At 42.0% G+C, this 57,412-nt stretch overlaps 1 protein-coding gene across 1 annotated transcript; it reads right to left on the bottom strand.

Moving 5' to 3' along the window:
• Positions 1–14,058: 14,058 nt before the first annotated feature.
• On the bottom strand, positions 14,059–51,072 carry SPAG6 (sperm associated antigen 6). Its single transcript, XM_066552297.1, has 11 exons — positions 51,015–51,072; positions 50,814–50,909; positions 40,028–40,194; positions 36,382–36,565; positions 29,510–29,715; positions 28,480–28,653; positions 25,969–26,121; positions 23,437–23,628; positions 22,162–22,278; positions 19,274–19,419; positions 14,059–17,072 (listed from the first exon to the last, which is right to left on the bottom strand). The coding sequence occupies exons 1-11, from the start codon at positions 51,037–51,039 to the stop codon at positions 17,006–17,008; spliced, it is 1,527 nt and encodes a 508-aa protein (XP_066408394.1). The 5' UTR covers positions 51,040–51,072; the 3' UTR covers positions 14,059–17,005.
• Positions 51,073–57,412: the final 6,340 nt, after the last annotated feature.

The raw sequence follows: 57,412 nt of genomic DNA on the forward strand, positions 1-57,412 counted from the left end.
ATTCAAATCACCCACAAGAGAAAATATGGTATTTAAATTCTGTTGCAGCTGGAAACGTACTGTAATAAAGAATTAACAGGTGAGTCTTGGTCAACACCTGGGTATTTTCATTATAATTAGACTGGGTATGATTTTATTTTATTATACTGGTAAAATATTTACTGTACATGTGATTTTACTCATATAAAGGTATGATGCATCACCATTTCAGAAAAGAGATACAGCAATGTAAGAATAACACCTGAGGAGACCTGTGCACCTCCAAGTAATTGTGCTGGTTTAAATGGAGGCATGCATTCAAGGGAACATGCTGTGTACATTCAAATAGGTTCTTGGAAAGTTAGAGTTTGCAATTACTTTTAGACATTAATAAAAAAGCAGTCTCCAAGTCAGAATTAGCAGAATGAAAAATGGAGAATCGATACTTGCACAAACAAAAAAGTCAGGGATTTCTTCTGAATAATTTCAAATTACACTGGTAAAACAGGCCCTGAAATGTATAGCAAAAAGGGGCTATATAACAGAGGAATTATTTTCCCAGGAAAATTACATTTGGATTAATTTATAGCCATTTTGGTACTCCAAGTGATAAGATGTAAATCACATCTCTAGGTTCTTTACTCCATGTAGAACCTGCTTTGAAGGAATGAACAATGACAGCTTCCTAATTACTATTTTGAAAGCAATTTTTAAAATAAGAAAAAGAGTCTCCCATGTAATTATCAAAAAGAATTCATATAGTTTCAGGAACAACAGCAAGAAAATTTGACTGTAGCCTCCTACCGGGTACAGGGCCAGGGAGCTGTTTTTGGTAAGACTGTGGCAGCCAGAAGAGGCATAAAAGCCATTGCAGCAGTAGATGTTAAAAACCCTTGCATGAGGGACAATAATTTAGTTCCTTTTGCCAGTGAGCACATGCCAGGCTATCTTACTTGGTTTGGTAAAGACCAGTGCAGCTCTGTGAGAGTGGCAGAAGAACGTTCATTTTTCCACTGAGAACACCCAGAGTTACCACTGCATGGAAAGGCACCTGCAGTTCCTGCAATAACAGAACTCTTCCTGGGGGCACTGAAATAATATCAACTAGTGCCTAAGCAGTGCTTTCTTTGTCCTCAGTATGTTTTACAAACACGAATTTGACTCAGCACTGGCTGATGGCAGCTTGCAGCAGCAGCCAGATGGGGCTCACTGCCCCACCAGCACCTCCAGGGCTTTGCAGGGACGTTTGTCCCATGGGAGGTGCTGCCTGGGAGAGGATGGGGCTCACTGCCCCACCAGGCACCTCCAGGGCTTTGCAGGGACGTTTGTCCCATGGGAGGTGCTGCCTGGGAGAGGACCTTGCTCAGGCATGTGCTGAGTCAATGTGTTTCTCTGGCAGCCTGTGAGGGCAGAACAATTCTAGTGGCCAAAGAGTTATTTATAACAGTCCTCCTGCAGCAGGATTCTTGAGGGAGGATGTTGGTATGGGCACTGCAATTCCATGTACACACACAGCTACACACACCACAGCCATGTGTAGAACCACTCCATGCATGCAGAGCACTCCTCTGACAGAAGTGCTGGGGTTTACTTTCCAAGGAGGTCACTCATACAGGGGGAAGAAAGAATGCAGCTCCAACCACAGTCAGTCCACACCTCGTGCAAAACCCTGGAGGCCTCCCCACAAATTGCCACAACTTCTCCATGAACTCATCAGGACTGACAGCATGGTTAAGCCTCTGACCATACAAACAAACCCTAATGCTAATGTGGCTTCACTCACTTTGGCTTGCTTTAGACTCACCTCCTCTCAGAAAACAGCCACCATGCAGCTTCTGAAGCCCATATAGGAATGGGGAGAAGGAAACTTATTTTGAAAAACTCTGGGCTCAAATTGTCACCCTGCAGGAAAGCCACCCCCACCGGATGCAGTCAAGCCTCGCTCCCTGCTGGCTGCAGCCCCTCTGTTTGCTCATGTGGAACAACTTACAAAATCAGACCAGTGCTTAACCAGTTTAACTAGTAATCTACCACTGGTGAAGATTTACTTCCACAGTATTCTTACTTTTTTGTACTCTAGAATATGGATGAACCACGCAGAAAAATTAAAGGATCTAAAACTGCAATGGCAAATGCTCAATCTGCAAAACGTGGTGGCATGTATGGGGCCTCCCACAGCAGCATGCCTTCGTTATTGTCCAGGCTGGGAGCAGGTTGGCAAGAACAGAAATAGTCCTTAGGCACTCCAGAATGTGTGCTGTGAGTTTCTCTTCTTTGTTTTTTTCCAATGTGAGCGTGCAGCCTGCCTGTCTGCTGTGAGGAGGCTCTGCAGCAGAGGAGACACTGCTTCTTGCACTGAGGTTTTGCACATTTTCTTTTCCTAGCATTTCCCTGTGCAGGGGAAAAAAAGGTGCATTTTGCTCTTTGTGCACAGAAAACATAAAGAAAATAGGAAAACATGATAGGGTTTTTTACTAACTCTCTCAACAAGCCAACATAATGGTAAAGAAAGACCAAAAGCAAAATCTCTGTGAGAGAGAAAACAAAGCCTGTCTCTCTTCTATTTGAATCTCAGGGTCCTGCCAGGCAGGCATGATGCTTCACACATTTAAAGATGCAAAGCACATAATAGGAGCTATATCATAGGGGAAATAAATATGTCTGCATGCATTTCAAAGAAGCTAGGCCAAGCACAAGCCTTTCTCCACTGTTTTCCTTCAATACACAGATGTGGTTTTTTGTGAACTACCACAGTGGTAGAAGGAGGAGCTGCAAAAGAGAGAGAGGTGACTGATTCAAAAATTGGGATTCAAAACCTCTTGCACACAGGCTAGAGATGTAATCTTCTATATTGATGGCACTGAATTAAGAAGGTTTCATTCATGGTGATTCTCTATTTATTTCAGCAACACAAACACTGGTTTGCTTTGGGGGGCTCAGAGAAGCAAGCAAGACTTCATAACTCCTCTCTGTCAGTTTGATGGCTGGTTTTCATTCCAGACAACATAAGGGATCTACTGCAGCTACCAAGGTGCCAGTGTCAAAGAACAAGCAGAGATGTTGCCCTTCAAAATGATTTTTATTCTGAGATTCATGTGCTTTATATGTATTCATGTTATAGTTTCTTTAAAAAAAAAAGGAAAAAAGAGGGGGGAAAAATCCCTATCCTTAGTGGCACTAAAATTAGCAATGCCTAGAATAGATACCAAAATTGTCTTCTTCCCCACTTATTTTGCTCAGATGTGAATGATGCTGCATCAAGCACAGAAAAGGAGCATATTAGTCTCATTCTACTGGAAAAACAAGCACATTACATTGCTGAAATGTCAAGTTTCCACCATGCACTTGATAATAGATTGTGTGCTCAGTTTCTTGCATCCATTGCAGCAGCTCACTGAAGATATGCTCTGCCCCTGCCAGCAGTAGCTGCCCTTTGGACTGAACCACTTCAGCCAACTGGGGCTTTACCAGTCACCCTTTCAGGTGTGGCCTGGCCTGAAATGGTTGGGTATTTCAAAAATAGTTAATGCTTCTTTTTTTAACAACATAATTCTACACCTGACTGACCTTTATTTATTTTATTATCCTGAAATTTTCCATCATGCACTCTTCCCACAAAGATTTTTGGCTACCGTAACAGGTGAAAGGTCACACCTGGACATCATCCATCACCGTGGCCTTTTCTCTGCCCTGCCCTGCCATGGCTGGCTGTTTGTTTTGCAGGCTGTGGTAAGCAGGTAGGAACAACTCCAGTGAGAAGGGCTGCACACTGCCAGTGCAGGTCCCCAGATGACTTCCATCATAATTTTAAGACTCTGCATGTAACGAAATGCCCTGACATTAAGTTTCATTCTGTTTCAAATTATACCAAATGCACATAAATCTCATTCAAAGTGGTCCTCCTCAGACACAGGCTGTGACAAGCTCAGAGTGAGAAGAGCTACATAACTAGGAAGGATTGTTATATCCTAGTTATCATTTGGGGAAAAAAAAAGAAGAAACATACCTAGAGTACCTTTTTTCACCTCACTTACCAAAAACCAAGACTGGAAAGTATCAGTGATCATAAATATCTTCTCTGAAAACTCTGCAGAGGAACTGGCTTCTAGAAATACCTTCCTTTAAGCTGCAGCCTTGTGAAAGCTGCTTGTCTTCAAAATATACAGCAGTAGTTGAGCTCTAAAGCTGTGCTGTTGGCTGCCTGGGTTTAGACACACTGCTGCTGCAGGCTAGAAAATAAACCTGGGGTCAGTACCCGAGGGATGTGTGTGTAAGAGGAGAGGAAGGAACCTGTACCTATGAGAAGTGACCTTCCTAAAGAGCCCCAGTCACTCCTGCTTCTCTTCTCCCACCTTGCCCCCTCCTCAAGCAGCGTGGGATGCCACATTGTGCAGAAAAATCAGTGAAGGAGGAAGACTAACACACCTCCAGGCACTGGAAAGTAGTCAGCGTTTCCAGGAACAAGAAGGGCTTAAAGCAGCAGAAAGCACAGAGAGGATGTTACCAGAGAAAAGAAGCAGTATTAGAAAGGAAGAAAAGAAAGTGGACAAATTAGCTGAATAAATTTTCTGATGAAAACAGCTGGATGAGCATCTCTGGAGACTAAAAACCAGAAACAGAATGGAGAGATCATCATCATCTGTCCATGTTTATAATGATGACAGATATGACAACCCATCCAATGCAAGCATTCCCATCCTGCTGTGGCACTTTCTCTTCCCAGAACAAAACTCCTTGGCAGTTGCATCAAGGACAACAAAAAATTGACATTTTACTTCCACCTCTTGTGGTTTCATTTACTGTTTGCTATTTCTTTTTTGCTTTTGTATTTTTATCCCTTCCTGTTTTGGTGATGATCAGGAAAGAGCATTACCTGCAAAAGTGCATTGCTACCTTACAGTCTCTTTTACAAGCTGGATCCTCTCAGAGGCTCCATAGCAGCATTTGTCCCTTATTAGGTGTCATATAAGACACCTGCTTTAATACTCAAGTATTAAAACCTTTTCATTGTGGTGTTTCTGTAGCCCAAAGGGTTTGTATTTAGCTATGTTATTCAGTTTTGTGTTCATGCCTTTTGTTAAATCCTGATCTAGATGATTTGGGAGTATAGTCCCTCCCTTCCCCCTTCCCTCCAATACAGATATTTCTATCACACTGTAGGGAATATCCCACCAAGTACCAATTATATATCAATAGCAGGTATGAGACCCACGACAGAAGTTGTGTTCCACCTAATCTCTACACACCTCTGTATTTCATTGACCTTTGTATGAGGAGTTATGTAAAATGCCTTGTCCCTTTGGAGGGAAGAGGGAGAGAAATCAGTGGCACCTGAGTACTCCCTTCAGAAGTTCAGCAAATGTGTTTTGAAGTTAAAATAAATTAGTTACTGACACTCCTCTGGGTGGTGGTTTCCACTCCTGAGTAGAGCTCCACTTTGCCCCTGAGTACCACCCATCCACACCCCTCAGGCTGCAGGAGATGGGGAGGGCAGCCCAGGCTGTCAGCGGGCTGGCAACCTGCCATTGCAACTCACAGCCAATAAAAGGACTTCAGAAGGGGCCCTGGGAACTGCAGACCAGGAAGTTTGCCATCCATCCTTACTAATGGCAGCAGAGTCTGAAAAAATGAAGTCACTGTAGACAAGGATAAACACGGTCTCTTGGGAACAAGGCAGCGTGGCTTCTGCAGAGAGAAACCCTGACTCACCAACCCACCATAGCCCTCAGAGTGCACCAGAAAAGAGAGGGAGTGGGTGCAGCAGACACAGAACTGTCCAATTCTGAAAAAAACTTTTGATGATGTTCTATAACAAAGTAATCGCAACAGAGAAACTAACCACATGATGAGAAGACTCTTTACAGATAGAAAATTGGAGGCGGGACATGAAGCAAATATGAGGCTCAAAAGCCACTTTTCAGGGTAGAAAACAGGCACCAACAAGACCTCCACACTGTGGGACAGATGGTGAGACTGGCTTTACTCAACATTTTCAGTGAGTACCTGAACAGGGAGCGTACAAGTCCTTAAATTTGTATGGCACACAGTCTTTCAGGCAAGTAACTCTGGAAGGACTTCACAAAATTGGGTGAGTTGGCAATGGCTCGATCAGCAGACACTAGCAGGCTCACACCAGGCAGTGATGAGCCTCTAACACCCAAACCCAGCCCCTGGGGTGCTGGGGGCGTGCAGAGAGGCTGGGCTCACCCGCTCTCTGTAGGCAGCACTGTCAGACTCAGGGCTGGATGGACCACTGACCTGATGCAGCAGTTGATGTCTTACATTCTTAAATGTGCTTCTGCACACCATTCCTAGACATGTCCCAGTTTCAGCGCACACTGTGACGGAGCAAATTCCCAGCCTGGCACTAAGGCTGAGATGTAAAACCCATGCAGTCCAATTGCTGCGGTCCCCAAAGCCAGTACTGCCTATTCCGTCCATGTTTTCCTGTACCTGCCCAGCTGGAAGGCTGACCTGCCAGGCACACTAAATATAAACCCTCCAAGGACCACAGAGCAGTTAGAGAAGGAAACAGATCTTGCAGCTGTGCCTTGCACACGTGCATTCTCTCACTTCCTCCTTCCCCACTATCAGACCTTGCAGAGTAAAGCTCTGCTCAAAACCGACAAGCACTTGACTGGAGATCCCAGCTTTCACCTCCTCACCGTTCCCTGGATTTCTCGGGGGTTTGGTGAGCACAGTTTTACTGTCCAGGATGACTCACGCCCCATTTTCCCGCTCAGCCTGCCGGAGCAGGAATGCCGGTCCCGGGGCCGGGGCGGGCGCTGCTGTCCGCGGGCAGCGGCTGCCGGGGCTGAGACTGCGGAGCTGCTGGAGCCCCCCGCCCGACCAGAGCCACACTCTTGGCAGCCGAGCTCGGCCTGAGCCAGTGCCAAAGCCCAGCCTGCCTCCTGCCACGCCAGTGGTCTGTGAGTCCCGCAGCCGGTGCCGGTGTCCGGAGCACCTCCCGAAAGGAGCCGAGCCGCGCTCCGCCTGCGCGCTGAGCTCCGCGCCCGCCGCGGGACTCGGGGCTGTGAAAATCGCATCAGGGAAGGGAGATGTGGCAGTTTGTGTACCCTGCCAGCCCTCCGTGCTGTGTGCCTCCTGCACGGATAGGTAAAGGGTGAATTCTCTGTCTCTCTCCGTTCCTTCCTCTTCCCCGGTTGTTTGGGCTGTACTCTGAAGCCTTCCCTGCATTGCGTCCCCTTTTCCAATGCCCAGTTCCATGATCTCGGGCATTCTTGAGCTGACTTTACCGAGGGAGGACTGACGAGCCCAGCCCGAAGAGAGATTTCTGCTACCACTTAGAGGAGCTGCATCCCAGCTCCCCTCCCCCAGCCCCTTCAACACCACCCACACAGCAATCCATCAGCATCACCCTCGGAGCATCTGGGGGCAACATGTAATTAGGAATGATGCTGTCTGCCATTTATAGACATACTACTGCAAGGAAAGGCTGGTGAAAGTAATACCCAGCGACAGACATACCTTAAGAGCGTGCATCGAACATTAATGGGGAAAAGTAATGGAAAGGTGGAGGAAAGAGGAGAGAGAAGGATGAAAGCAGCAGTGTCCTCCCCACAGCTTTAAACCAAAGCAGTCATTAAAATATCTTCTCAGTGTGACTGTGATGTAGTTGATAAAAGTTTATTTGAAGAAATAAATCAATTCTGTAAAATAGGAACATCCTCTCTTGCTGGGGAAGTAGAGCTGCATTTGCTCTGTGATCCCTTTACTCAGATACAATCCAGCAGAAGCTGTGCAGGCATCCACACACTGCATTGCCTATGCACAGGACATCATGGGGCCCATGGTGTTTTTCTCTCAAAGTCTTTTACTGCAAGAGATCTTATTTGATATTTACCTGACAGCTGATACTGAGTGTCTCATCTCAGGCATGCTTGCCCTTCAGTGTGGTATTGTTTCTTTTCAATTATTTCCTATTTTGAATCTCCATCTTAATTTTTTTTTAAAGTATTTGAAAACTTGTTTGTGCTTGTCACGACACTGTAAGTATTTAATATGCAGGCTGTGTGTTCACTCTGGAGCATACATCAGCCTATTGTCACAGCAAAAAACAGCTGTTTGTGAGATGCTGTAACAATTCTGCCAGCACTCAATAGCTAGCTTTGGATAAAGCAAAGTCAAACAAAAGGAGTGTGAACTATGACAAGCAATGTGTGGTGTGGTAATTCAGAAGGGCTGAAGGAGATGTAAAAAGCAATTAGCCAAATAAACAAAAACAGGGGACAAATTATTTAAGTGCATCATGACTTGGAATCGAGGAACAGAAGGAATACATGAGGACTGGGAAAACATTGGAGTGAGCTGAAGTTGAGATTCCTGCATTTGTCCCACAGAAAAAAAATCATGTAGGAGATATGTGCATCACCGAATTTCAGTTAAAGAAATGAAAGGGAAAAAAAAAATAGAGACAGAGAAGAGGTGAAGGAAATCCAGAAGGCAGTGGATGAAACACTATTTCTCTCAGTAGGAGAAAGGAAAGGAAGAAAAGGGACCAGCTGCCCACTTAGGGCACAGCAGCATGGCAACAGACCACAGCAAAAACCTGAGTTCTGTGCTTTTGTGGCAAATGCTCTTCTAATTGAGAGTTTTTCAATTGCAGTATGAAGCCAGACCAATTCCCTCCATTACTCTGTTTTATACTTGGTTTGCTCTTCTGCAGCAGGAGAACTGGTGGCAGTTAAACAGGATGGAATTTATATCAAGCTTAGAAATTGTACTTGCTGCCTATAGTTTCCCTGCAGAACAGCTTCAGATTACACCACACTTGTGTGAAGTTGCAGAGTTTTGACATCCAACCATCCCACCAGTCCAGAGCACATGATGGGAGCTGCTCCACTGTCATCTGACTGCCATATGCCCCAGCCCAGAACCTTCTCTCAGTGCACAGTCACCCTCAGATCAACAAAAGCTTTTGCCTGGCTAAGGGTTTTCAGGACCAGCTGCCCAGACAAGTAGGATGGCCTGTCTGCACCATTAGCTAACAACCATCTTTTATCTATTCTTCATGTGTTTATCACCACAGGATTCCAACACCACTAGCACCACATTTCATTAATCTGCTACAGATTGGAATGAACATTCAGCTGAAGTTTTATTAACTTACTTGTGGATTTTCACGACTTACCTTTTAGTTTTGGGAATTTTTGCAGTTCCTTCAATAGCTATTGATAAGGGCTTTCACACTATGATCCTGATAGGTGACTTAACTCTGTATAAAATACGTCTTGCTCTGTTCATTTGGACTGCTCACATAGAGGGGAAGGAAGAGGTATATCCTTCTTTCAAGATTCAAATAATATTCATTGAGATTACAGAAAATTACTTGTGGCCTCAGAGAAGAAGAAAAAAAATCCAGATTTTAGATTGCTTTTATAGTTCTGTGTGCTTCCCTTAGGTGTGCAATGATGTAGCTCTGTCTATTTTCACACAGAAGGAATCCAGCTGAGAGCATGTTTTATTATAGCTCCAGATGATGTTCAAGGGGATGAAAAACTCATTTTTCTCAGGTGGTCAGAGAACAATTCCCAGTAAACTGACATTCTTTCCTCTCTAATCTGAATTCTGCAGAGGAATCCAAGTTGTTTGTAAGCCATTTGAAAGATGTTTCAGAAAAAAAAGGGATGGTCCTGGACTTTTTTACATTTTCAATTACTTTTCAATCTCTTAAGAACAGTCATTTAGGTCAGAGTGGTTAAACTGCTATAAAACAGCTGCTAAAGCAGTCTTCTATTGTAAATTAAATGGCAATTTTACCAAACATTCGCATTGCACGACTACATTAGAATAAACACAAATCTGGATTTTAAAAATCACTTAGGAGGGGGAGGGGTAGGCCTAAAGTAGTCATTCATGACCTTTTAGAGATAATTCCAGTCCATGGCAAAAAATTTAACAGATTTTATTACTAGGTCATGTCTGATATTAAAAAAATATGAAAATAAGTGGAGGTGGTCCAAGCTGCAGCTCCACACTTCAGAGGGAAAGCCAAGTTTCTGCTCTTGCTGTTGGTCAGGGTGATACATTACAGGCATAGCTATAGCTTCTGAAATGGCAGCTTCTTAAAACATTGTCATCAAAACAGTTCATTTGCTTCAGTTTAACCAAGGGAATTATCCCAGGAAAATGAGTTATGGTCAGCTACACATTGATGGCACTGATGAACGCTACCAGCATGTGGCACTCATAGCAGTTTTCAGCTTCAAAGCATTATGAACATCACCCCTGGGACATCCTGAGGAGCTGGAAGTCCTCACTGTGCCAGAGCCAGCAAGGTCAGGTGGGTGCACTGATGCCAAGTGGACATGGGATGGAGGCAGGGAGAGGAGTCTGTAATCTCTCAACCCTGTAGGCACATGCTCTGGGTGTGGTACCTCTGTCCAAGGCTGGGTGGGGTCTTGACCCATGCAATTAAGGACAGAGCAATTTCAGTTCCACCCACTAGCTGTGACAGCATACAAGCAGCACTAGCATAAGGCCCACTCTCCTTGAACCCTCTTCAGCCTCCCCCTGCCAAATTTCCCTGTCTCTTGTGCTACAGGACCTTGTAGCCTTCATAGATAAGTTGGTGCAGGATTTGCTCTGGAGTGACTGAAAGCAAGAAAGTTTCATATTGTTAAACTGCTTATAAATTGCTTAAATTATCCTCCTTTCCATTTCCATGAAATAAAAGTGTCTGTATGAATCATGATCCAGTGCTTGGCTGGCATGAGCAGCACTGTCACGGTGTCACTGAAGCAATCACCTGTCCCCAGAGCAGGAGGCAGAGCCCTGTGACCCAACTCAGGGACAGCTACAGCAAGGAGGTGTTACCCATGAAAGGACATGGGGAACTTGAAGCCTCCTTGACATCCATTTCCCAAAGCAGGTAAGAGCTGAGACCCCTGCATGTTACTGATTACTCCAACCTCCCCTTCCATCTCATGCTCTGCATGGCTGCAGGTTATGTTTCCAACACAGAGCATGAGCCATTCCCCAGTTCTAGAAAGACTTTCCTACCATTCCCTCATTTGAAGCACTGTTGGAGAAGAAAGCAGGGAAGTAATTTTCTTGCTTCTGCTTTGCTTCCAGTAAAAAGCAGAGCTGTTCAGAGCACAGGTGATGAAGATCCAGTGCCTGATTCTCACTGCAATGGAAATCAGATGTGTGCTGCTGTTCTGGATGGAAATTAGTACCATAAAGCTGGCATTAGTGAGCAGAGGAGCTGCCCAGCAGCCCCTAAAGATGCTTTACAGAGGCAAGTCTTGTGAAAGCAGATGTAATTTTGATTACATTTTGGCTGACTATGCTTGCAAGTGTGTACATATGTCTATACAGAGAGGAGTTACATAAAGACCAGGGCACACTACAAATGGGAGCTGTTATTTTCAAATTTTACAGATTACTTGAGTCACAAAATATTAACTGCACCCAACCCAGTGAACTCCCTTCCCTCTTTGTTCATATTCACTCTAGTATATCCATCATTTTTGATTCTCTGCCGATTTCCATTGTTGGGGCTTATTTTCTGTGACTTGAGAACCTGAAATTACACTATATATCTTTGTAGTTCATTGAACTAACCAGCATTTATTTTAATTTAGTAAGGAAACATTTGGCTGGGTGTGACCAAATAAATACTTTGTCTAAACCAGCACAAATATAGTTTGCACAAGGCTATAAACCTGTCTCAGAGCTCTAATGATATTGCAAGTCAATGAAGCTTCGGTGTTCTCATTAACATGATTCCATCAGACCTCTATGTTGCATATTATTAATTTTTAACAATAGATTGTAATATAATTTATAGCACTGTGGGGCAACAAAGGCTGGATCCTGATAGCAATCCAACCTTTTAGGTTGATAAGGGCTTTAACACTGACCTAATATTGAAAGGTGAATGTGTTCAGAGGGCATCAGACCAAATTATAAATAGGACAACAGGGATAAAACACATCACTAGTCTGCATCAGTGACGACAAAACTTTCCTTGAGAGCAAAGCGCACAGACCTCATCATGAGATTATGCAGCAGAAGAGTTCTGCTGCTAAATTTGACACAAACAAGTAATCAAAAGCTTTGTTTTAAAGAAATACATTAAAACACTTTTCTCACCTCTGGAAGTTTAACTTTTGTAACAAAAGGAATAAAATACAGAACAGCTAATGTTAATCTTGGTACCTATAATTTAACTCAATTTGGAGTCGGAACAAGCATATATTTGTGAAGAAAAAGCAAGCCTTCAAAATGTCTGTGGAAATATGCTAAATGGGTGACATTAGCAGCCTTGCATTGTTCTTCTCCATGGCTTGCTGATGCATGAGAGTGAACACAACCAGTTTCTGCTACGGACAGCAGCTCCACTCCCTCAGCACTCGGAACTCGTGATGCGACCTCCGGGCAGGGGTGACACAGCCATGAATGAGGAGGAACCTCTTGTGAAAGGCAGCACAAACCATTTCCTGGTTTAAAAGGCATTCTCATCATCAAAATATGTGTTCGTGTTGCTTATACATATTTCCTAACTCAGTCTTTTGTGCTGTATCTAGAAATACAGTACAGCGGTAATAAGGTAATTAGTATTTTCACTAGCTAAATTACAGAGCTGGCTGCAGAATAAAGCACAGTAGCATCAATATTATCAGTGAAGTATTATACAAAAATAACATCACTAGTTTTAGTATAGTCACAAGATCTAATAATTTCCTCTTTCTCTGTGATGCCTTTAAATTTTATCAGATGAGGAAACTCACAAGATCCATTGACTCCTAGGTCAACTCCAGTTCTAAAAATCTAGGTAAATTTTTGTAGGTTCTTGAACAATATTTCTTTCTGAATATGGTATTCGTTATAAAGAACTTAAATTCTGCTGCATCAATCTCTCATATGAATTTAATTTTCCCAGCACTTCTGTAAGTTAACAAAGGAGTAGAACAGATACTTCACAGATGAAGATGATGAATCATAGGGATTTGTAATAATTATCCAAGACCATAAAAGCAATCCTATGTCAGTGTGAGAAGTGGAACCACTGGCTTTGCAATCCAGTCCTACTCCATATTTCCTTCCCCCTCACAAAAGGAGATCTAAAATTCCAACAACCAAGATACTGGAAACCAAGCAGCCATTAGGGAAGAAATTGAAGGAAGCATGCTTTCACAGATTCTTCACATGGTGAGACAATTGTCTGCCACCCCTTCATATCCAGAACTCAGAGGACTCCAATTTATAACAAAGTTGAAAGCATCCCCTGGTATTTTCCATGTTTAAAACTCCCCTTGAGCCAGCCTAATTCACAACCCCCTCGACCAAATCAAGAACACTTGAAGATCTACTCACACTCCATCCACTTCCTAATTACAGTAACTTTATGCTCTACATCACAATACGAGGTTCATTTCCTCCACCAGTTCCATTCAATTCCTTCAACATTTTGTTCATTTGTTTGTTAAGATGCAGATCTCCAGCAGCTTGATCACTTCAGATGAGACAAAGCAATCCCTTGGTAAATCCCTCTGGACACGCAGAACATATTATATGCACAAGAGTTGAACTCCTTGAATTTCCCCTTTTCAGATCCTCTAGGTTTCCAGTCATTCAGATAAAGAAAGGAGCTTTTGTAGACCAGTTAATCCATCTGCTGAATGAAATATGGTACAAGTTCTACACATCCACAAGTTCTGTCAAGGCCCTGGTTTACATCTGTAGATGTAATAATAACTGCAGTAATGCAGACAGAAATCACGGCTCAGGCCCCCAGAGAAGATCTTTAGAGACTTGAGTTGAAAAGTCCCAATGCCACAGTCAAAGGAGCAGGCAAAATGATTTAAAGGCTTACATTTATTTCTGCCAAAGCACTGGCTTAATTATCTTTGTGTGTCTTAATAAGCCACCTCTGTGAGAGGTACTCTTACTTGAAATGCCTGCATGTCCTAAGCTCCAAAGCAGGCACTGTTGAGTGGTAAGCTGAGACAAACATCCAAAGGCAGTGTAGGGGCCAAGCTGCAAAATGAGCCTGTTGTTCATCTCCTCTAGCACCACAGTCACACACTCGCATGAAAACAGCATTTGAACGAATTAAAATGCAAATCTACATTTTATTATATGAAATTGAGACAAATGATACACACTTGAAGCCTGCCAGAGCAGCTATTACAAACATTAATATAGTTTTAGATGATGACTTAAACCAAATGAGAGGATGGAACAGAAACACTGAAGAAACGCCTTTTGAAACACTACAGGAAAAAAAGCAATTCTTGCCATAGTTCCATTAGTAAAATACAAATTAGCAATAATTCTGCTGTAAAGGGCTAGATCTGTGTTGTGCAGACCTGTGTTCCTCCAGGGAAGCCTCCAGCCACAAGGTGGTTGTGCAGGCAGAGAAGCAGCCTGCCAGCAAAGAACAACTGCTGGGGTCTCAAACTGTGGGAGAGGACTTTGCACTGCCACAGCCTAATGGGATGTGGCATCGTCCAGGAATCCTGCAACAAGGGGCCAAACAGCCACTGGCCTAGGCCAGAGCTGCCCAGGGATGTAAAGATGTATTTATGCTAGGTCTGATTTAGATTGTGCTCTACACAATCAGATCGCTTTGAAGGTTTGCCTTGTGCAATCATTTCCTTTGTCAGGAATCAGAAAAAGACTGTGAAAAGACTGTGAACAAATTGTTTAGGCATTGAAATTTAACCCTGTGGAATCCTTACAGTGTAGCACAGTGTGACACAGCAGGAGCACATTTGTCAGGGGACTGAAGCCTCTTTGCTCTCTCTGCACAAAACATATACATTAGCATTGTGTGGGGTGGGGGTGCTCCCGAGCACAGGAGGGAGGAAGCCGTGGGGACACAGCTCCATCCATGCCTCTGCTGCCTCCCATCTGCACACAGCCCTCTGTGCCACTTCTGCTCTGCCAGGGAAAACAGAGGCTTCAAATCCTTCAAGACTCTCTTGAATCCCTTCCATTGCATTTTGTTTCAGAGGTTGTACGAGATTTGATTTTTAAATATCCATAATGCTCGTGAGAAAATTATTGAGTATTGACTTAAAATTATTGACTCTTAACAACAATCTTGCTAAGAGTCTCAAAGTTTTTCCACTAGCATTAATAGTGCCAGAATATCCTAGCATTAATGTCAGAATATAAACACTAAAATCAAAAAGGCATTTGGTAGAAGCTAGTCAGTTCCAAGGCTTTTCACTTAGCTGCGGGCTAAGGAAAGAACCCATCTGCTGTGGATTCTATACCAACATTCATGACACCAACAGCTTCTGTCTCAGTCTCCATACAGTAAGGTACTGTGCATCCCCTGCAGAGTCTGAGAGCACCAAGTACCTCAAAGCAGGAGCACAGCCCTCTGTAGAAATAAATTTTAACACAGGATAGCCCACCCATGTTTTTGTGAACTGTTGAAAAATATGCTGGCAAGAATAAAAAAAAAATAGTAATTTGGAATTTGGCAAAGAAAAGCCACCCTAAATAATTTCCAACTGCAATCAGTCTTTGCTCCTGCTTTACAAGTAATAGATAAGACTATCCTTTTATAAACCCATTCAGTTATATGTTTAAGAAAATAGGTAAGTTTCTCTCCAGTGGAGGTTTTCAAATATTGTCTTTCCTTGTGGCTGCCAGTATTTCCATATCCCATTCCAGAAACACCGTTTAATAGTCTTCAGGAAAAATTTTTAAAAAACCAAAGCAAAAAAAGAAAACCCAAAAAACCCCCACAAAACCAAAACAAAATAAAACAAAGACACAAACAAACAAACAAACAACAAAAACAACCAAAAACCCCAACAAAACAAAACAACAAACACTCTCCCAAACTTCTGCAAATGAGAAAAAGAAAAATGGTTAGAACAAAAAATGGTAAATGACAGTTACATATTAGGGAAGATTAGAGGGTTGTTGCTGTGTGATACACCAGAGGAGTAAGCAGAATGTAAAAGTCTTTTCACTCTCCAAAAGAAGGTAAAAATAGTTTCAGGATGTTCTTCAGATGGGATAGAGCTCATACCTCTACATTGATGTGATCTTGCAGCTTCAAGACTTAAGTTCCAAATGTGTTGTAACTCAACTCTTCAGCTATTTCAGCTCTTGAAGGATAAATCCTAAGCCATCTTAGTCCCATCAGTCCGATCAGTGCGACCCAAGTATCCTCAGAACTTTGCTATCAGTGTTCCTGCAGCCAAGCAAAGCCCCTCTCTTCTGAGCCACACCAATGTGCTGCTGACCCCTGCAAACCAAACCTCCCAGGGTCCTTCCCCTTGTGTCCATGGAAGTTCTGAGTTCACTCTGTCCTTCCCAAGAGGAACAACCATGCACAGACCAAATAGTGTATTGCTCCTTTCCTCCACAGCAAATCCTGCCTTAATTAGGAGGACTTTTGCAGAAGATGTATTATCTCCCAGGCCAGGATCACCACACTACCATATCATGAAGAATTCAGCCCTTGTATCATCTTCATCTCTGATTATTTCTTTGTTTAGCTGCTGCTAACATGTTTGGAGATTTAAAATCACAACACTTTACTTCCTCAAAGGTAGCAGTAGGAGATATCTCAGTGCAGAAAGAATTCCATAATTAGAAAAAGCACAGGGGCCAGCTTTTTTCCCCTCATCAAGCCTGGGAAGCTTTAAACAATATACAAAGACAAAAGGAGAAAATGGTAATAGTACTGAGAGGGCTAAAATTTGAATGAGATAACAAACTTCTCTTGTGGAAGGAAAAGGAAATGACTGATTCTAAAAAAGCTTCTGTGATAAATCATCACCCCTGCATGAAATTCATTCATGTATGTGGCAATATCTGGTAGTAATGTTAAAGTAAAACAAAAAGGAACAAAAACTTAGCTTATAACAAGTTTATAAAGAACAAAATACGGCTTGCTAAAATTGTTGAGCTTTTTCAGTAGTTCAAAAAGTAGAAAGAGATTTGAGAATCAAGCAAGGTTTTCAACAGCTGTATTTGTATTACAGTCATAAAGGCATAAATGTGAAATGTAGCTCTAATAAAACACTGAAGTTTATAAAACTGGTTGGTAATTTTCCACCCTTTCCAGGAGTATCTCAGAATATCCAGGGGAATAATACCTGAAAGAGAAGCATTTTGTTTGTGTGTTAGACTACAAGGCATGTTCTGTACAAAGTAATGAAATACTATGCATATTTCTACTGATCAGGAAAAAATCCTAGCATTAAACACTGGTCAAGGCATTCTACAGCTACTCCCCTACAATGTTTTAACAACCTTCTTTTCAACTTACATAATCATTTATACTTGGAAGTCAGTTTTTTAAAAATATATTTAGCTTCTTTTAGGGCATGTAGGTAAGCAGCTACATTTTAGATTGATTCAGCTGCCACAAGCATTGTCTTTACTAAGAAATGTACGTGCTGGCTTCTTTGGAAATGATGGCCTTCAACAAAAAAGCATGAGTTTACACAGAACTGTTGGCTGCAAATGACAATAGTCTGCTGCTGCTTGTCAGACATAAGCACACACCCCAAAACTCACATGAAGTCTACATCCATGAGAGGGACACTGGTTCTGGAACAAAAAAAATTGTCACAGTGACCTTCTCTCTCTCTAATGCCGCTCAAGGATGGACACTGCCCAGGAGGTTTTCATTAGAGTAGGACTCTATAGTCCCATTGCTGTCCTGCTGTCATTCAACTGGTTTTCCACAATGTTCCAACTACATGCATCCAATATGCAAGCATCAAAGCTGCATTTAGTTCTTGTTTTCCAGGTTAAGAGAATCTGAAATTTAATACTGTATTATCCTAAAAACATACATCTCAGTATATTTCTAGTTTTGCAGGCATGTGAACTGCCACCTCTGAGCCCTGAAAGCTTCAACTATAAAGAGAGAGGAACACACTTCCATGTAATGTAGGCCTAAAATATACTCAAAAAATCCCCAATGCTTTCCCTTGAAGGAAAATCTATTTACTTTGTTAATTTTCATTTTTCTGGACAATTTCTGCATAATTAAACTCTTTTTAAACCTCTTATTAGTTCTGTGATTTGTAAAGCTAACTTTCCAATGCATTACTGTATTTAGTCTGCAAACAGCCTAAAATAACAGGTCTCCAGGACAAACCCAGAGCTGGATTCTATCACAGCTGCTGTGCCTCAGGCAGCACAACCAACATCAGGCAGAAGCACAGACAGTCAAGCAAGAGATGCTCAGAGGGGCCTTTTTATTTATTACATCCCAGGCTAGATGAGTAACCTTTTTTCATTTACAGGGGGGAAAAATAGCTATAACAAAGAAACATTATTAATACCCAGAAAAGAATAAACAAATTCCTCTTTCCCTCTGAAGTACAAGCTGCAGAATAAAATTTCTTTATGAATTTGCTTTTACCCATTTGACAGCTACTGGCTTTTCTTTGTAGAGACAAACAGGCCTTCATTTTGTGAGACTTAGTTTCTAGCTACTATTAGCTGAAGAACTCTGCTGCTATAATTAAAATTGATGATGCAGATTTTCAGAGCCTGTAGAGGGAGTACATGAGTACAACATCCTTCTGATGTGTTGATGTAGTGAAGGACTGGTAAATGGGTATCTAGAATCTAGGAGGGCATTTCTCTCATTATTACAATTTAGGATGGTGACATTTTGACTGTAAGCTATTTAATAGTGTTTCTGTATTCATTAAGGGCAAAGTTCAACTTGGTGCAGACAGCTGGTGTATGGTCCTTTTATATAACACTTAAGCCTTGTGATGAGGCTCAGGGAGGAAAGGCAGCTGTGGGCAGACCAACTGTGCAGGAGAGCCTCTGGACCCTCTGTACATCAGAGGAAGTTTCAAAGGAGCCTCTGAACACTCTAGCTCAGACACACTATTATGAAAGTCAAGGATGCAACCAAAGATTCACCAATACCTCTATTTTTGGAGCCTAAGTAATCCACAAGTAAGTTACCAAAATAAATTTCCCACAGACATTCATTAATATGAGTGGCTGTACTGAAGACTCAGAGTCCATCTGGGCAGTGCAGGACTGACTTTATGTCACACTTTCCTGCAAGAGCCTGATTATTTGGGCTTTGTTGACAGACAAAGAAATTTGATTCCAAATACAAAAAGAGAAAGCATTCTAATGTACGTGTCCAGAGGTTGTGTTACTGCTGGGGCAATTAATCAAATGTTACGCTTTGGTTTTATTAAAACCAAATTTCACATAGGAGTTAAATTACTATTTTAAATCCTTCCTTTGTGTTGTTCCTGTGAAAAACATCTAACAATGTTACAAGTATGAGTTCTTTAAATTTCATTTTCCCTACCTTACTATTTCCTCTGGGTAGCAATTGTTAATAGTGTTGATATATTCCTGAAGAAGTGACCCAGGTTCTGCTTTTATTTCTTGAACCTTTTTAAGTCCACCAGTTGTTACAAAGAGACGACGTGCTTTATTGTCATGTGGTAACACCTACACACAGAATAGTACATTTTAAAAAATTCTTTTGAATTAATCTGTATGCCACTAGGCTCAAATATTGCTTATTTGTTTTTAATTCAGAGGACAGATAAAAAGGAAAATTAGAGAAACAACATCTGTAATGACTACTGTATTATAACACCCAGCTGTATAGGGAAAAAAACCCCAGAAACCAGCCCTTTATGATTACAACATAATTTATAATGTACTTTAATACATAACATATATAAAATAATGAATTTAATATTTATCCTTACATAAATAATATTTCTTGAATTATTCCTACAGAGACAACAAGATTGTGGAGAATAAATAGATAATCAAAACAAAACACTAACATGGAATAACAACAGCATCTGTTCCACTTAAACCAAGTTATTCAGGTCTTTTATGTCAATTCCCACAGTTTAATTGTAGAGCTGAATTTTATATCATTATAATGATCTAGTATAGATTAGTGCATGAAAACAATACTGAGAATTGTTGCAAGTGAACAATACAGCCTTGAAGCATTACATGCTACTATTAAATTCCTAGATATTAAAATCCTTTAACACACTGTGTAGCCATGGAAGCCTTTTACAAACACACACACAAAGCAAAAACGTGAAGTTTCTGCAGCCAAAGGGGATGAGAAGCAGGAATGATCAGACAATAACATTCTGTGCTCCCTGAGTGATGCCAGTACGCAGCTCTGTCCAGAGGACGGCAGCGAGGGAGGAGGGAGGGAGGAATGAAGGGAGGGAGGGAGGTGGGGGCTGGGCCAGGCGAGGGAGAATGACTGCATGTAGTCCATAGGCCCATAGGGCTGCAATATTATTAAAAAAAAAAAAGAGAGAGAGAAAAAGACAGAAAAATAATGCAAGATGTCAGCTGCATCTACAGCAAAACCAGATGCGTTTAAAAACAACTCTGAGAGTTACAGATTATGAGGGCAAAAACATTTTGTAAGCTTCCACACTGGTCAGACATGAAGCCATAAATTTGACTGTATTTCAGTGTAAAACAAGAGCCTCAAATGAGGAAGGAAGTGCCTAAAAGGATGAAGAAAAAGAACAAAATTTCTTCCATGCATTCAGGCAAATGACCTTCATTTCTGTGGTTCCTCTAGTCTGTACAAAATCAACAGACAGGTAAAGAAAAAGCAGGAGAGCACAAAGACTTCTCTCTATTCTATGCTCCACAGAAGTGTCAGGAACAACTGTGATTTTTTCGTTGTGGGAACTGAGCAGACGTCTGTTTTCACATCTCTCCCACAACAAGAACTGCCAAGGAGGAACTAGCAAGGAGACAGGATATGGCCCTTTCCCTGCCTTCCTCCTCCACACTGTGACTTCCAGCCTGGATAAGACAGCAAAAAATTCTCTGAGAAGGGGCCCTAAAGAGAGAGCACCTCTGAGACAGTCTCTTCCCCCAGTCCAACCTGAGACAGCAGAGAACTGCACAAACTCCGAAAATGCTAATGCTAAAATACACAGTCCAGCATGAAAAACAAACAGCACCCCATTTTGAAGCACAGCTTGGAAATAAGGCTTTTACTGTGCCATAAATAAGCCCACAGAAGTAACAGACCACAGCTCTAAGAATAGGAAATTCCTAAGCTATGGTACAGGAGAGACAAATGCTTTTACTACAGAGAACTTAATTTTAAGAGAACTTAAAATTAACACTTCAGAAGAGCAAATGCCAGACAAGTATAGTTTAATAACATATAGGCAAAGGAGAAAATTGAAACAAAACAAAATATCAGCTGATATGAAGGGCACAAAACCATTTCAATAGCAAGCAATGTTCAAATATACACTGGATAACCAATTGCTACACACTTGGCTCATTAATAGCTCCAGTCAGAACGAGAAGCAAAAGAGACTGGATTCTGTGCAAATCTCCAGTCTTTGAACAGCCTTAGCAAGAAGACAGGAGAAATGAAACTCTGGCAATGTAATCAGGAATCTGCACTACCAACAGCAGTGCTTCCAGATCTGTCATAATCAGAACTGAGTATCAAGAGTGTTTTACTTGGCCATTTCCAGAAAGAGCATCTTACCCACAGAGCTTGGTATACCCTGCTAACAGGTTACACTGCAGAGTATCGCACAAAACATAGTTTGCAGTTGAACAGGATTCCCACCATGTGCTGAACATTAAAGACACTGCAAGTCTCCCAGTTAGTTAGCAATTACTTACAAATTTTAAATATTTTCAATAAATCGTATCACTTTTACATGCTGCATTCAAATCAACAATGTATTTAACAACTAAGTTTCAAAATATTGAGAGGGATGAGAAAAGATTTGGAATTTTTACACTTATTTGAGCCTGAAAATTAATCAGGATAAAAGGAGTGAAGCCTTTATATTATTGTAAAATATCTGACTTAAGTCACTGCTGTACAGACAGCTTGTAGTTTATCTAAAACAGATGTGACTGGGATTTATGTGATACATTGGCTCAGCGAAAATATTTGCAGTGAGTTAATATTCCACTTAATCTCAAGAGGCAAGGAAGAAAAAAACACCTTGCTTATAGGAAACTGTTTTCCCAGTCTTAGGATGAATTATGGCAGATTCCAAATGAAACAGTATCCAGCTGTATTAGACAAAAGAACAGGATCCAAACTGCTTTGGAAGGGGATGCTTGAGGATCCTGAGAAAACAATGACACCTTTAGAGTAGCTAAATGGGAAAAAATTAGTAATTAAGATATTACTCAGCAAGAAGAGCCTTTTCTTACCTTACTAAACTGCCCAATAATATGCTTCATAATACTGGGAGGGGCCTCATGAAGCAGTGGTTCAAGTGCTGGAAGATATGTGCATTTCTGAAGAATGTTCTTTAAGGCTTTCTTAGTCTATTGAAATGCAAAATAAACTTTCTGTAGTAAAATATCAACGAAAACAAGAATTCATATATATCACTGAAGTCTGATCAAAAAAGCAAATTGATCAGAATTTTCAATGGGCAATTTCTGAATAGAAACTATGATATCTATCAGGTCACTTAATGAAGAATCAATTCTCTACTTAGATTTATGAAACCTCAAAACCTACAGTGCATCATATTATTATTATGTTATCTACAGTCAAAGTAATGGCAATTTTCCTTTGACTATAATGAAAGCTGGAGTAGACCCTTTAAGGTAAATTGAAGTACTCTAATGTAATAAGAAAGTTAAATCAAAACATATTTTAAAAGATTGTATTTTAGAAGTGGCTTACTGGGAGAGGCTGCTGGTCTGGGGTAGCAAAGTGCAGTATGGTCCAGGCAGGGGGGAAAAGAGAGAGTGAAACAATTGTGCATTGGTGCATATTTCTGAAAACAAACTCAGTGGTGACTGATACAAGCAGAAGTAACCTTCTTGGGCAGGATCACAGGTACAGCTAATTTGGCTTCAATATTTTTGGACTACTGGAAATTACTATATGAAAGGTACTTTACATGGAATGTGGTATTTCAGTGGAACATAGAGAATCATAGTGCAACATAGGAGATCATACCCTGTCCTATTGCATTCTTACTGTTGCTCAGAAATACACTTTACTAAACTGCAACTCTACTGGCTCCCACTCAAAGGCCCTAAATATGGGCAGTTGCATGTTTTAAAGAGCAGAGCCTTGATTAGCTGTTACAATTTTATTATAATAATAAAAATGTAGGCAAAATTATTACAAGGACTGTAATATTTTCTACAAGAGCTTATACTTGCAAAAAAAGAAGTGGATAATTAGAAATGAGTCACAAGAAATTACAGCAATATGGGTCTGCACAACTCTGATCTAAACTGGGGAAAAAAAAAGGGATTAGACTGTGGTGGCTGTAGCATATGATTTGGTATACACCGCATGCACATGCATTAGGACCAGCCAGTCCCCTAATAAGTGACACAGCACCCAGGAAAGCTGTGACTCAGTGAGCATCAATAAAAACACATAATTTAGTAGTTTTTAAGCACTTAAACCTCTTGATTACAATTAAAATGCCATACTGCAAATACTACAAATCTACTTACTTTTGTTTTTAGATCTTCTGAGCTACGTGGGTCCACAAAGATATCGAGCAGCGTGGGCAGCACGTTTGCTACTGCCACATGACGTGCATGCTCAGTAGTGTGCCTTCCAATCTGTCCCAAGGCCCAGGCAGCTGCTGCCTTAATATGATCTTCATGTTCTTCTACCAAGCAAAGACACAGTGGTGGTATTCCCTGTAGCATTAATCAAAAGCACAACCTTTACAAATGTAGACCAGGGAATGGCAATGTGAAACAGATACTTAGAAAATGATTCTCTATTTACACTCTTCTAAAAAAGGCTGTAAGAGAATGCATGCTAGTGTCATATTTTTACAGCATTAGTGTCATATTTTTACAGCATTATGATTAGCGAGAATTTTTAATAAATATTAATAAATATGGTTATAAAGAAACTGATTCAACGTTCTAAGTCAGAGAGCGGTTTGAACAAACATGCAAATTTAAGGTACAAAAAGAATACGCAACATAATTCAGGCTGTACTGAGTAAAGATGGCAGTTTTTCTCCGACTGAAAATAAAAGAATTTGAGTGCTTATGATTCTACAAAATCAGTTTAAGACCAGAAGGGCTCAATCACTGAGTCTTTCTTTTTTTACTTTCCACACTAAATTTCAATGTATCAACCTCTTCTTGAGTCCAGTAGTTCATGTTTGACTCACCCAATCACTTCAAGAAGGGCTTCAATTTTTGATTTGCAGACATCAAGAGGTGGAGATCTCACATCCAGCTAAAGTTGTTCTGGTTCAGGGTCTTTATACTTTCTCCACAACTACTTAGTAGCTGATATTTTATACCAAAACACTCCAACAGGAAACATTTCATGCTACTTCAGGTAAGGCAAGGCTACTAAACTTCTACCCAGAAAAACCTTTTTCTCCATCCCATGAATCCTTCTTTACTCTTTTCTGCACAGTTTTCTGCTTTGTTGTTTTGGGTTTTTTCCCCAAGATACTTTTCAAATACAGACAGTAGAACTATATATATTACTAAAACAAATAGATTAACTTCTCTTTTCCAATAATGCTTCATCTTCTACTCTTTCATACCACAAAGGACTAAATTGTGGGGGGTTTTGCCACTGCCTTATAGCAGAAGACCACAATGAAGTGTTTGTCCAGTATGATCCCAAAAATCATTGTTCAAAATTCATCCTTTCAGGTTAGAGTACCATGGAATGGAACTATCATTTTACATCATAACATCATCAGTGTCTAACTGCATATGGTTATGCCACAGTGCATTTCTTTCAAATGGTTCCAGTTTATCAAGCCCCATCCTCAGCTCTATGTACCACTCCACAATTTAATTTCCCCTGAAGCAGTTTTTGGTTTTTTAATGAGTTTCAGGTTTATTGAAGTTTATTATTATTTCTTTTGTAGATCATTCATTAACACATTTAAGTTCATCAAAGTTTGCCCAGATCCCTACAACAGCTCTCACAGCAGTTCCATTCAGTTATGATAGGGATCATTATTATTCTTCAAAAATCTAACTTAGGGGCTTCCTCCAGAATCTAATCCTGGTTTCATCCCACTTGATTTCAAGTACTCAAAAGCAGGAGCATATTTGCTCTAGGCATCACTGAAAGTGGAAAGAGAGACACATCCAGAGAAGAAGGGCCTCAAGAGATGACAAGAAAAAAGCATCTATTTCTTTAATTTTAAAATACAGAAGAGCATTTTTTTGATCACTCCTACTTTCCCTGCATACTATGTTATGCTGTAGCAACTTCCATTTTTCAACTTGTATTTCTACTAGAAGACATTTCAGTTCCTTTATTTATATTGTTTTGTTGCTCCACTCACACATACACTTTGAATGACTGACAGTGTGAAAATGGGTCAAAAATGTTCATGAAATTGTTTCATTCCTTCTGTCATTAGTTAGCATTATTCACAGACTACTAGGCCAGGCACTAATTTCACCTATTACAAACATTGCAAATTCTCCCTCTTCTATATCATTGTCCAGTAGAACTTATTTAAACCTGAAAACATATTACTTTACTCATTTGAAATGTCACTTGCAGAACTGAATCAAACCACATTACATAAGAAACTGAGGTCTTTTCAAGTCTGAAGATGGCTGCTGCAAGATACTCCAGCAGCACTAGCAGAGCCTTGCTTGTACCATGAAGAACACACCTTTAAACACAGGTGTTCTAAAGGAGCTTTCAATGTAGCCACAAATACACATTTTAAGAGGAAGCAGACTCGAGAAATTCAGTCACTTATTTTCTGCACCCATGCAATTGCAACACAGAAAAATCACACACTGTAATACCAACTAATCCACAATGTTCTGTAAAAGGTTCAACACCATAAAGACACCCTTTTATCAGGTTGACACAGAATTTCAGTCATAGAAAGCAGCAATAGTAGGAGAAAATGCATTCATGGAGAGCAAGTATATAATCCTGTCACAAAATACATTCTCTGCCTATGTTAATTTGTACCTGTACCAAAGAATACTGCTGAAGAACTACAGGAAGACAACAAAGTGATAGCTAACCTTGGAGACAATCACTGCCATTGACAGGTTCTCCGAGTGAGCCGCCACATAGCCAAGTGTCATGATGCCAGGCAGTCTGACAGTCCCTCTGCAGCTGCCAATACAATCAATCACAGCAGCAACTCCACCTGAATTTACTATAACCTGGGAAAGCTGAAAAGATAAACAGAAGAGATTAAATACTCTGGAGTATCAACAGGCATAAAGAAGCACATCAGAGAAGCCTTTTAATGTATTGCTCTTGTTTTATGAAATAAAAGTGATGTATCACACAGACTGTTGGGAACTAAGTGCAGCATCAAGTTTTCAGGAATGAGGCTGATTTGCTGCTGTGTTTTTGATTGACTTTACTGCAAGGAAATCAGGGTTCTGACTCCTTGATGCTGTATAGCATGGAATGACATATTCTCAACTCCATCATCACACACCAGAGAAATGTGCAGATGACAACCTATCACAGGACTGATCTTGAAGATGCACCTAATGAGCCAGATACTGTTTCATCCTAGTGGCCCCTCATTCCCAAACTAACATCCTCTGTTCTGTGCAGGGACAGAGGCAAAGGCCCATTCCTCCTCTTAGCTGCATTCTAAATTACCTCTGTGGCATAAAATCCTTTGTGGATCCTCATGCCGAGGATTGAAGGCAAGGACAACTGTCTGGATGTGCAAAACTGACTTGGGCTGCACCATTCTGCCATGTTAGCATGCTCTGAGGGAAGTGTCCAGGGAGCACACTTGATGGGTAATGGAGTCTGCCCCAGAATGCCAAATGACATAGCCCTGCTTATAAATAATAATCAAGCAATGCAACATGGGTTTCTACCAAAAGCAAACTTGTCACACCACTTAAGGGACAGCAGTAGAATATGTATGATATCAATAATGCATACAAATCAAAATTATTTCTTATTCTTATTAGTATTATTTTCTTCCATGTTTTTAGGTATATCCCATTTTAGCATAATCCTTACAGATTCCAGAGCAAAAGGAATGTGTTCTTAAAAGTCAAAATTAAATGAACAAAACTGAGGCACATGAATTCCCAATCCAGTTGATTTCTATAAATACGAAATCTACCTTTATCTTAGAGCCTTTAAAAGGGGATTGTTTTGTTCATTAAACAGCCAGATTAAACTTTCAGTTAGTACTTAGGAAAATCTGTTCTCATGATTGTGAATTACAGCCAGTAGCAACCAAGTCCCACATCTGGACACAGCCATGTGCACCTGGATGTGCAGAGCTCCTGCCATGTTCCTCAGTCCTCACTCCAAGTCCCTCTGCTGCTGACCTTCACATGAATTTTACTGCATCTGCAGCTAGAGAGTCGAGATCTAAAAGCCATGAGTCTGAAATGACACAGCCAAGTCCTCTAGAAACACCATCTATCAGCCTGTCTCCATTGCCACATGCATTGCTTGAATAGAGTTCCCAGAGCTGGACAGTCATCTCTGTCACTCTAAGTCAGACAGAGATTGTGACTTCCCACTGGGAGTCACCAAGATGCCTCCCAGTGCTCCTTTGGAGAGCTGCTAGCATGGCCAGGTCCTCTTGTGTGGAGGATCTGGTGCCAGAAGCTCTTCTGGCTTCACCTGCAATCCTGAGTTTGGTCTCTGCCTTCTGACTCTAGAGCCCCCTTTTAATAATTTCTTTACTTTTTTGAGGAAGTGAGTTGCATTGCCCATGAGGTACAGAGAGAAAGCAGGAAATGTGCCAAGACTGTAAACTTTTATCACCAGCTTAAAGACTGGCAGGCTGAAGAAACTGCACAACATTCATGTTTAAACACTTCTCAGTTGTTGAGTTAGCATCATGATTTTGAAATTACTATGCTCAGCATTAGTGTGTTCCACAAGTACATGGCTTATATTTCATTCCAAAGTCATATTTAGTGCCTTTTAATTATCTCTGTGGTCTGGCAGATTACCATAGTTATAATTATATGGTTTTCCTATTTATTTTGTATTGACTTTGCCAAACATCCCCACCTTCCTATGGGTAAAAACACTGTAAATGCTCAAACTCAAATTACAAACTCAAGTTACCATCAGGTTAATAATAAATAAGAGAATTTTTGACCTTTACTGTCATTGGAAAGATAATTAAAATGTGATCCCAGCACCCCTGAAGATTTTTAAAAAGACACACACCATCTATTATTGTTAAAGGATGATCTTGCAATTTATTAGCTGGTATCATGACTTCTGTGAGGCTTTTCTCATAATATTTTTAATATCTAGGACTGACAGTACTGTCAGCCAAGAACTCCCTCTCTGTGCTGATATCTCATAGAATGAAGTAGCTAGGTATACATTTTATGATTCCCAGTTTCCTAACCCAATTCATATTCAATACACATCTCATAATATCAGCATTTCCATATTTTCCAATGAACATGCCAAACAGCCATTTGCCCTCCCTTTCGAAAAGCAAATGACAGAATAATCCTGTATTTTATTTAAAGTGTAAAATCTAATGATATGACCTTGTATTTGCATTTTCAAGGTTTTACCTCAGGCGTATGCTTTGCTATCTCTCTAATTAAAGTTGCACCATTTTTCTTGACATATTCATCTGAGTCCTTCAGGCATGTGAGCACAACTGGGAAAATTTCTGCTTCAACCACCAACTCTGCAAGATCCACTGAATGCTTTGCTATTTGGCTTAGAGCTGACAGCACCTGACGCTAGTAAATAAAAATTGTTATAAAATCAATAGTATACAAACATCCCACAACACACACTCCTCCTGCACACAAAAATCTATTGCATCAAGGAAAACAAAGCAGGATAGGGAAAACAATTACAGCTATTTTACAATTCACTGAGTCAATTCATGCACAAATATAATGGCACAGAACATTCGCTGGTTCCTGAATAAAAGTTTCTCTTTTGTTTTATCCCATTCAAACTTGTATGTATTAAAAAAAAATTATATATACACACCATTTAAAACTGTAATTTAAAATTTACTAAAATCTATAGAAAGTATTTCTATTTACATAAATTGGATCTGTCAGATCTTATATTAAGAAATCTTTGTGGCATTTTTATGTTGTCTTCTGTTTGGTAGAGTAAAACAGAAAATTTATAATAAGAAACAATTTTTTTTTGTCAATTAAACACTAGAAATTAAACCTTTGACAACAGCTATTCACATCAGATACCACATTCTAAAATACAATAAGTTCACTATTAACTGGCTTATCATATAATCTTTCGTATGCAAAACCTTTTTTGTAACTGAAATGTGCAAATCTTACCTATTAAAAGTATCTGTTGCATTCTTCATAAACTGTATATTTCTAAAAAAACCCCATACTTCTCACTTTAAAGATTAGTTTAGCTGTTCCTTACAGAGCTGCAGTTTATATCCAGTAGCTAAATTTGTAAATATGTGCAGAACTCTTTATCACTAACTACATAGTTACATTTTGTTAACACCCAAACCAAGAGCTTCTAAATAAATATGCACATCCATGTCTTTGATTCAATCTCAAGTAATGACTGGTATAACGGAGATTTTAAAAAAATTAAATGTACCTTCAGTTTAGCATCAGGGTTCGGGATCATCTGAGCTAAGTGAGCGATAGCTCCTGCATCCACTACTGTCTGTGCTAACTCTGGAGAATGCTTTGAAATATCACTGAGAGTTGAAGCAGCAATCCTTTTCAAAGCAATTTCTGGCTCCTGGATACAGAGCACTAAAAGAGGAACAGCGCCTGCATCCACCACAGCTTGTGACAGTTCTGTAGGTCCAAGGAAAGTAATTAAGTGAGTATGGGTGACTGACCCTTGTGCAAGCCATTTTTCACCCTGACAGATACAGCAAAGGAAAAAGGGGAGGGTGTAGTTCACTGTCTCGACATCTGCATTTCAAATCAGCCCTCCTGGTTTCATAAACCGTGTGGACCAATCCACAACTGAAAAGAATGCAGGTCAATAGATGGACCCCCATTTACATGCACACATTTGAGGTAGATTAGGCTGAAATGGTTTGTTATTCTGTTTTCTTTTTCTTTTTTTAAAGTAAGCAGATGTCAGCTGTTTAAACCCTGGCTATTCTGCACTGATCAATAGGAAAGCATTTTATGCATGGCTAACAACAACACAGAAAGCCAAAGTACCAAAATTTTATCAACCGGCTAATTAGAGAGCATTTTACCCTCTTTAAATGATAAGCAGATATTAGCATAGATCAAATGCCAAAAACAAAAATACAAAAAAAATACATAAAAGATTTATCTTACATAAAAGATTGCAAAAATGGAACTTGGTGATCAAAACTAGTCTTTGCTACCATACGTGGGATGAGACAGAATTTATACTTTAATGACAAGAAAAATGTTATCATACACAATTAGACAAATGAGAAATATCATCAGTGATATTGTGTGTCTGAGATTAGCACAATATCCTTAACTAACTGCACCTTAAACAAAAAAAAAAAAATCCGAGCATGTGATTAGCTGACATGGACAAAAATTACACTATTAGAAATTCATTAGCTCTCTCTGTGTATGCAGCATTAATCATAGTCCTAAAATGAGAATTACTGGGTATCAGAAGCAAAATTTATATTATAACCAAGCTGTGCTATTTTAAAATAGTGTTGAAAAAGTGGTAAAAACCATAGGGGATTCAATAATCTATTAGATTCTTCGTTCAGTTTTGCTACACCTTATTATGCATATCCATTATTATCTTTAACATTTATCTTGACTTACAGTACCATGGCAACATATGGCTGTTGTATTTCAAGACTCTAACTTAGCTTTTGATTTATAGTCCATCCATAAAGAGATTTTCATACTAAGAAAAATACAGCATACTTCATTAAATATACATAGACTAATATAGTTTTTCATGAAATCTGTACGTCATGTCATCATTACGTTGTTAATATCCAAATAATGTTCCAGACCAGATTTGTTTTCAATTAGTGAGTTATAGCCACACACTGTAATACATGTGATAAGTCAAATATTTACACTGTATGTTATTTTATGATACAATATTTTAAAGAAAATATAAATATTACATCAAAAAAAATAAATAATGCAATATTTTTTAAACTAATACAATACCCTGAAATTAGCTCAGTTGGCTAGAGCATAGTGCTAATAATGGCAAAGTAGTGGGTTCAGCCCCTGTACAGGCCATTTACTTAAGGCTTGATGATCCTTGTGGGTCCCTTCCAATTCAGAACATTCTGTAAATCTGTAAAATTAACTTTACAAAGTTCATTTTTCAAATAAATATTTGACTGAAAATGTAGTGCATGCATCCTCAAAATACACAAATCATAAGATTTCAACAAACTCAGATGCTGTATTTTAAAAATCTGAAGTGAAGTACACCTGAAATGTATGTCAAAACAAATCTGAAAAGGAGCTAATCAATATAAGTGGTATAAGTTACAGTCAGCTTTTGGTGGAAAAAGCCATGCCCAGTTTCTTCAGATCGTGTTTTGCTGCTGTACACTGACCAAGTGGAATTCATGGTAATCTACTGACCCACAGTCCAGATTAACCCCTCCAACTGTGCCTCAGAACTTCAGACCAACCAGAGCTCCACTGCCCAGTGTCTGCTGGGAAATGCTAAAATCAAGAATCTGATGTCAAGAGGGACATGGTGCTAGAAGAATGGGCTTCTTTGATGTCTTAGGAGCTAAAATCATGAAGTTCAAGCAGGGAGAGAAAGAGCAATACTTTCAGGTCACAGCTACACTCAGGCATGCAAAAGTAACCCTAAGTTATTTCAAAAGAGCAAACTAAATCTGATGCAATTTAGATGAGCTCTTGCTGCTAGAAGTCTGATATCATTTAAATACTGATGGTTACTGTTGGTCATGGGTAATTAAATGGTTTTTCTTCCAATGGTGTTTATAAGGTTCATGGCTAATAACTTACCACATGGAGAGCTGGACCATGTGTCAAGACAGACAAGTCGTAAATGGACTGTCAGAAAAACAGAAAAGCTGAGGCAGGGAAGAAAGGAAATACAGTACTTCCCATCTTGTTTCCCCACAAATTCAGCCCAAAATTACAATTCTAGGTATTAATGATGCTATTATAAATTGTAATTCTTTTTTTTCCCCTCAAGAAAAGGCTCAATTAATCTTCCTACTTGTAGAACATCTTTAATGCAGATTATACACCAAAGGATTCATGAAACTTTGCCATCCATTTAGAAACACAGACAGAGGTGGGAAAAAATTTAGACTGAGAAGGAGTTAGAGGGGAAAACAAACTCGACAATAAGAAATTTTTTAAATCAAATATTCGCTCTGAAAAAATTAAAATAACTAAAACAAATTACAAAAATACTCTTCCAAATACTACGTCAAGGCTGTATTATAAGGGCAAAGAAAAGACAAAAGAAAAGACAGCAGAGAAAAGCTAATGTATGAACCTCATTTAATTCCACAGAAGGTTATGAAAACCACAGGCTTGGAACTCACATTGGGGTACAGCTCAAGGAACTTCTCCAGCTACATGATGATAAAGTTGAACTTCTCCCTATGTGAGTGAAAGTAGGAAATTGAACTCTGTTTGTTCAGACACAAGAGAACTATGGCTCAAAACTGCCCAAAAATTCATCACTTTCATCCAGATCTACATAAGGAAGATTTTAGCAAGTGGAGACACTTCAGACAGAACTCAAATGGATGTAGAAGAAAGACTAATAAAGACAGATTTAGGAGTCTGAGATGCCACCAGTTCTAGTACAACTAGATGTTTGTAGTAGAGTTGCGCTGGTTTGTCTCAATGCAAAAGTACTCATCAGGGATGAAGAAATTAATTCAAAGTAGGTTGAAGACTTGTCATGAGTTTATGTGATCAGGAAGAGGGGAAAGTCAACAAAGTGGAACCAAGATCCTACCTACATACCCACTGAAAACAATGGGAAGGCTTACAGGATTATTCTGAACTAGTTCAAGGCGCTAAAAGAAAAACTCTACTAATATTATCACACTGGCAATAATAGCATGGATTATAAAAACCAGATGAGGATAAAAAAGATGAAGGTGAGAAAGTAAATGTCCAGGTTTTCCCCAGAGAAAGAAAATCAGCTCAATATTTTATTGACAATATACAATATTATATCCCCGTAGTAGAGCAGCAGCAACACCCCTGGTTGGAAGGAAATGCAAGTTTCAGTTCAGACCAGGGCTCTCAAACAGACCTTGCTGTGGTAGCAGGTGCATCCACAGGAAACAACAGGTTTTGACCAAAACAACCACCAATACTGTATTTTTCTGAGGACTGTGTGATCATGTTATGGCCACACAGAAAGACTCTAATTCCCACAAGCAGCCCAAAGGCTGCACTTCAAAATCAGAGGTTTCTGCAGGCCCCTACAACCACAGTGCCAAAGATTCCACTGGAACCAGGGGGAAAACCTTTCACCAGGAGGATGGGAAGTGAGACTCAAATCACTGAAGAGCTGAGGAACTGGTTCTTGTGGCTGATGCTGCTTTGAGCAGGAAACTGGACTAGAGATCTATCAAGGTCCCTTCTAAGCTGAGCTATGGTCCACTGGATGACAGAAAATGAGCAAAATCCTACTCTTAGCAATAAGCTTCAGTATCAACAGTGTTGTTTATTTTTGTTTTCCTACCAATTTACAATATACTGAAGCATGAGACAATGAATAAATTACACCTTTAATGCAGACAAAGAAAATGGAAAGCCAAATTATTTGCATACTTCAAAGAAAACAATTTTGCATTTTAACTGAATATGGTGTAAGTAAAATGTTACTAAATATTTTTCATGGACCTGATGGTATCTATGGTATTTGAAACATTTTATACTTCTTTTTAAACCCAATCAGTAAAAATAATGAATGGCAAAATCACAGCACGTTGATATGTACACTTTGGAGTAAGATCAGTATCTGAAATTCAGCTGAAAGGGAAAGAAAGAGCAGAACTGCACGAGCAGTTTCTAGATTTTGGAATCTGACCTGGCAAGATTTTAACATCTTGAAACCTCATGAGACATTTGTCTTTACCTAAAATCTCACAGGCCTTCTGGAGACATCTGTTCCCAGAAGAACTGTATTTTAAGAGATTTTTATATGAAGTCAGTATAGAACTTGCTAAACAGAGAGTATTTTCATTGTGGGGGGAAGCCTCAGTTTCTCAGAATGGAAGTCTTTTCATGGGAACATACCCTGCAGTTCTTAATAGCTTTACTGGGTCATAGGTGCAACTTCTGATTAAAAGCAGAGAGACCCTCACCATTGCAAACAGTTATCACTGAATGCCAGGAGGCTTTGACTGCACTCACGAAGACAGAGGTTCCATCCTGCCTAAAACAGATCAGGACTTTAATCCCAGAGACATGCCCCAATTATTGAACTTTTCTTACTGGGGCAAACAAATCTCCCTACCCACAATCTATTCAGGAGAGAGAAAAAGTCTTGTCTCAATATTGTCCCAGTTCAAAACTGCAACAATTTTTGAAACTGAAAAACCTTCTGTGAGTGGGGGGAACCATTTTACACCCAGGTCTATTTTTAAAGTTAAAACTGCATTATGTGTCCACAGACAGTCAATGACAGAAAATCATAACCACCAGATTTTGTCAACAGGAGCATGTCAGTCTAATCCAGAGCTTCTTGAACAGTAAACACCAGCTATTGATAAGAGAGAGTCTGTATCCCATTTCTCTATCTCTGGATCCCATTTCCAGCAATATCATGTTGCAAAGGCATGCTTGTAGCAGTGTAAGAAACATACAATGCACAAAGTGATCTTTTCTCAGTGTAACTCCTCTACTTTCCATAATCATTTTGGAGACAAACTGTGACTGTTATAGAGGCAGTCAAATCCCCTAAATTGGCTGTAGCTGGGCAATTTTTTCAGGGGTGTTCTGGTGGGCTTTTGTTGGCATTCAGGGTTTTTTTACTGATTACATCTCGTGATCTGTCTATGTCCTGATGCTTGCAGCTTGGTAGCACTCACAATTTCAACCTAATTTCTGAGGATGCTGTTCTTATTGTCATTGTAAATTGACATAAGGTATGCACCCATTCACCATCAGCAAATAAATTATTCATAACCATGGAATAAAAATTTGTACAAAGAATTTTTTTGTCTTCAACACCCCCACATCACCTACATCTTTGCAGACAATGCTGTCACAGAGTGAACTGGATCACCCTAAAGCTCCATCAGCATTCATGCAGTGAATAGCATGAAGGGCAATTGAAGTGAGTCAATATTGATTTAGTGACATAACAAAACTGCAGAAATGTTTATGTTAAGAGTAATGCAGACACACACATTCTACACACATTTATACAAATTAACGTTTTTGATATTTCAATAAATATCTTTCAGATGGAAGGAACAATTATTTTCCATCAAGTGTGGAATTCAATCCTGATGACCAAATGATAAAAGATCATTACCAGAGAGGTGTCCCAAGAATTAATTTGTTCCCCAGAAAATGCAGTCTGTTAGAAAGGTGCTAACAACTTTGGAGACTGTCCCAGTAAGCTAACCTGCTGAGTGGGAAGGGGGAATCCCCCATGCCTTCTGCAGGCCAACATTCTGTATTGATTAAAAAACAAAGAAAAACACTTTCAAAATCAGTCTATGTACGTTTTAGAGCCAAAACCAAATATAAAACTATGAGTTAATGTTATGATCCTATAATTAGTTTAACTTTGAACAATACAAACACTAACTGTTTCTCCCACCAGCTAGCAGTTTCTTCCCTCAGTTCTTTCATTCACAGTCTAAACTTTTACTTGAACTATATAAATAGCTGGTGGAAGAACTATCAACCACGTGGATCAGTGTTTAAATAGGAACATGACACCACCAGTGAGTTATACAACTGCCCGTGAGACAGCAGGGAACTGCTCAATATTGGATTCCTAGGATCTATTCCTGACTCCCAGAGAGTAGTGTGGTCCACTGGCTAATGATAACATAGTGCAATAAATTTGGCCTATTTATCCTGCAAACACTACTGGAATGAATGAATGAAACTTGCTTCTCCCTAGGCTTCTCCATTCAACTATGTGTATCAAAGAAGAACTAATGCCAAGCAAAAGAAACCAGGTTCTGCAGTAACACCTACACAATATATAAAGATTCAGAAATCTGTTCATGAAGAGGAATAAAGCAGAGTGTCCTTTTTTGACCAAGGGCCCAAAACATTTTCTCTTAAAGCACCTCTCATAACTGGGCACTGCTGATGCCAGGTATGCCAGTTTCCCACAAAAAGGTACAGCATTCTTGGAATGGTACAGTTACACTAGGGTCTCACCCCAAATTTACAATTTTCTAACTGTAGAGAAGAAAAAGTATGTTTTTATACTTACCAAAATAACACAATTTATTATTGTTATCACATGACATTAAACTAAAAGATAACACACATGAAACTTGTTACCTGGATTGTGTCGGGCAATGTATCCAAGTCCCCAAGATGCACCTTCTTTGACTCCAGGGTCAAAATCTTCCAAGCAAATCACCAGCATTTCCAGTGCTCCAGATTGAACTACTGCCTGAGCTAGTTGTGGAGAATGTTTAGCAATTGCTCTTAGCACAAATGCAGCTGCTTTCTTGTAGTAACGCTAGACAAATCAGAAACAAACAAACTTTCACTAACCTTAAGAAGTTCAAAGCATAATATAGTACAGACATGCCTACATTAGACTTTTTTAGTAGCAGCAATATCTCATATAGACCCAAATCAGGACCACTGGACATCACACAAACAATGAACCTAGAGTTCTTTGGGACAGTTCATGATATAAAAATCTGCAGCAGGTGCATAAACAAACAGAAAAAAATGAGAGCTAAGAGGATATGGGGAAAAGAGAGTAGTCCAGGTAAGTCTGTTTGTTTAAGTGAGTAGTGAACAACAAGAGCTACAAAAACAGTAACTCTTAACATATTTAACCAGATTACACAGGTTATGCAGGGCAAGCTCCTAAAATAATTCTACCCATCTATAACACTTGCAAGGTTTTCTACTTTCTAAATTAGATACCCTCACAACATCTCTATGAGAAAACACTAGTTACATTTGCAAACAGGAACTGAGACAGAAAGAATTAGATCCAATAAAAGAGTTTAAAATCTGAATCCTGAAATGCCTAAATACTGCCTAAACCCCACAGCTAGGAGACTGAAAACCCATCCCACCAACACCCAATACTGAATAACCCCCAGTTTTGATCAAGCAGACTGCAATTTTACTCCTGCCTGTGTCCAGAAAAAGCTCCCTTTGAACAGGACTAAGCACCTGGCCCTTTTGCCATAAGGGCACACGAAGCCTAAGCTCTTGTCTCAATTCTGCCCATCTCCCTCAGTGCTGGACCAAATAATGGTTTCAGTATGTATATGTAATACATGACACTGCACACAGCATGTGGATCCCATGTAAACTGCAGCAGTGATTTCTTCTAAAAACACAGTTAAGTCTTCCCTCAAAAAGTCACATTTCAGTCTCCTCCTGCAGTTTTATACCCACCACTAGGATATGGAAGATGAAGTTTCCTGTACTGCATTATATTTTCAAAATCCGGAGCCCAGTTAAAGCACTCTGGCCAGAGAAAACCACATTGTCAGAACGACAGGTTGTTCCCCTCCCTTGTGAAGGGCAAGATTCATGGGGACACAAGTAACCTGCTGCTATGTCTGAGTGCCTGGAGTATGCCCTCCAGCCTGGGCACTGACAGATGATCCCTATGGACAAGCTCTAGAGAGCTCTCTCTCCGTGTGCCAGCTGCTTTTGATCTCATCCCAAGATGCTTGGCTCTCCCCTGCTCTGCACAGGCAGTCTGGGCACTTTACAGTGCTAGTCCTCAGTCAAGGCACCCAAAATTTAAACAATGCAAAGCCCACATCCCTTCTGGATCAAGTCCAGAAAAACAAAGAACCACGTGAGTGCTTTTGTGCATCCTGTGAGGTACCCAAACACCTTCAAAAGCCTGATCTAAAGCACTAAGATATGACAACAGAACAGTATCTGCAATGACCCCCCAGGAAATAAAACACACCCAGGCCCACTCCCTGGCCCTAGAAGAAGGTGACACAGCATAACATATCTGTGCACCTAAACTCCTCTTTCCTCAAAGCACAATGGCCTCATCTATGCTTCTGGAAACTGTTCCTGCCTTGTGCTATCCCTTAAACCATGCCCAAACATTGTTGAGTAGTTTGATGTCTGGCATTGGCTAAAACCACATCAGAGAACATGATTAATGAGCTACTGATTAACAAGCACAGTCATCTTTCAGTGCTCCAACACATGCCCTTACCTTCCTTAGTTTACCAGTACTGATATAATTCCTTGATGCCAAAAATCCAGTTTTCTAGGTTAAGGTCTACAAGCAGGTACATTAAACAAAATTTACAGGCAAAGCATTAAACCTCATTTAGGGGGAACAGAAGTTAAGGGAAACAGTACAGACAAATGGTCCAATCCCCAGATAATGTAAGTTACTGTAAGCTTTGCTGAACTCAGTGGAGCCATATTTGTTTACATAAGTCTGTACAAATATGGGTATGTTGTTTCTGTTAAGTAATTATGCTCCTGGCAAAGAAAAACACTTCTTTGTTTTCATTATTCAAAACACATTCTTTAGAAACAAATCGTATTCACAGGCATAGCCAGAATATGCTGCAAAACTGAATTTTGCTCAGTTTAATTGACAAAACATTGATCTGGGATGTTACCCTGTGACTGTTCCCCATAAATCAGTAGAAACAGTATTCATTGTGTGCTCAAAGAATCTCATCCTTAAATACAGATTTTAATACACTAAAAGTGAGTGGAATGGAAAAGGTTTCTTCGCCTGTGGGAAGTGACAAACTGTCTGCTTGCTAAACTCTGCATGAACTGGATGAGTTTCCTCCTCTTGCCCTCAGTCACCAAGGCATAGCAGGCTTTCCATGACCTCACACAAGTCTTGCTGTTGCTCCCCCTAATTACTCTATCTCAGGGAACTTAAGCTAATTTATTGAGGGTTTCAAGTTGTAGCAGGGGGAAGTTTCCAAACCAACAGTGGGTAGAGTTTTGTTCCACATATTCCCTTAAAAATAGAAATAAAATAACCAAAATGTTTATAACCTTGTCTAATTAAAATCTTTACTTTCTTTTCTTACTATACCAGTATCTTGCCATCAAAGTTTTTCTTCAGTGTTTTCTTTTTCAATTTTACTTGTATATATGATTCTATATGCACAAAAAGTATGCAATGAGTACATTTACATCTTTGTTTTCCTCAAAAGATTGAAAATTAAAATATATGGTTTTCCAAATTTTATTTCCATTGAAAACCTACTTTTCATAAATCAAAGCTGCAACATAAGTGTGGCTGTGATATAAGTGTACTTAACCCTACAGCTGTCAGTTTCCAGCTGCTAGGAACCTTACTTGAAAGTATTTCTGTTAATCTAGGTTAGCATCATTCAAAAAATCAAAGCTGAAAGAGACACAGAGCTTGAGGAAAAATGTGAGGAAGGGTGTGGAAGAGACCAACAGATTTATTTGCATTGCAATTGTGACTGTACTTTGGTTTTGACAAATATGAAGATGAAACCCTTTCTGTATATTTTCCTGTGTCAGAGGTTTGTTGTTTCTCACACTACAGATTTCCAAAGACCTGTGTTTGGAGATACAAAGTATTTCATTACAGAAGTTCAGGGGTTTTAGATGTATTTTACATGCGTCTGGTATTAGGGACAAAACCTAGTCAATTATCACCACAGCTTCCCAACTGTCTCCTTTTTGAAGAGGAACCTTTTACAAAGCATCACTCAACATTTTTAAAATGTTACAGTGCAATGAATGTATTTCCTATAGTGCATTAAACGGTAATACAATATTTTAAAGTCAAGCTTATTTGAAGTCAGACCTCGGCATACAGTACACAGAGATCTCTCAGGGGTTCAAACATGAATGCTGCTCTGACTTCAATACATTTAATGTCCTATTAGAATAACACCAGATGCTGACACAGAAAGATTTCCTTTTCCCTGTATAATAATTTTTTAAAATATTACTAAAGAGAAGAATCATGCCTTACATTCTCCTTAGGCAGTGAACATATGAGCTGTGGAAGAATTCCTGCCTTCACAACTGCCTCTGCCATCTCCACATCATAATCAGCAAGTCTCCCAAAAGCCAAGGCAGTGGTCTGTCGAATACTTGGGACAACATCCAGCAAAAGAGGTCTCAGCAAACACACTACACCTGAGTTGCAGTAGGAAGACAAAAGCCAATTTGGTAAGTTGAAGTTTTTCTAAACATTTGCCTTTACTCTTGAAAACCTACTAAATTACTCTTCCAGGTAATAAGAGCAGGTAGGAAATCCAGGTATTCCGCTGAAATGAAGTTGGCACTTGGATAGCACTGCTGATGTATAGCAATGTTTCTGCCCACTTTTTGTAGGTACAGAATGATTCTGAAATCAAAAAAAAAGGCACATGTAGAAATAAGTTGTATTCAACTATCTTTAAAATACATCCTTAAAGTTTACACAAGAAAGGAAGTTACATTCAAACATACATAAACTGCATCTGTTACCATGTGCATGGGAAACTCCATCTGAAGATCCCGGTGAGAAGACACTGGCATGTTCCTCATTCATCATGCCAGTAGAACCTCTACACTGAATTACACCAAATTACATTTCATCTGCTGTAAGCAATGACTGATTTCTGATTTGAAGACCAATATCCATAATACATTACACTCCAGACAGAAGAGTTGTAGATTTTCTTATCATGTTATTATTTATGATGTGTTTTCACTGATGAGTTCACAGTATATCAGCTAAGCATAAAAAATGTGAAAGTAGCAGCAAGGGAAACTATAAAAAGTTACAGACTGAATAACTGGATAACAAAATGGCAAGTGAAATGGAGCTCATGCAGGGAACCCAACTCCAACCTCACAGATGCGGTGATGGACTCCAAACAGATTACTACCAACCAGGAGAAAAATCTCAAAGTTAGAACAGGGAGTTCCAGAGAGATCCCAGCTCTTGCTCAGTAGTAGAGGAGAAACTTTACCTGCAGAAGTATACAGAGTGCTCAGGATTATAGGGAAAGGGTAGAGGCTAAAGCAGAGGTCATCACTAGCCTACATTTAATACCCTCCACTAAAGCAGAACTGAAAAAAGTTCAGTGAAAGGGAACAAGGATGATCAAAGATGACCAATCCATATGTGGAAGCTCTTCCTGTTAAACTAGGACTCTTCAGTAGGGATAGAAATGAGATCCAAATGGTTATGTAAAGAATGTGACTCGTAAGGTCTGGGAAGGGAACATTACTTGTATTGTGATCCCTAGAATGTGCTGTCCCTGTAGCAGCCAGCTCCATGAATTAACATTTTGGAGCTTTAGACCTTAGCCAGAAAGCAGAGGTCTCTGAAAATGGAGATGTTGCAACAGAACAATGAACACTCAGAGCTAGAGGTCTCTTCATATCAGTTCTCTCAGTCCTTTCCACTATTTTTTTTACACATATAAAGATCTAGTTGAGCAACAGTGAAAGAAAGCAAGACTTGCCTTCTCAAGGGCTCCTATTGTTATTAGCACTGAACAAAGGCCTTTTGGTGTGACAGTGCCACACTGGGGGATCACTGCCTAATGGCAAGCAACAAACACCCAGGTGTTCAACAGGGACTCCATGACAAGGAAAAGCTGAGGACCTCAGAGCAAGGAATAGTCCAAGGCATGCAGGCTATAACAAGTCACACCTGTACCATACTTCTTTCCCTAAAAAGAAAAAAAAAGTAAGTAGAGAAGCAGTAAAACTCTCACTTTTATTTTACACCAAAACCAAATTGCTCCCAGCAAGTAGAACAATAGGCAAATCATCTATACATGGCTCTGAAGGGGCTGGAAGAAGGACATAAAAAACTAACCATGGAGGCCATGCTATCCACTAAAAAAAATTTAGGAAGGTCAATACTCTTGACAAAAGCTGCACTATCATGAGAGGTACAGCCTCCCAGCATGTTCACAAGACAAAATAACACAGGTTTCAGGGGGACACATAAAAGCAAGTACACTGAACCTATGGAAACAGGTCTGTAATGTAGCTGGGGTCTGCTCACCCTTCTGTTAAAGCCACTGGGAACTGGAAGAGGCCTCCTGTGTACCAAATGACAAAAGATAGATCCTCCAGTATTGTCAGATCAATGTGAATTCATTTAGCACTTGCAGAAAGCACTACTTCAGAATGTGGTCATCACTGACATCTTCTCATGAACTCTGCATGGCAGGTACAGTGTCATTAGCAAGTTGTGCTTCATATCAAAAACCACTAAATGTGACAATTAGACAATATGACAAATTAGAAGTAAAACAAACATATGAGTTGGGGCCAATGCCATGTATCATCTGCTATCTTCTAGACAGTCATCTACACCCTCTGTGGGAGGGTATTTTTTTGTCCTTCCCTCTAACATCAGTTGCATGGTCAAACAGCTGCTGAAATTCCTAAGGAGACCTCACACTGTTCTTATGATCTACATTGAAGGTATTTCAGTGGAGCAGGAACACATACAAGTAATTCACTCGCATTTACTGTACAGATTTTACATTTGAGCTCTTGACTTGAGATAACATGAAAACAAGATTATTTAATAAATAGGAAAAAAAAAAAAAAGAAAGGGGGAAAAATTATTTTACTAATATAAAAGAGCCTATCAGAAGTGGTTGGGGGAGAGGGAAAGGAACACTTCAGCCTGCAGTATCCTGACCCTAAAAAAGCCAAGAGACTGATGGCTGGGACAATAAACCAGAATGTGCCAGACAATTCAATTCTGATGATCTCAAATCCAGTGAAATTTAAAGATACTAGGAAAATAAAGATACTAGAATCACTTAACCCAGGAGCTAGGTCCAGGCCATGTGACACATTTCTGACCTTTATGACATACCTAGGCACAGCAAAATATAAAACCACATTTAACAAGGTTTACATACATACATGATTTGAGTTGATCCAAATGTAAGATTTCTATATTTTGTGTTTTCAAGGTTAGCTGATACAGCTTTCACTTTTGGAACAGCCTAAAAAGCCTTCAATTTGAAAATGCTTCCAAGCAGCATGCCTCCCATGACCAATGCCTTTCATTCCATGACAGTATAAACCATGCAAAGTTTGGTGATGACATTTAAGCATCAGCACAAAATGTTCTACTGCAAATTACTTTAGCTGGTACAACTTAAAATAAGGAAAAAGATGAAGAATGAAATGGGAGTTACTATTTGAAGAAAGGAAACAAAATGTTACAACACAGATTAAAAAAAAAAACAACCAAGTTTAGAAATAATGGCAACTGTGCTGGTCCTCAAGGAGACTGTATTTTCCTAAAGTCATGTTAGAATGTAAGAAGAGACAGTGGACAAATAATTACAATGGAATGAGTTTTGGAGGAAGAAGACAAAGAAAAAACAATTCCTGGTGCTGTACAAGCCTAACAGTCACATCAAATTAACTGAGAATTGAGAGAAGTATACATAGGCCTGGACCATGCCTGTGCATTGAACATAATTAAAAGCTTTTACCTCTACTTTCCACCTCCTCTTAAAACCACTTTATCCGTGTCAAGATGCTTTCCATCACCTCCAATTACTCTGCAAAACCAACCGCTTGAGGAGCTTTCACCATTGTCATCATTTTTGTATCTTCAGCAAACCTAGTATTTCTTTCTTTACAGCACTTCAAAAAATAATTAATTCTGAGAGTGTGAAAACAGCTAGATAGAGATCCTACAGTAAAAAACATAGAGATCCACTAAAACACCTATAGGAAGCCAAGAAATCCATCCAACCTTTCCTTGTATGGCTTTTGAACCCCATGCTGTAAAGGACAGATGTGCCTGGCACAGGATGAGGCTTTCCTGCACTGGCCCAACCCAGATCTTTGTTCCAGAGACAGCTGGATTTGGTGACCTCCTCTATTTGATCTCTTCCTTTCATCTATCCTGTTTACAGCAAAGTCTACTCCTCCAAAGAGGTCCAAGCCAGGATTCCTATCAGCATTTTTAATTAAATTCAAATGTATTTAACATTACTTAGAGCAGGAAAATAGGCAAGAACCTTCCAACTACTTCCTTTTATCTTGACCATTCACTCAAGTGAACAGGGCCATACAGATCATAGAGTAGCAGTGTCTTGTTGCTGAAAACTTTAGAACTCTTTGGTCTTCTTCTAAATAAGTCTGTTGTGACAGCAGTAGGAAATTCATTAACTCTAATTCAAAAGCAACCACACAGAAAGTAAACTACAAAATAAGGCATTTAGACTATTGGACTAGATTTATTTTGGAAGAGTTCCCACTAGCACTCAGAAACTGAGTAACAGAGAATTACTGCCAAATATTCTCTCTTGCATCACAGAACCCTTGACTGACATTGGGCAAGGAACGATTCCCCTTTCTATCCTCAGTTTCCCACTCAAATTTGTTTCAAAGAATGACACACTTTAGAAGCTGAATCACTCTTAACACACACTTCTCAAGTGGAGCTGTTACACACAGGCCTGATGCACTTTCTTTTAGCAAGCAAGTGCTGGCTGCTGCCTATCTGGAAAACAAACAAAAAAAATCACTTGGGGCAGCAGCGGGTTCCAATTTTTTTCATTCCAAGTTTCTGCAGGAAACAGTCACTATTCTGGAGATAACAATCTTTGCTTGGCCATTTTGATTTTTTGGGGAAAACAACCCGGAATTCATGCAAAATACTTCTACCCTCCTCCCATCCCCATCAAACCCCCCTAGATTTGACTAGTCACAAAACAGAATCATCACTGCACTGGAAATTCTTTCCATTTCTGCATCTGAAGATGACTACTCCAACCTTATCCTCCTTCCTTAAAGGAAAAATAATTTCTGTTTTAAAATGTGGGGAAAAAAAGTCACTCTACACTACAGTTGTCTCTGTACACACTCTTGTCTTTCAGATGCTGTCCTTCTAATTTATGCTTTGGACCAAGATAACATCATCTTATTTTTGTGTGTTACCTGTTACATTTAGAGCATCTACAGAGCTAACATTAGCATTCCAACATTCATCGTATCAGCTTGATTTTTCAGAGTTCTTTATGTCAAATTCAGCTGACTTAACAAGGAAATAAAATGGAAATTTATTTCTGCCTCACCCTAACACCCTATCTTCAATGACCTTTTTCTAGGAACTCCATAGCAGTGAGTTTTAAATGCCCTGCTTAAAACAAATTTCCCAGAAGAGCAGTGAGAGAGAAATTTCACACTCATCTTGACACAGCCTCTTCCAGGGACAGCAGAGTGTGCAGGTCTCAAGTACATACTGCTCAAGTGTGACTTGTCACCAGGAAGGACTCCTCAGTGCCACAGCTCCATGCACAGCACAGCTACCATCCTCCAGAGATCAAAGGGAATATCAATGCACTTTGGTAACAGGGACTCTGGCTGATCAAGTAATTCATACAGCAGCTACCAGATGGTGTGGGACACAATGCAGATTCAGTTTGACAGTATCACTGAAGATTCCTGAAGGATCAAGAACAGTAAGTTTCTCCTTCTTAGATGCCAGACCCTGTTTCTGCATTAATGAAGCAGAACTAATCCTGTTACAAGAGGACAAATTTCTGAAAATACCACTTACAGGGCTGTTAGTGGCCACCACGCAATTGTGCACAGACACACCAAAGCCAAGGTGGTCACAAGGAACTGCTTCTTTTTACTGTCCTCTTGTTAAGATGAGACTGAATTTTCTAAAAAAGTCTGGTTTTGAGATTTTACTTGCAAATCACCAGAAAGGCCAGGAGACTGAGAAGAGGAGGAACAGCTGAGCTTTCACTTGATTGAGTAACAGAAAAAGTCAATCCTCCAGCTTCAGCTGCATTTATTTTCTCCTTCTATGTCACCTCTCTTGTACTTCCCTTAAAACAGTCTCCTTCTTGCCTTCATCAGGCACCACAATGTCTTTGGAAAAGCCACTCTCCGCACCTGATCTACAACTTCAAAGACAAACTTTTGTCTTTTATGCCACATTGCATTAATCCTCTCCTACTTCTCAAGCTCAGTAAAGCTTTTAACTCGCACTAAAAAAAAATTTTTAAAAAACACAAAACCAAAAACCAAAACAACCAAAAACAAAAACAAAGCCAAAGCTGTCTGCATCCTTTACAAAAGAGGGTAGATAAACTCCAGTGTTGAAACTGGCTACTTGGGGGCACTGCAGTCTGTCCATGCATATCCACTTGCAAGATCCAAGTGCTCCCAGGCTTTCTATTAAGCACAGTGCTATCAAATAATATTCTTTAATATTATATAAAATATGGAACTATATCCTAAAATCCCATCCTAGGGTCTGGTTCTGATTACTCAGGGCCAACTGTCACATTGAAAAATGGTACATTTAAAATACACACATCAGAACGAAAAGTTGACAAAAGCATGGGCAAAAATATTCCATGTAATTGGAGGAGGGAAATCAATTTGAACAGCTTTTCTTAAAAATAAAGGCTCCTAAAACCAATCCAGAGATTCGGAAATACAGCTTTTAAAACCTGTCACCAGCGGAATAGGTCTGGAGCCAGGAAAGAACTAACACTGATGACATCACCCTTTACCTACAGAAAAAGAGACCACAAAACAGGGGAAGGTCTGCCATGCCCAAGGGCTGGTGGTGGAGCCCCAGTCTGTTCAGGTAAGCCCTGCCTCCAGGCTTTAGCCTCCTGCCAGCATGGGTTGTGTGGAACAGGTACAGGAGAAAAAGCCCAGAGGTTAAAGCAGAGGAGAGGGCTCAGGGCTGGAGTACAAGGCTGAGAAGCAGCTTGGTACCAGGCATTATGGAAGGGAGACCTGGCCTCAGGGCTGTGGGCTGATGGAGTTGGAAGAGATTCCTGGGAGAGGATCTTCATTTACAGTGACATTCTGGAACTTTCCTGGAACCCTGCAGACTGTCCAGCAAGCCAGCAAGGCAGAGGAGCAGCAGTGGAAGTTCTCTGCCTGAGATGAGAAAAATAGCCCAGCAGCAATGCAAAGGGAAGCCAGGTGTGCAGGGCCCCAGCACACAGGCTGCTGCACACACAGCTCTGGTTTTCCATGTTCCATACCCAGCTTTCCCCATGACTTCTGCAGTCATCACACTTAAGAATGTGATTAGCCCCAAGAAAGGGGTTAAAGAGCTGATCTTGTAATATCTTTAGAGTCACAGTAGCAAGACTAAATTGTTTCTTAATCACAATGACAGCCTTAAATAACTCACATATTAAAAGCAACATTGTCATCACCACATGTTCCAATGCAAGATAAATAAAAAATAATCAAATAATCAATCAAAAACAAATACACATAAGTAATTATTCTGATACATGTATTAATCCTGAATTGTTAATGCCTCCAAAAAAATCAAAACAAAATGCAATTTCAAAGGGGTTGTTTATTTACAGAGAGCTGCACTTTACAAGAAAAAACCTAAAGATTTAGACCCTCAGTGACTACCACTGTTCCACACATCCTAGAAGCACTTCAGATTTTCACGTAGGTTTTCTAAAAGACAGGCAGCTGCCTAAAACTCAGTGCAAGAAAAAGAGCAAGTTCATCTGTCATTATAACTGAAAACAGCCTGTTTCTTGGATTTTAAATTTTGGAAGGATGAGGAGGTGTGGAGCTGAATAATGCATTCCATTACCAAACTCCATGGGCAGTAGCTACCAAATAAATAGATTTATATGTAAAAAGTATATTTGAAGTCATTACTATCAAAGTAGCTTCTCCCATTAGTCAGCAGCCCTGAAGAAACAAGATTTGATAAAATATCTCTCATTGTTTCACATGTATATTTACTACATGGAAAAGGTTTAGGAGTTTTGGGACAGACTTTTCTCCCCAAGTATCAACTAACTAAACATTCAAATGACAAATTCTATAATTATTCATGGCAGTATTTAATCATAAGGAACAACTTTATCAATGCAAAACAGAGAGTTGGGAAACACACAGGAATGAGCTCCAACAAAAGAATCTCTGGGATCATTCCTTACACTTTCTTGCCACCAGAAAGCTGTTAAGCTCCCAGGCACTAACTCCCAGGACATTCTTGACCAGGAAAGGGCCAGTGCCATGCAAATGTGTTGAAGCCCAGGGCCAGGTTCCAGTTCCCTGGTTACAACATCTTTGAGATTACTGCCCAGTGGGAAAAGCAGCTCCAGAACTTGTTGAGATACAGAAGCTTCAGAAGACAGATGCCCCAAGAAAAGGTGGGCTTCCTGCTGGCCCTCTCTGACCTTGTTTTCACCTTCCCAGCAGTCTTCCTTACAGGTCATACACAGGTTTCTCAGCAGCCAAGCCAGCACAAGGAACTGGTGCCTCTGATCCTGGCTGCTTGCTCCCCTCCAGGCTGCAGGTTCCAAATGTGCAACAATACCAGTGCTTGCACCTAGTTTAATACCACAGAAGCAGCCTTAGAGGGTAGTAAAGAATTACTTTTTCAACACTTCTATCTTTCATGATGTTAGCGTGGTGTCCAGACACACCTCCACAAAGAATAAGGTCTCAAACAAGTATTTATTTTCCTTATGAGATGTTAACTATTTATCAAAAGGACTTCTAAAATGGGATCAGATGCTTTATTCCTTGAGAACTCATCTTTCATTCTTATTCCAGGAATGTAAACTGAGGCCACTAATACAAGAGTACCTGACATTACACTTTAGGATATAATTTTATTCAAATTCAAGTCACTGTAATCTTGCCTTTTGCTTTTGCCAGAAAGATACTAAACCCTGACAACTTTTGAGATCCAACAAAAGAACCCTGCAAGGTGCTCCTGACTCCTATAGCTAATGTAAAGTAACAGTGGGCAAAGACTTTTCTCATCTTCTTAAAACAGCAATCTCCATAAGGGATGGCTAGAATTCTTATTCACCAGAGTAAGAAACAAGCCCCGAATCCTTTTAAAATCAGATTTATACAGAGATACATGTATAGACAGGCATCTTACTTAAATCATTGCTCCAGCACTCACTAGATTGAGATCATAAAAGGCACACCAGTTATCTGCTAGACAGCGATGTCCCAAAATATTTGTTTTAATAAAAGGACCAATTTTATTTTAAAACTTGGATCTAGCACATCCAGAAAAGGCCAAGATGAACCACTCTCATTGCAATTATATAACTACATAGTATTTTTAAAGACACAGGTGGGAAAGATGGTAAAATATTTGTGTGCCATGTAAATAAATTGTAACAGGCATATTTGCAGATGTTCCCCTCTTGTCCAGCATCTGAAAAACTGAAACTTGTGGAAAAGCAGCTCATGACCAGAAACAGCCAAGTAAGCTAATCTACACAAATCCACATTTCCAGATTACTATCCAAAGCCTGATCCTTGCAAATTTAACCTTCAGACCAACACCAGCTGTGTGCAGAAGAAAGTTTCAGGCCTCTCAATCAATTATTTGTTCTGCACAAGCAAAAAATCAGTTCTGAGGTCAAGTTACCAACCAGATTACATTAAAAGAGTTATTTTTAAAAGAAATACAATGCAATTAAAGTTAGCTTGGCACTTTGATTGCTTTCTTAAAATAGAAACTTTCTGCATTTTTACAATGCTGAGCTGGGAGAAGCCTGCCTATACAGGATGTCTCTCTGGGAGCTGCTAAAACCAGGACTGCAAGAGGACTCAGAGGAACCTCTTCCTACAAATAAGGCATAAATTATTCCTATAGCCACGATGTCCCCTTGGCAAACAGAGATCACTTGTATAAGCTACAGCAGTGTCATTAACTCACCAAAAGATGGAAAACAAAACAAAGATTCAAGAGCCCTCAGCAAGGTAATACAAAAGGCCTGGTATTAACACGGCACTCCCATAACGAAAGGAAATGTTTCCTTAAGAAAAGGTGGTTCCTCAAGAATTTAGGTGATAGATTTTTAATAAAACAATTCTAAAAAACGGTTGTAAATAAAATAACAGAAAGTTGTAAATATTTACACCATTGGTTTTCTTTTTCGTTTGTTTGTTAGATGTCATTGTATTTGAGAAAAGACTGATAGCTTTATTAGATCTAGGAAACAAGTATCAAAACAAAATTGAGACACAGCCAAACATAATCAATTCATGAACACCACACGGCAAACCCACCACTGTTCTATAGCACATTTTTAAACTGTCATTCAGGTAATCAATTACCAGGCACTTCTTTTTCCTCTTTTAAGCCCAGGAACTTTGGCCGAGCGGAGTGGATCTGCCAGATGCCAGCGGTACAACAGCTGGTAGAAGTGCTCCCGCAGCTCCTCTTTCTAGAAACGTTCAATTTGGTTCAACATCCCACGACAGCTATATAACAAAATCAAATCCCTCCTAAACTGAGCCAGTCTGCCGGCAGAAAGCATCGAAGAATTTAGGAACAACTTGTAAAGCCGGTATAAAAAGTTGTTTATTCCAAAAGTAGAATTTCCTTGGCAAATTAGTGCTGCCTTCATCGGGAATTCCAATCGCTGTGCTTTACATAAAGCTACATCGGAACCGGGAGGAAGTAAATTTGAAAAAGGATTATACTGAGAAACGTTCCTTGAAATAAACTGGAGGTCTCAGCCAGAGACACGCACCCCCGCACAGGCACCCGCCCGCAGCCGAGCAGCGCAATTTACTTTCCCACCGCAACGAGGGGGACTCGGCAACGAGGGTGGGGCCCAAACCCTACTGGGAAAAAATCTCCGGAAACTGAGCGGTCACCGGGGGAGGAGGGAGATAAAACAAAAACCGGGGAAAGGCCGCGGCGCCCTGCGCTGCCCGTGCCCCCGCCCCGGGGCGCGCAAAACCCCGCGGCCGCGCACGCCCCGGCCCCACCGGCTCCCGCGTACCTGCACTTCGGAGAGTGTCGATGCTCTGCGACCGGGCGGCGAGGTCGGCCACTGCCTGCGCGAACTGCGACCGGGCGCGCTGGTACTGCTCGAACACTGCGGGCGGCAGCGCCGGGGCGCCGGGTCAGCGGGCGGGCGGGCGCCGCGCCAGCCCCGCTCCCCCGGCCCCGGCCCGGGCCCCCGGCCCCCGGCCCAGCCTACCTTGCAGGACCTGCCGCTGGCTCATGGCGGCGCCGGGCGGGATCCGCGCCCGCGGGGATTTCCGCGCTATGGACGCGTCTCCCCGGCAACCGGGCGGAAGCGGAGCCGCCGGGGGCGGGGCCTCGGCAGTGACGTTGGCGCGCCCGCCCGCCGCGCCCGGTCCCGCTCCGCCCCGCGGGCTCCGCGCGCCGCGCTCGGGCCGTGCCCACGGGACGGGACGGGAAGGGACGAGCGGCGGCTGTGCCCGGCTGGCCGTGCCCGGCGGGCTGTACCCGGCACCGGCCCGCCCGCGTGTGTCACTTGCTCGCTGCCGGCGCAGGTGTGGGGATCGGCACCTACGGAGGCTCGCGGGGGCGGACCGGCAGCTCCGCGGAGAGGGGAGCGCCGCTGTGTCACGTCTGTAGCACAAGCACGGCAGAGCACCTGCGGGACGGTATCAGCACGACGTGACATGGAAACCCGTACAGCCACTGTGCGCACTCCCCTCTCACCGGCGGGCAGTGCCGCTCCCGGGGCCGCTGGGGAAGGACGGGGGCGGGCAGGGAAGGCGCAGCGCCCGCCGGACGGCGCCGGGCTCCGCGCAGGGACGTGTCCGGGCCACAGCCGCGGCGCGTCGCCGAGTTCCGCGCAGCGGAGGCTGGCGGGGAGGTGTCAGACGGCCGGACCGGAGCCTGTCCGCCCCCGCTGACATTCGGGAGCGGCGCCGCGGCCGCCCCGCCGGTGCGTATCGGTGGGACGCGCTGCTCCCCCGGGAGCCCGTCCCTTGTCCCGCTCCGCTGCTGCGCAACTTGCCAAAGGCTCGGCCGGCAGACGAGGAGAGGCTCGCCGCTCTGGCGAAATCCAGCGCATCTCCCGGCAGAGAGAGGGTCCACCTGCTTGGCTCCCGCTTCCCTCCACTCCCTGGGAGCGGAGGGAAAATAAAAACTAAATAAGAAAAATAAGGACAGCTCCAAGCTGCTCGCCCCCCGCCGCGCCTTTATTCTTCGTGGTGTCCTTTGATTTTAGATTTTTCTTTTCTGTCTCACCACCGACGCGATTCCTCCACGGGGATCTCCGCTCTTTCCTTCGCCGCCGCGACGACCCACGCAGGGGTTTTTGTGCCTCATGGGGAATAAACTTGTCCCGCGCAAGGCCGCGGAGCGCGGCGGCGCCGGGGCGGTGTGGGCAGCGCGGACGCGCAGGGGCGAGCCCGTGGGCTGCAGCCTCCGCCGGGAGCCACGGGAGCGCGGCACAAGAAGCGCCGTGCCCCGCTGGAGGGAAGGCTTTTCTCAGACGATACAGAGCGCAGTGAATGATGCCCGAGCGCACCCATCCGCGGAACACTCGCGCAGCGGCAGCTCCCCGCCCCGCTCGGCCGCAGGTGGCCCGGAGCAGCATCCGCTCTCTCGGTGCGGCGGGAGCAGCGCGGGAAGGGGCACGGTGGGGAAGGAAGCTCCGGCAGCAGCCCTCTGGCTCTGCCTGGCACAGACACAAGTCATTCCTGTGCACTATAATAGGGGTGGGGAGGGAGGGTATTTTTTTTTTTTTCCACCAGCGTATCATTCTGGTAGATAACCTCCCACTGCCTTCCACTTTTTCCCATATTGGTGGGGCCATAAGGACTAATTACGAATAATTCTCTTCATTACTGGTTGGAAAAGACATGGTGGAATCTACGAGTAAACACAACCTTGGAGGTCTGTATAGCAGCTAGTGCAAACGGTGGAACTGGAAAATGAAATCAGTATTATTAGGGTTTGAAGAGAAATAGACTCTACATCTCCCCCAGTATCTTTTGAGGGCGATTCCCAAGACGCAGGATACTTGTGAACGAAGGTAATAGTTAGCTCTGATATCGATCAGGCTGTTCCAAGTGAAATTGTGATCCACAACAGAAAATCAGACTTAATAGTCAATAAAGAATGTCGCTTTCTGTAGCCACATATTATTGCACAGTGGCTTCAAGATTTCATAGGCGGGTTATTTGTCCTGAAAAGCTGCAAATGTACAAAAATCAGACGACTGACACTATATAAACATATTATCTGCTAGGTAACATAAAGTTTTGTCTCATACCTTAAAGTTGGTATGCTGAAGGTACTTCAACTGCCTTTTTAAAGTTTAGAAAAGTGTAAGAGAGACGTCTGAATTTTTTAAAACTCCTGTCTGTGTTTGCTCAGCTGAAAAAAGGGGGGCTAACATACACAATATCATGGTCTAAAATGAGCTACATGTTTCCAAGAGTATTTAGTGCGGGGAAAAAAAAATCTCTTTAAGCAAACAAATTAAACAGGTGGCGTGCTATCCTTTACAAATAAAGGAGACAAATAAAATCAGATTGCTGAGAAGGTCGTTTGCCACAGAAAATATTTTGGGAAATTATCACCATGTGTACTTGAGAAGGGAACAGCTGTTAAACACATTTCTTTATACTTATTTCTGTTCCTAAGTTAAATAAAAAATAAACAAATGGTGATTAATTACTTCCAGAGGTTAAAAAAAAAAAAAAGCAGATGTGTCGATTAGAGATAAATTGATTTATCTGTCTAATTAAGTCTAATGTTTGGATAAGGAACAACAAAACGCACCCTGAGTGCCACCAAGACTTGCTGTTACACTTCGTTGCTTGATACTAAGTCTGTCCGCATGGTTAATAATAATAATGAGGAATAAACATCATGCAAATGCGGTCTACGGAAATGTCACCGGTTCTCGCAAAAGTACTGAAGACGGAAAATCATTTATGGAAATGACGTAGTTGTGAGACTTCATTGCCTACTGCTGGGGTGCTCATTAGTAGGAAACCTGTATCCTTAAGCGGGTGGTGTTAGTAATGACTGCGTTACCGCACACGTCAGCTTAAAAAATAAACCGGAGACCAGGGGAATAGGCAACAGTTACCTAAATGAATAATGTGCCTTCGCTTTCTGGTGGGTGTTCTTTAATCTCAGACTTTGATTCACTCGGAAATACGCCCGGAACGTGGCGGGGGAGCATCATTTTGCCCAAGACGCAGAAGGGCGAAGTTGCTCCTGGGATTTTTTTGGGGGGTGAGGCGTGCCGAGGGCGTGGGTTTGCCCGGCTCGGTCTCGTCCCCGCGGGTGCGAGGCAACAGGTGACAGCTCCGGGAGCTGCCGGGTGCCCCCGGCTGGAAGGGCGCTGGGTGGCCGGTCCAGGATCGGGCTCTCTGCCCCTCGACGGCTCATGCCCCGCTGAGCCCCGGCTGCCCAAGCCGCGGATGTTCCACCACGGCTTAAAACTGCCCGACGCCCATCCAAAGGTGAGATCTTCCCGTGCCTCGGTGCCGCGGCTTCCCCAGCGGCTCGGGAGGCCCCCGGGACAGCCCGCCGGGGCTGCGGCTCACCCGGGCTGTCCCCGGACCGCCCCCGGCCGCCCCCCGCGCCCGTCGGCGGGCGCTGGGTCACCCCATCTGCCGCTGGAGGGTCTGCTCCTCCTGCCACACGCCCGGCAAATTGTTCAAGGCGTTGAGGAGATATTCACAGGGTTACAGAAATTAGGGGGTTTAATCCCGTATTTGCACCACTCAGCTCATTTGGTGGGAAGAGCAACGCGCAAACTCTCCCACGGATCGGAGTTGGACGTGCTGCGTTTTTAAAAGCCAGGAGTTTGAACCTGGAAAGATTAGTGGGAGTGAATGGGATGTAGGCAACTGAAGTGCACTCTCGAAAAGAGTACACTGAGTGAAGACTCCCCAACTCCACGTATAGCCTCTACCAAGATTAATTTGGATCCTTGAATAGTTTATTTTTCAAATTTAAGTTGGGCTGTGCCAGTACCTGATTTTAGCAGAAACTCTGTCAGAGAGACCGTAGGAATGGAGAGCTCTCTCTTTTTTCACCCTGAGCTTTGGCTCGGGGCTACAGGGACTCACGGCATTCTAGGGTCCCCTCTCCGGATTTTCGGTGGCGAGTTTAGTTTGTAAGACCTTCCTATAGAGTAAATTATTTCTGTGAGGCGAAGACAGAAACGTCGAGGCACTTCAGACGCGCTAGAAAGAGGACTTCTCTTTTTTCTTCACCCAAGAGGACGACGCTGGCATTTGAACAGATATTTATAACAACTGTAATCGTGTAAACGGTACAGATTTGGCTAGTGGGGATTGGTGCATCACCAATACAATCGGAAAGGCAGAATAATAATTTTAAGAGATAAATAAACCGGAAAATGGCAAAACATGTCAGGCTGACTTGCAGGATGGGACCAGGAAATATTAGCTGGTAGGGCTGAACCCTTTTCACCACGCGCATATGGTTACACCTCTGGTTTCCTGCGGAACCGTCAGCGCCTGTGCAGTGCCATTAAAAAAAAAATATTTTTGGGACGTTCCAAAACTGAAAGCCGGAGCTTAATTTATTCTGGGGACTTGAAAGGAGCGAGGTCTTCCTTTGTGTCTGATGCTCCGGGGGAGGGTGTGCGTTGGCTTGGCGGTGAACGCTGCCCGCATCTACATATGTAAACCCAGCAGCGCTTCTCCCCCCCGCGCCGGTCGGATTGCAGCTCTCAACAAAGCTACCACACAATGCGAAATGCGCGGAGCCTGCGCGGCTGCGGCTGAAAGCCAGTATTTAGCTCTTGATGTGGAAGGACCAAATCTGCGCGGTGCCCAGCGGAGCCCGCAGCGCGCCCCGAGGCCGTCCCGTCCTCCTGCGCCGTTATTGTCCCTGGCTGCTGTGCTTAGAGGGGTGGGGACAGGCAGCAGCCAGACGACCGTATCCCGGTTTGCAGAAGAAGGTGTAACGAGAGGCGCTGGCAGCAGCAAAGGCTGCAAATCGCTGTCGTGTGGTTGCTATTAGCAACAAATCAGCTGAACAGCCTGCAAACCCCGAGCACCTAGGGCGGAGGTGGCAGGGAGAGCGCCGGGGCTGGGAAGGCTGGGGTTGATGGGCGCTTTCCCGAGGGGACCTCCGGTGCCGCCCCGAGCTGCCTCCCTGCCCAGCCGAGGAGGGGCAGGGCAAGGGCAGACGCTGCCACCGCCGCGCACTGAGCTCCAGGAGAGGGGAAAGCCAACCCTCTTAAAAGAGACAAAATGGCAGCTCATGGCTTGTAGGCATCCTTCCCGGCGCTGAGTCCCTGTCTCGCCTCCGCCGGTCCACCCTGCTGCCAGCTCCTCCGTGCCCGGGGCTGTCCCCGCCTGCCCGGCAGCACGGCCCCAGCCCAGGGAGCAGCAGCGCGGTGTCCCGCGGGGCTCCAGCCGCAGCCCTGCGCAGCCAGCCCACCCAACCAAGAAATCCAAGTGCCATCCCTTCGGAAGGGACACGTCCCCACCGGCTACATCGAAGCACCCGTTGGCCGGGCGGAGCTGCGGCTCCGCGCACCGCGCACCCCAGCCGGGCTCGAGAACCTGCGGAGTGTGTGCTCAAGCTCCGCAGCCCGCGCAGTGAGAGCTGCCTCGCAGGGGCATCGCTCATTCAGCATTCCTACACCTTGGTCGTGCCTTCCTTCCAGCACCCTGTTAGCATAGCCTTCGGGATATCTTGATTTCAGTTGTTAGGGCTTTCTTCTGGTTTTTATTTTGTTGTTTATTTTATTGGAGGGTTTTTTCCCTCATTTCCCCTTCAAAGTTTTGGGATTGTGTATGTGGAGTTTTTGGGGGGTTCTTTGGTGGAGTGTGGGGATTTTGTTATTTTATTAGGGGGTTTTTTCTGATTTTTGTGTTTGAGTTTTGGGGGAACGTTTTTGTTTGGTTTGGTTTTGGTTTGGGTTTTTTTTTGGTAGACTCAGTCCACCTTGGAGGCCTCCATCAGCTACACGATGTTGTCTCACAGATTAGAAAATGCCTCGTTGAGAAGGCAACTCTCGAGCATCCCCAGCACATGGAGGAGTAAGAAATGTCACCGCTGGCAGCAGTTCCTGGAATCTCTGCGCTCAGCGGAGGCCCCAGGATGCGAGGCGGCTTCTCCCGGCCTCGGCCTCCTCCACCGGGGATGCGGCGGCCGAGATGCAGCGGGGCCGCGGAGCCCGGCGGCGGGCACTGAGGGGGAAGGGCTGCTGGCTGCCTCTGCTATTGGAAAGTGCCTCCCTGCCACTGCGGAGTTCTCACCCGGCCGCTCCCGGAAAATGTACCCCTCCACACCGCGGAGAGCATCGGCGTTCGGAACGGGGAAGGCATCTGCCTGTCCCCGGCGATAGGAACATACAGCCCTTTGTCTCTCTAACCGAGGTGCGATATTCAGCTGCGGGTCATGAAAATAGATACGCCAAATGGCTAGCGCGACCCCCTCCTATCCCTCGGGGAGATGGGCTCGCCCCGAGGCCCCACGGTGCCCCAGGAAGGGCCGGTGCCGGCCAGCCTCAGCGGGAGGCCGTGTGCTTGCGGCAGGGCGGACGGGGATAGAGGACAGCGGCGCCCCGCAGCTGGAAAACCCGTAACCCTCCCGACCCGCTGCGCACATTCCCAA

This window comes from Molothrus aeneus, chromosome 1, assembly GCF_037042795.1.
Source record: "Molothrus aeneus isolate 106 chromosome 1, BPBGC_Maene_1.0, whole genome shotgun sequence".
In the NCBI taxonomy this organism is placed as follows: Eukaryota; Metazoa; Chordata; class Aves; order Passeriformes; family Icteridae; genus Molothrus; species Molothrus aeneus.

Excerpts from the sequence above, each read along its gene's own strand:
- SPAG6 (XM_066552297.1), bottom strand. The coding sequence starts at position 51,039 with ATGAGCCAGCGGCAGGTCCTGCAAG. Across the intron at positions 28,654-29,509 it reads ACCCTGATGCTAAACTGAAG|CGTCAGGTGCTGTCAGCTCT; the intron begins GTACATTTAATT and ends TTTATTTACTAG. Across the intron at positions 26,122-28,479 it reads TAGCAAAGCATACGCCTGAG|CTTTCCCAGGTTATAGTAAA; the intron begins GTAAAACCTTGA and ends TTATCTTTTCAG.